This window comes from Ursus arctos, unplaced genomic scaffold, assembly GCF_023065955.2.
Source record: "Ursus arctos isolate Adak ecotype North America unplaced genomic scaffold, UrsArc2.0 scaffold_30, whole genome shotgun sequence".
In the NCBI taxonomy this organism is placed as follows: Eukaryota; Metazoa; Chordata; class Mammalia; order Carnivora; family Ursidae; genus Ursus; species Ursus arctos.
Genome location: NW_026622986.1, coordinates 24915214 through 24973783, shown reverse-complemented (window position 1 = coordinate 24973783; position 58570 = coordinate 24915214). Strand labels below are relative to the sequence as shown.

At 41.3% G+C, this 58570-nt stretch overlaps 1 protein-coding gene across 4 annotated transcripts; it reads left to right on the top strand.

Annotated features, from left to right (window-relative positions):
* The first annotated feature begins 9242 nt into the window (after positions 1-9242).
* MCM10 (minichromosome maintenance 10 replication initiation factor) lies at positions 9243-52228 on the top strand. 4 transcript variants are annotated; one of them, XM_044392072.3, is made up of 21 exons: positions 9278-9392; positions 11869-11960; positions 13646-13987; positions 14985-15086; positions 15228-15365; positions 17178-17352; positions 19637-19802; positions 21367-21534; positions 23273-23389; positions 24799-24998; positions 26665-26765; positions 27425-27535; positions 27621-27741; positions 29568-29796; positions 30877-31018; positions 31650-31768; positions 33519-33632; positions 35840-35985; positions 47283-47325; positions 47412-47511; positions 50976-52228. In XM_044392072.3, exons 2-20 carry the CDS (start codon positions 11954-11956, stop codon positions 47493-47495), a joined length of 2625 nt encoding a protein of 874 aa, XP_044248007.3. In that variant the 5' UTR covers positions 9278-9392; positions 11869-11953; the 3' UTR covers positions 47496-47511; positions 50976-52228. The 4 variants fall into 4 exon arrangements, with proteins under 4 accessions (XP_057160744.1, XP_044248007.3, XP_057160745.1 ...); XM_057304761.1 differs by having other exon boundaries at positions 9243-9392; positions 47412-52228; XM_057304762.1 differs by lacking the exon at positions 23273-23389 and having other exon boundaries at positions 47412-52228.
* The last annotated feature ends 6342 nt before the right edge of the window (positions 52229-58570 follow it).

Below are 58570 nucleotides of genomic sequence, written 5' to 3'. Positions count from 1 at the left end.
TGGCAAATTAAACACAAAATAAGCAGAAGAAAATAAATAAAAATTAGAACACAGGGGCACCTGGGTGGTTCAGTATGCTAAGTGTCTGCCTTCGGCTCAGGTCATGATCCCAGGGTCCTGGGATGGAGTTCCTCTTTGGGCTCTTTGCTCAGCAGGGAGCCTGCTTCTGCCTCTCCCTCTGCTGCTGCTCCCCTGCTTTAGTGTGCGTGCATGTACTCTCTCTCTCTTTCTTGCAAATAAATAAAATCTTTAAAAAAAAAATTGGAACATAAATCAGTGAAATTCAAACCAGGAAATCATTAGAGAAAATCAATGAAACTGAAAGCTGGTTCTTTGAAATGATGAACAAAATTGATAAACCTCTAGCTAGATTAAGAAAACAGAAGACAGGGGCGCCTGGGTGGCACAGCGGTTAAGCGTCTGCCTTCGGCTCAGGGCGTGATCCCGGCGTTCTGGGATCGAGCCCCACATCAGGCTCCTCCGCTATGAGCCTGCTTCTTCCTCTCCCACTCCCCCTGCTTATGTTCCCTCTCTCGCCAGCTGTCTCTATCTCTGTCGAATAAATAAAAAAATCTTTAAAAAAAAAAAAAGAAAACAGAAGACAAGGGGTGCCTGGGTGGCTCAGTCATTAAGCGTCTGCCTTTGGCTCAGGGCGTGATCCCGGCATGATGGGATCGAGCCCCACATCAGGCTCTTCTGCTATGAGCCTGCTTCTTCCTCTCCCACTCCCCCTGCTTGTGTTCCCTCTCTTGTTGGCTGGCTCTCTATCTCTGTCAAATAAATAAATAAAATCTTAAAAAAAAAAAAAACCTGCAGAAGAACGTTCACAATAGCTTTATTCATAAGTTCCCGAACCTGGAAGCAACCAAGATGTCCATCAATAGGCAAATGCATAAACAACTGTGGTACGTCCATACAACGGAATATTATTCAGCACTAAAAAGAAATAAGTTATCAAACTGCAAGAAGAGATGGAGGCACTTTAAATGCATATTGCTAAGTGAAAGAAGCCAATCAGAATACATGCTGTATGATTTGAACTGCATGATACTCTGGAAAAGTCAGAACTATGGAGACAAGGTCACTGATTGCCAGGAGTTAGGTGGAGGGAGGGATGAATAGGTGAGAGCACAGAGGATTTTTAGGGCCATGAAACTATTCTTCATGATACTGTAATGGTGGCTACATTTGTCAAAATCCATTGAATGTAAAACATCAGACTGAATCCTAATGTAAACTGTGGACTTCAGTTAGAAACAATGTATCAATATTGGTTCATCCATTGTAACAAATGTCCCACAGTAGTGCAAGATATTAATAATAGGAGAAATGGTGTGTGGAAGGGGCTTTATGGAAACTTTATTCTTTGCACTCAATTTTTCTGTAAACCTAAAACTGCTCTAACAAAGTCTGGGGCACCTGGGTGGCTCAGTCGGTTAAGCATCCCAAGGTTCTGGGATCGAGCCTCGCACTGGGCTCCATGCTCCGTGCAGAGTCTGCTTCTCCCTCTGCCTCTGTGATCTCTCTCCCTCCCACTCTCTCTCAAATAAATAAATAAAATCTTTTAAAAAAATAATTAAAAAATAAAGTGCATTATTTTCTAAAAAATGAAAAAAAATCATTTGAACCACAAAATTATTTAATATGAACATAGAGTGTGTCATAAAATCATGATTCTTGTGAAGATTGGCTAACACTTCCATTTGACCCATAACGAAAGGGCTAACTTGGAATTGCTTTTAATGAAATAAATTTATTATGCCATCATTAATTCAATGGAGGAAAGCTGTTGTAAGAGCTAGTTGCAGCTTTTAAGTATAACAGGAATCAAGTCTATGAACCAATATTCACATGTCTTAGTGGAACAATGAAAGGTACCAAAACTGCTTTGCTCTGAGAAGCAAATAAAAAGTAGAAATAATTTTACAGTCTTTTGACTCCTTTGATTTACAGAGTTCATTATTTTAAAAATTACTGAAATACCATTATGTACTGTCGTTGCAAAAATGTTAGTCATCGCTGAGTAATTTGTTATTTTTTCTAGCTAAGTACTTGCAAAGATGCATACTATTCGTTCAGAAACTCTCTGTAAGTTGATGGATTCATGTAGTAGTTTTGGCTTTTAAATATACAGAGTGATAATTATGGGTAAAAGGGTAAAATTTGTTTTACATATATATGTATTAGCTGGGTTATAAACGCAGCAAAACCAAGGAAGAAATGTGTTGAACAGTCATATGAATTAATTAAAACCAGCAAGACTGGTAGTTTCATTGGCTTCCCTTTGGAAAACGTCGGTTGAGGTAACTAGATGGAAGAATATACCCCATTGTTTGTTTTTTTTTAAGATTATTTATTTATTTGTTTATTTGACAGAGAGAGAGAGACAGCCAGCGAGAGAGGGAACACAAGCAGGGGGAGTGGGAGAGGAAGAAGCAGGCTCATAGTGGAAGAGCCTGATGTGGGGCTCGATCCCACAACGCCGGGATCACGCCCTGAGCCGAAGGCAGACGCTTAACGGCTGTGCCACCCAGGCGCCCCTACCCCATTGTTTAAAGTAGCCTCTAGGTTGATTGAAAAGCAGTAGACATTTATTTGCACAACAGAGACAGTATTCTGTTAGCAAAATCAAGGAGGTGGGATTTCCCTCTTTCTCTAAGCAGAGGGTTGCCTCTGAGCAAGGATAACATTTTACTCAGTGCAGGATCTTTGTCCGGTGAGACAAACTGAAGTTTGGGAGAAGACTCAAGAGAGTTCCTCACATATAGCAAGAAGATACAAATGCAGATGTAAACGGAGGGAGGAGATGGCAGTGGAGGAGCTCTGGAACCTGGTCCGACTTTCTGGTTTTGAATAGCATTGCCGGCCAGGCATAAGGATGGAGGAAGTGATTTCATCATCTGCTGCAGTAACCAGGCAGACATCTGCTTCTACAGTCTCTGCTTTGGAGAACGCAAGTACACTCACTAAACCACCCCCCAGACCTGCACGTGAAGGCCTGACACATGCCCATGGCTCCGGTCACGTAGCTAAAGGTACCTGCTGAAATCCGCACCGTCGCCTCAGACTGAACTTGCCGTCCCCCCCACCCCACCCCCGCTCCATAGCAGGCTCCTCCTGGACACTCCAGTCTGTTTCCGCACTTCTGCCAGGCGCCCAGGTGTGGCTAACCAGGCCATCGTCCTCTCCTTTTCCTGCCAGAAGTAACTTTCTTCGGACAGTTACCAAAGCAGACAGGGTTTCCTTCGTAATGCCTTTCCCATGCGTCCCTTCCCTTGAACTCTGGCAGTCTGGGACTGTCACAATCTTTGACGGGGCTTCTCTGCCTCCAGTTTCTAGTGTATTCAGTTCCGGGGCACCTGTCTTCGTTAGTTCACTGTCCCTAACAACACCTTGTGAAAGTAGCAAGAATAGAAGTTAATACACTTTTACGCTGACCTGTCCTGGCCACATTATGTGTATTTTCAAGTTTTTCTCATTAATCCTCACAGTGCCCTATGAAATAACTCTACTAGCCCTCTTTTGCAGATAAGTAAGTGGAGGCACTGGGAGGTTAGTTAAGTACTTGACCCAAGTTCGCACAGTTAGCATGTGGGTGGCAGTTAACCACACAGTCTTAATTCAACTCTAAGCACTTACCCGCTCCTTTCCTCTTCACATCAGTCTTCCTCCCCCACCTGCTCAAACCCTTTCACTGCTTACAAAATATGATTCTTGACCTGTTCATCCTCCACATGGTCTTTCAATGTTTCTACCTCATCTGTCTGTTCCCTCCTCTCCAGCGAAATCGGCGCCCGTTGATTGACACCTTATGTTATTTACATTTTATACATATGTCCCATCTCCCAAATTGGACTGTAAGTTCCTAGAATATGGACCACATCTTTGTCCAACCCCTTGTGCACCTGAGGCAAGAAGTGATTATGGCTGATAACTGGTGTGTGAAAATGTCCTAGAAATTCTCATTTGAGCCCTCCTAAAATAGCCTCCACCCCACATCCTGCTGATATCAGCACTTTCCAGAGGAAAAAACTGAGCCCCCAGATGCTAAAGGACTTGTGAAGGAGCAAATACTCTCTTCAGGTTTTTTTCTTTCTAAAACATTTATTGTGTGCCAGCCACCAGCAGCAGGAGGGAAGACAGAGAAGAGATAGAAAGATAAACAAGAAAAAGTTCCCTTGTCTCTAGATGTGGACGCCACGGTGAGAAGAAGACATCCACGATCAGATTGCCGTGTGAAGGTTCTGTGTGTCCTCCTAGTCTCGAGCTCCCGAAGCACCGTACTTGGTACTCTGCTTAGTCCGAAGGGTCAGAGGGGCTTCACCAAGAGGTGATGGCTCCACTGAGGTTGGGTGGATGAGTGGGAGGTGACGATCCAGTGGTTAAGGATCTCCAAGCAGAGGGGTCTGCATGTGCAAAGGCTCTGAGGCATGCCAGAGTCTGGAATATTTAGGAAGAGGAAAATTCCAGCTCAGTGTGGCTGGAAGAAAGGCTGATTCCATGGGGAAAGAGAAGAGCTGAGGTTCGTGGAAAAGCAGGCAGGACTCAAGTCTGTAAGTCAAGTTCTTGAGTGGCAAGAAGTTTGGGATTATAGGAACTGGGGAGCCGTTGACAAATTTTGTTCAGGGAATGTCCAGGCCGAGATCTTGTCATCATCAGCTTAGAGATCAATTAGAAGTAAAAAGGAGAGAGGTGCCAGAGGTCAAAGAGGGCCACAAGAGCGAGGATGTAGAGGAGGGGGTGGGCTCAGGAGATGTGAGATATGATATGTAGGATGGGGGAGGGGGTGGACGCGGACGTAGAGAATGAGCACCTCCAGTAGGGGTGTTGAGGGAGGTACTGAGCCATAGGGCCCAGTGGCATTTGGGGGAAAGAGGCTGGAGCCCACTAACTTTTCCCTTTCTTGTTTTGTGATCTGTTTTAGAGGGCCTCCCGTGACTCCGGTGCCCTCGTAAGTTTTAGAACCACTGCTGTAGAAAGATGCAGTGATCTCAAGGCTGAACACGGAATGCTGGGTCCCACCCTGTTTCTGATTCAGCAGGCCTGGCGTGGGGCGTGAGCGTTTGGCTCCTCACAAGCTCCCAGGGGCTCTGCACCTGCTGCTCCAGCGACCAGACTTGGAGAAGCCCTGCCGTACCACACTGACATTTGCCATTTCCTTCTTAACACTCTCCTTCTTAGGCATCCTGGGCTGTCTCTTTCCTGCAGGCCCACCCCTTACACCGGAAAACTCTGGGGCCACAATACAAACAGAAATCCTATGTGTAAAGTCCTAAAGTTTAGAGATAAAGCTCAGAGTCTCCTTGGAGTTTCACACAGAAATGTGGCCCCAGCCCTGCAAAACCTCCTTCTCCTCCCACCTGGACTCAGTTCTGTGTAGCACTTGGCAGCCTTTCTCCAAGTGTGGGGACACCCCTGCCTCTGTTCAAGCTCCCTTTAACTCCCATTCTACCCACAACCCGCCCACCACCAAATAGCCACCCCTTCGACAGAGGGGTCTGCCCTCAAAGGACAACCAGGGGGAGAGGCCATGCCAGGCCTCAAAGCAGACTCAGAGCCATTGGGTAAGAAAAAATCCCAGGGGGGCGCCTGGGTGGCTCAGGCGTTAAGCATCTGCCTCCGGCTCAGGGCGTGATCCCGGTGTTCTGGGATCGAGCCCCACATCAGGCTCCTCTGCTGGGAGCCTGCTTCTTCCTCTCCCACTCCCCCTGCTTGTGTTCCCTCTCTCACTGGCTGTCTCTATCTCTGTCAAATAAATAAATAAATAAATAAATAAATAAATAAATAAATCTTAAAAAAAAAAGAAAGAAAAAAAAAAATCCCAGGGTCCCAGGATGAGAGCTTTGGCTACCAGCGATTGCCCAGGATTTGGATGAGTGCATCCCTCGGCTTGGGGACACCTCACCCTTCAGGGAGGGGCACAGCTAGAAGAGGATCAGCGTAAGGCCACGTGAAGGTCAGGCCCAGGCCTAGGCTGCTAAGCGCAGCACCACCTTCCCAGCCACTTGGGCTGCTCCTGTTCGGCTTCTGTTGCTGGCTCACGTGTCTCAGGTTCTGGCCTTCAATATCAGAGGTTCTTAGTTTGGAGAGTGTCTTTGGGAAAATATGTGAATCCCCTGAGAAGGGATACAAAATCTTGAATGTGTGAGGGTACATTTTTCTTGAGGGAGAAAAACCATTTTCATTCTGTTCTCAAAGGGGTCAGTGGTCGCTCCGTGGCAAAAAGATCAGAACCAGGGCAGTGCAGACCTCTCCTCTGAATCCCAGATCTGGAGATGAAGCTTCTCGAGGTCTGTGTCTTTCAAACCTCATTCTGAAAGCTGTTAGCAAAACCCTGTCTGTCTTCTCCCCTAAACCTGTTGTTTCCTGTGTTCTCTACTTCAGTGCATTGTCTCAAGAAACACCCTAAATTCCTTTCTGTGTTTCCCACTTCCGTCCCTTCCATCGGTAGGTCCTGAATCTACTCTCCTAATTTTTTCTCAAAATCACCACTGTACTCATTTCCACAATAATTTCTCAATCCCTCTGGAGGAAAGTTTGAGAGCTTAGATCAGTACTGTTTTCTACTTCTTCCATGGATTTGGGTGCAAAGTGGACCTGAAAAGTCAAGTTGAAGAAAAGAACTTTGGAAAACAAATCAGAATTGGTCCAGGAATGTCTGCAATAATGGCCAATAAGTCTATGATGAACGTTTATAATTAGATGTAGTGATGCATTTAATTTTCTTCAATTTGATTACAACAGTTCCTCCATTACTGTGAATTTTTCAACACTAGGAGTTCTCAAAAGTGGCATTATTCCTATTCCTGGGTCAATATAATAAGTTCAGATAATAAGGAGCATTAATACTCCATTAGGAAAAAAAAATCAACATAGATGGTGTCCGGACTGTTTGTTTTCATCATCCTAAAGCTGATTTTAGTTTTTCTGAAAATGAAGACAAACACAATGATAGAGATACAATCTTACATGAAATAATTAGTGGGTGCATGCAGGACCTGAATAGTGCCTGTGAGAGGAAGATAAAAAAGGACTTAGACACATGAAAAAATGTTCAACATCATTAGCCATCAGGGAAATTCAAATCAAAAGCACATTGAGATACCACCTTATACCAGGTAGAATGGTGAAAATTAACAAGGCAGGAAACAACAAATGTTGGCGAGGATGTGGAGAAAGGGGAAACCTCTTACGCTGTTGGTGGAAATGTAAACTGGTGCAGCCACTTTGGAAAACAGTATGGAGGTTCCTCAAAAAGTTAAAAATAGAGCTACCCTGGGGCGCCTGGGTGGCTCAGTTGTTAAGCGCCTGCCTGTCTTTGGCTCAGGTCATGATCCCAGGGTCCTGGAATCTAGCCTCACATCAGGCTCCCTGCTCAGCGGGAAGCCTGCTTCTCCCTCTCCCTCTGCCTGCCGCTCCCCCTGCTTGTGTGGTCTCTCTCTCTGTCAAATAAAATAAAAAAATAAAATAAAATAAAATAAAATTAGAGCTACCTTATGACCCAGCAATTGCACTACAGGGTATTTACCCCAAAGATACAGATGTAGTGAAAAGAAGGGCCATACGCACCCCAATGTTCATAGCAGTAATGTCCACAATAGCCACACTGTGGAAGGAGCCCAGATGCCCTTCAACAAATGAATGGATAAAGAAGATGTGTTCATACATACAATGGAATATTACTTGGCCATCAGAAAGGATGAATACTCACCACTTGCATCGACATGGATGGAACTGGAGGGGATTATGCTAAGTGAAATAAGTCAAGCAGAGAAAGACAATTATCATATGGTTTCACTCATATGAGGACATTAGGGGAAGGAAGGGAAAACACTGTGGGGGAAGGCATCAGAGGGGGAGATGAACCATGAGAGACTATGGACTCTGGGAAACAATCTGAGGTTTCAGAGGGGAGAGGGGTGGGAAGATGCTGTAGCCCGGTGATGGGTATTAAGGAGGGCACGTGTTGCAATGAGCACTGGGTGTTATAAGCAAATAATCATTGAACACTACATCAAAAACTAATGATGTACTGTACGGTGACTAACATAGCACAATAAAAAAATGAATAAAAATAAATAAAATAAAATGGTTATTTGAAAGTCAGAGAAAGACAAATACCAATGATCTCACAGATACGTGGAATTTAAGAAAGAAAACATGAACATATGGGAAGGGGAAAAGAAAAAAAAGGAGAGAGGGAAACAAACCATAAGAGACTCCTAATGATAGAGAACAAATGGAGGTTTGATGGAAGGAGGTTGTCAGGGAATGGCCTAGATGGGTGATGGGCATTAAGGAGGGCACTTGTTATGATGAGCACTGGGTGCTGTATGTAAGTGCCGAATCACTGAACTTTACTCCAGAAACCAATATTGCACTGTATGTTAACTGACTAAAATTTTAATTAAAAAGAGTTAATTGAAAGATGGTCGTTTGCTCTACCCAAAACTCTTCTGCTTTGAATTCTTTTAAATTATGTAGAAGCTAAATATAATCCTGCACTTAGACACAGCAGTTCTCAGAATTAGGTACAAACATGAGTTTGGGAATGTAAATACCTAAAAAAGTCTGAGTTTTACTAAAAAATATCCTGTGAAAAATATGGGCCCCTAAGAAGTTAGTCTAGTGCCAGTTACAATTCTCCAAGTCTGTGGACCACAAATTCCTCTGTAAAGAGTGGTTTCTACTGCATCCAAGAATGTCATCTAGACTTCAAGTCTCATTTTACAGATGGTGAAGCAGAATCCCAAAGGGATAAGTTAGTTCGCCAAGGTCAGACAGAATTAAAAGTGAACCAGATTTTTGTTTTTGAGTCCAGTCATCTCAGTTGAACACAAAAGGTTGTGAAATAGCTAACCAGCTTTTTCAGACCTCTCTAGGACCAGTCCAACCACAGGACATTTGTGAGTGCAGGAGAAACATCTGGAATGTGCTCCCTGTTTAAGTGTGTTTGTGCAGGCTTCTTGGCCTCAGGCGTTACCCTCTACCTCGTAGAAAGATAATGAGGCTCAGAAGGATTGGATGACACAGTGCCAGAGAGCGTCAGGAATTCAGTTCCGACCTTCTCTAAAAATACCCTACAGGACGACTTAAACTTCCCGGCGCTGGGGGGCGCCAGAGCACTTCATTTTGTCTAAAGGAGCCCAAGGCTTCACCAACCGGAAATTCACTTGCCCCCAACAAAGAGGGCGCCCCGTCACGTGGGCCAATCAGATTGCTCTACGCAAGGTCGACATTTCGCCCTTTCTTCCAGGTAGTCCGCGCCAAGAACGCTGTCGTAGCTAGTCAGCGCGGCCTTACGTCGGCGTGCGTCTGGCGTCAGAGGCAGGGTGGAGTCAAGTTGGAATTTTGGCGGGTCTGGCTGTAGGACGGGAACCGGCTGGAGCAGGGTAAGAAGCCGGGCTCTGGGTGCGCGGGAGAGGGGCCGCCGCGCGGGTCTGCGGGAGAGTTTGGAGAGCTCCGAGGGCGAGAGGCGCGGAGCCCGGGGAGGTCCGGCGGGCGAGACTGGAATTGGGCGAGCGCGGTGCCTGAGCGGCCGGGTGGGCGCCTGGTGAGGAGCGACCGAAACGTAGGGGCGCCGCACAACTGCGCCGGGGAGCTTTCAGCCTTCGGGCCGTCCTCTCTACTTCAGGGGCCAGGTTTGGGGTTTTTCCCTAAAGGAACCTTTTAAGATGCCTGCCAAGCGCGTGCCGTGTAGACTTTTATTTGTTCGTTCATTTTCTTTAATTCACGATTTGCTAACAGTCATTGAATGTGTGCCCTATGCAGGCCTCCAGACCTCAATTATTTATGAATTACTTGTGCCCGCACGAAACTTAGAATCTAAAGAGAGTGACAACAAACAAGTACACCACAGTGGGAAGTGCAGCAGAGTCGCGAAAACGATGAGTTGTGAGAGGGCGCCAACGGGCCGCTCAGATAGGGTGGTCCGGAAGGCTCAGAAAACTCGCTGCCCACGGGGAGCCTGAGGGGTGCGAACGAGCTGGGGGAGCGCGCTCTAAATGCCCGAGGCCCGGGAGCGCTCGGTGCGTTCCGGAAGTTGAAGGCAGGCTAGTCTGAGCCGAAGTAGTCGAGGGAGAGAGCATCCGTTTCCTCACAGACTTTTACATTTGGTTCAAGCAATGAAAAATCACTTCAGAGATTTTTTTTTTAAACATCTTATTCATTTATTTATTTGAGAGAGAGCGAGTGGGAGAGGGAAAAGCAGACTCCCCACTGAGCGGGGAGCCCCACATGGGGCTGCATCCCAGGATGACGAGATCATGACTGGAGCCAAGGCAGATGCTTAAGGAACTGAGCCACCCAGGCGCTCCCATTAAAGACTTCTTTTTTTTTTAAAGATTGTACCCATTCACTTGACAGAGAGAGATAACGAGAGAGGGAACACAAGCAGGGGCGGTGGGAGAGGGAGAAGCAGGCTCCCCGCTGAGCAGGGAGCCTGAGGTAGGGCTCGATCCTGGGACCCTGGGATCACCACCCGAGCCAAAGGCAGACGCTTAATGACTGAGCCACTCAGGCACCCCTAAAGACTTTTATTAAGGGAATGCCACAATCTGATTTACATCCCTAGAAGATTATTAAGGAAAGAAAAGGTTACTCTGGCAGCTGTATGGAGAAGAGAGAGACAAAAAGACCAATACCAGAATCTCATGGAGTTGTTAAGGCAAAAGATTAAGCAAAATTTTTGAGACCCAATAGCAGTTGTTGGGTGGTCCTGGAAGTGAGGGTGAGGTAGAGCACACAGCTTTGGGGGAGAGGGGCAGTTGGTTATAGAGACGGATACAACAGTTTGATAACCCTCAGGAAGCTTACAATCCAGCAGATTTCCCAGGAGACAACACAGTGTGGTGCACAAGGTAGTTCCATGGAAATATTTGTTGAATAAATAAAAAGAAAGCATCATAATTAATACTTGACATTGGACATACCAAGTTCAGCTGTAAAGCTCATATTAATTAAATAATAATGTAGAAAAATTTATACTTTTTTCTTGCAGTTATTAAAATCAAATGAGGGGCGCCTGGGTGGCACAGCGGTTAAGCGTCTGCCTTCGGCTCAGGACGTGATCCCGGCATTATGGGATCAAGCCCCACATCAGGCTCCTCTGCTATGAGCCTGCTTCTTCCTCTTCCACTCCCCCTGCTTGTGTTCCCTCTCTCGCTGGCTGTCTCTATCTCTGTCAAATAAATAAATAAAATCTTTAAAAAAAAATCAATTAAATGAGGGCGCCTGGGTCACTCAGTCGGTTAAGCATCTGCTTTTGGCTCAGGTCATTGATCTCAGGGTCCTGGGATGGAACCCCGCATTGGGCTCCCTGCTCTGAGAGGGAGTCTGCTTTTCCTTCTCCCTCTGCCCCTCCCTGCTTGTGCATACAAGTACTCTCTCTCTCAAGTAAATAAATAAAATCTTTTTTAAAAAATCAAATGAAAAAAAGGAAAGTGCACAAAATAATATGAACTTACCCTACTTAGCTCTGCCAACTCTGAATTTTGCTGAGTAGCATTGAACTGAAATCCTGATGTGACTAAGGCTGCAACTAAGTAGAACCACACACTAGACTGCTATAAGGTAGCTGTCACGTGTCACAGTGAATAAAATAGGATAATAGCCCTGATATTTAGACCATCCACAATGGTACTTGTTCAGTCTGTCCCGTCTATGTAATCTATACCTCAACTGAGTTTCTGTGATCATAGTTTGAAGTCAAGATAAAGGGCGATGGTGTTGGTGGTGGGAATGAGAAATGGTCAGATTCTGGATGAATTCTGAGCTTCAAGCCCATATTTATGAGATGCTAGATTTGTTACGAATGCGATGTGAGAGAGGGAACAATCAAGGGTGACTTTTCTGATGTTGATTTCATAGGGTAGCCAAGATTCGACATTACTGCCATCTTCTGAGCACCTGATTCTCCTTCCAAGTTCTTGATCACAACTGTTCCCTTGACAGCATGAATGGTAAGTTCTTTTGGTTTTATGGAAAACCACCCTTTTGTCCCCAGACTTGTTATTTATTCTACTTGCAAAATATTGAAAATAGGTATACCTCACCCTCAATTATTGTGTTATGCAACTTGAGAAGAGAAGATCTCACTTCAATCAGTGAGTGTTACTTGTTGTAATCAGGTGGGATTTTATCTCCTGGCAGCTGTGATTGTCTTTCACAGTAATGATGGTTGGCATGTACTTATAGTGTGCCAAGCACTGTTCTAAGGTCCCTACTTATACTAACTATCTTAGTCCTCCAAGCAGCTGTATTTTTTAGACTGGAAGACAGATGTTTAGTAATTTGTGACAGGTGAGACTGCCAGAGCAGGGGTTTGAACCAGGCAGTTTGACTTCAGAGGTCACAATTAATATTGAAATCTGTTGAAATGGTTTTAGTCTAGCTCTGGATTAAACTCTTATAGTCCTTTCTGATTTTATACCCTGCCCTTTTCAAAAAAGTAGAACCAGGGACGCCTGGGTGGCTCAGTCATTGAGCGTCTGCCTTCATCTCAGGGCGTGATCCCAGGGTCCTGGGATTGAGCCCCACATTGGGCTCCCTGCTCTGCTGGGAGCCTGCTTCTTCCTCTCCCACTTCCCCTGCTTGTGTTCCCTCTCTCACTGCCTGTCTCTCTCTCTGTCAAATAAATAAATAAAATCTTTTAAAAAAAAAATTTCAAGTGACGTATCAGGTATTGGTAAGGTGGTAGGAAGAAATGGTACTTGAATACAGTGCTATTGAGGGTATAACCACTTTGGGAGCAGTTTGACAGTATCGGGGGAAGTTGGAAAATGTGCATACCCAACAGTCTTCCACTTCTGATAGGTATTCCCAGGAAACTCACACATATTGCAAGACACATTCATGGTTGCTGCATAGTTTGTGGTGGGAAAGAACTGGAAATAGCCCATATGTCCTTGGGCTATTGGATTAAAAATACGGGTTAACAAAATGTGATAGTCTTACTATGGAATGCCATCTAGCAACTGAAAGTAAACTAGAACTATATGTTTTGGTTTAGATCAATTGTACATGCGTTGTTGAATGAAAAAGTATGAGAAATAGAATAGAGTGATATACCAACATTATGATATTTATTGCAATGGGGCATGGAGGCAGTGCAAGGAATTGGGCTAAGATTTGGCACAATAAACTTAATAGACTTTTTTTTTTTTAAGTTAATCTAACGTAAAGACAAGAACCAAGCATGACAAATGGCTAATTCTGGGTGATGAAATATAAGTACATTTTATGTAATTCTTTGTACGTTTTCTACACTTGTAATTTTTTTCCCTCAAACAATTAAAAAGAGCCTTCATGTATGTTTAGTGTGTTTTTGGGTTATTCCCTCTATGGGTTGGGTTTCTTGGGAGTTGGCATGCAGGCAGTTGCTCATCAGCTGAAGTAGCACAGGTAGAAAGATGCAGCCCCGTGCATGGCCCCCTGGGTTCACTGAGCAGATACCAGCCCCTTCCTCCTTAGCCCAGTGCCCTCTAAGCACCTGGGAAGAGGAAGATGGACACAAGAACAACAATTTTACCAGGCAAAATGAAAAGAGTCATTTCAGTTGCCTTATTAATGGTGACTGTTTTAATTCAGTGTGCTTGTCATTGTTGGCTTTTCTCAGGTAGGTTTACTTTCTGTCCTTTCTCCCCAGGGGAGGAAGATGATTTGTCTCTGCTGACTGCACTGCTGGAGGAGAATGAGTCTGCCTTGGACTGTAGTCCAGAAGAGAGTCACCCCTTGAGCCAGGAGGATGGCGAACCTGATGCATATGACGAGCTCTTTGATGCGGATGGTGACGGTGAATCTTACTCAGAGGAGACTCCTGATGGAGAGCTGGGAGAGACTGAAGAACGAAAGGAAAATTTGGCCACTCTCTTTGGAGATATGGAAGACTTAACAGATGAAGAAGAAGTTCCCACACAGCAATCACCTAAAAATAGAGTCCTCCCTGCTCCTGCTCCCAATCAGGGGAAAACTAATCAAGAGTTGCAAGGTGCCCTAACTACATGCTTTTCTAATTTCTTCAAAATAGACTGGAGAGCGCTGACAGTTTTCACCAAAATAGCTGCTAAGTCAGGGTGGAGATAAATGACTTGGCCAACCAAAAAAAAAAAAAAAGTGGGAATTAGTAGATAAGACACTTAGGGCCAGCATTTCAGCATGCAGCGGCCCCCTGTCCCAGTGTCAGCCAGCTGTAATTGGTCCTTCCCAGAATGGCTCCTGCATCTTTTGTGCCTGTTACAGAAAAATCTTACTTAGAGATTTATATGCTTGTGGAGCCAGGGGTAGGATTGCAAGCTTCTCTTCATTCTATTTGGACAGGAGACCATTTCTTTTCTTTATTAAAGATTTTATATATTTGACAGAGAGAGACACCGCGAGAGAGGGAACACAAGCAGGGGGAGTGGGAGAGGGAGAAGCAGGCTTCCCGCTGAGCAGGGAGCCCGATGCGGGGCCCGATTCCGGGATCATGGGATCGTGACCCGAGCCGAAGGCAGATGCCCAATGACTGAGCCACCCAGGCGCCCCAAGAGACCATTTCTGAACAGAAGCTTTGAGGAGTGCCCTTATTTGTGATATTGTCTCACATATTTTGAAATTCTAATCAAATTCAGTGGTTGGCTGTTTCTTCTAATAGGGAAGCCAGCATTTATTGTATTAATTATGGTATTCAGTTTATGAGATAACAAGTTTTTAGGTGTCAGGGAATGATTATTAACTGGGGATATGTATCTGATGTTTGTCAGTAGTACCAATTCATAACTAATTTAGGTATTAAAGGCTTGATTATTGAAAATGCAAATTTTATTTCTCTGAGGGACCTCTCTGAAGTGCAAAAGTTAATGGTAGTTCTCAGCATGTGATTATATTGTGGGTCTCAGGGTTTCAAGGTGGGGAGTGGACACCAAAAATAATTCCAACATTTTTATAATATTGTATAATATTTTTTTCTGCTGTGGATCTTAAATCAATATATTTTTCTTTCCTAGATGAATTAAGGAAGTTGCAAGAACAGATGAAATCCTTACAAGAACAGCTAAAAATAGCAACAATTAAGCAGCCTGCAAGTCCACCCCTTCTGCCTAAATCTGGTAATCAAACTGTAATTCTAGGAATAGTATGCAATTCCATTATTAAGAAATTATAGCATTATTTCTGCATCTAGCTGCTGGTAAAATAGCTTTTGAGCCCCTTTCTAAATTTTCTTTGTCAATTTCTTTTTCTTTTAATAGAGATGTCGCCACGCCCCCCTCTTAAAGAGAAGAAAGTTCAGAGAATTCAGGAGTCGACTTGCTTTTCTGCAGAGCTTGATGTCCCTGCTCTACCAAAAAACAAGCGGGTGGCTCGGACACCAAAGGTTTCACCAGCAGGTGTAGTACTCGAGGCCTTCCTGGTTTTTCACTACTCTTACTCTATTTAAAATTCAATTTGGCACTATCATATCTGTCTGCTGGGGGCACTGTCATATCTGTTGGTTGGGGAGGGCCAGGGGTCTGTCTTATCTGCCCATTGAGAAAAGTAAGTTTGTTGGGAATGAGAGCCATATGCTGTATTTTGTAATCTTGCTCTACATCTCAAGAGTGCTTAGAAAATCCTTAGGTAAAGAGAAACTGTATTTACTAAAACAATGAGTTGAATTTTTTAAAACTCTATAGCCTTATAGTTGACTTGAATTGTAGTAAGTATAACCACTGGATTGAGTTCTTATTGCTAATCCAGAGATTGAATCTTTGGGCCTCTGAGTTCGAGGCACAGATTCCTTTTAAAATGACCAAGTTTTATTTGAAGCCAGGTTGTATTAAAGCAGAGGGTCCATTCTTTAGAAAAGACTTCTTTGCCTGGAGTAGAGATGTATATTCAAATATGGTTCTAGTTCAGCGCTCAGTTAAAATGAAAAATATGTATGAGCCCTATGTATTGATTTTGTTGCATTGCCCCGGTTTGTGCATGGTAATAATGCTTTGGAAGATCTAAGACAAAATGGTTACTCAGAGTAAGCAGCATATTATTGACCACTCATGTTCAAAAAGGCCCTTTTGAATAGCAGTGGCACATGACACGAGAGCAGAAAATAACGGCGTCTCCATGTTCACATTTGACATAAACTATATATTTCATGTATCCACTTATGAATGGCATCCTTCCCTTTAGGACCTTTGGCATTACCAAGGTATTTCATTAGGTAGTGTCCAAAGTTTAGTTTTGAGGGGGTGAGGCATGGGCAGGCTTTCTAGAGATTCTAAAGTTCTGGAGTTGTCCTGACTCCCAGCTTGGGAGCTGTGACCCAATGTCTCTTTGAAGGTAAACACCACAATGTTATTTCAGAGAAAGTGGTATTTGTTAAGGATAATATCCAAGTTTTCCGACCTTTAGGAGCATTATCAAATACTTTTTTTTTTTTTAATGATTTTTTATTATATTATGTTAGTCACCATACAGTACATCCCCGGTTTCCGATGTAAGGCTCGATGATTCATTAGTTGTGTATAACACCCAGTGCACCATGCAATTCAAATACTTCTAAAGTAAGAAAACTAGCCACACTGAGGATGTTTAATGCAAGCAAGTCAGAATACCCTGGTCCCCCTAGTTACCCACCACCACCACCACAAATAAAATGAAATGGAACGGAATGGAATGAGATGAAACCAGACACAAACAAACAAAAGGGAGCTAACTTTGGGTTTTCTTCAGGTAGAAGTTGATCTGCACACAAATCACTAATCATTGGTTCCTGAAGGAGGGCCCTTACTTCCTCGTGGAGTCTACCACAGCGCTCTGTGTATGGGAAATACTCAGTAAATGTCATTGCACAAAGGAACTGTGTTTGAGAGCAGCACTGTAATACAGCTGCCCCCTGCTACATTTGGCTTTTTAAGTTTAAATTAGATTAAATAAAATTAGACATTCATTTCTTTGGAAACACTAATCCATTTTAAGTGGCTGGTGGCCCCCGTATCGGACAACATTGGTGTATAACCTTTCTGTTGTCACAGGAAGTTCTTTTGGGTTACACTGCAGAGGTTTGGAGGGTAGTACAGAAATGGTCTTGTGGGCTTCCTTTGTTCTCAAGATTTGGTTATTGCATATGTTGATTTAAAAAGAACCAATTCTATAAAAACAAATTTTGTAAGGATCAGTGTGATTTTTCCTTTCACTTAACTTTTATGATAATTTTCTAGAGTCCAAAAGCTCGTTTTCAAGGATGACAAGTACACTTCCCCAACCACTCCGAACTACTCCTGGAAACAAACCTAGTGGGTTGACCAGAGATCAGAGCGCAGGGACCCCCAGGAGTTCTGGAGAACCAGCTCAGACAATGGTCTCCGTGGAAGCCTTCTCGGGCCTGAGGCTCAGGTCAGTAAGTATAAAGACCTCTCACTCTGTTTTCATGGCCCACTTGTCATCCTTCCCAAGGATTGAGCCTTGTAGAAATAATGTGTCTGTACAGCAGATCTACTTAACACCACCAGCTCTTGAATTTGGCAAAACTTGGCAGTAAGACGAGCCATAGCATTCAGTACAGTTTGCATGTGAAGTGTTTACAGAAGCCTTTTTCTTGTTTACATGAGGAATAAAAGATAATATATCTGTAAAAAGGAAGTGGACAAATAAATAAGAGTTATTTAATGAGAAACAGTGATAGAGACTATTTTTAAATCCATAAAGGTATATACAGTTTAGCCAGAATAGTAGTACCTTCTTGTAATACTAATGTTAAGAAAAGTATCTGTGCTCTTTTTCCTTCTCATAACTTTTAAGGCAAATTTATGCCCTTTACTTCAGTTATAACTGTGGGGAAATTAAGATACTCGGTTAAAATAGGAATAAATCCCAGGATCAGTTCAGTTAAAAGCCTTTTAAATCTTCTTTGCTGCATACTGCTACTCCATTGTATCTCTGTTAATCTGTCGAAGCCGCGGGCAGAGCAGTGATCCTTACTCTGAGACCAGATTGCTTTTCGTGCAGTCCCTCTGAGTAGCTAAGTGCAATCCCTCTAGGACAGCTAACCCTTGTCAATCTAAACTAAAACTGCTAGGGTCTTAAATTCTATATTATTGAGTAGGGGGAGAACGAGTAGGTGTCAGAGTCTATTGTAAAGACTCTGGACTCCAAAATCAGAAGAAAGTACTCAATTACATCTGAGACAATCTGTGGGATGAGATGCAGTAAAAGCTGTGGTTCCCACTGAGGGCACCCTGGGTTTTTGTTTTTTTTTTCCAAGGTAAACATCCCCCTACCAAGATGGTCCTGCCTGCCCCAGTGAGTTCGCAGTTGAAATTCCCCACAGAGAAAGATGGTGCTAATGGGAGTGCACTGCACACGTGGATTGAGTGGAGGTACACGAAAGTCAAAACTCCTCAGCCAGAGCTGCTGAGCGGCCCACAGACTTAGGGGACTGCACAATTGTTTGAGTCTCTTTGTAATTATTCTGGCCCTGAAAATACTCCAAAGGGCAGTAACATGAGAGTAACCTATTCACTCAGGAATCAGGTCACGAAAAGGATTTCTCCACCTGCATCAGTGTTTTTCTCCTGAATATTTTTCATTTCTTCAGAGTTAGCTTTATGACTTTCTCTTCCTAAAGACCTTTGAAATAGTTAAATGTCATGTTTTTTCTGTTTTCTTTCGTCGTTGAACATATAATATGATCAAGTATGGAATAGGTATTAATATTCTCCTAGACAAAAACAACCTTTACAAATCCACAAGTGTTTGGCCAGTCATTAGGAGTAAGAATATATTAACTGAAGCTGGATTCGAAGCCTCTATTTATTGTTAAATGAAAATGTTGGGTTAAAAAAAAGCCCAATTAGAAATTGGAGACCCATGGGGCGCCTGGGTAGCGCAGTCGTTAAAGCGTCTGCCTTCGGCTCAGGGCGTGATCCCGGCGTACCGGGATCGAGTCCCACATCGGGCTCCTCGGCTATGAGCCTGCTTCCTCCTCTCCCACTCCCCCTGCTGTGTTCCCTCTCTCTCGCTGGCTGTCTCTCTGTCACATAAATAAATAAAATCTTTAAAAAAAAAAAAAGAAATTGGAGACCCTGTGAAATTCTGGCAGAATTGGTGAAATTTAAATATCTTTTTTTTTTTTAATTTTTAAGATTTTATTTATTTATTTGACAGAGATAGAGAGGGAACACAAGCAGGGGGGAGCTGGAGAGGGAGAAGCTGACTCCCTGCTGAGCAGGGAGCCCAACGTGAGACTCGATCCCAGGATGCTGAGATCATGACCTGAGCTGAAGGCAGATGCTTAATGACTGAGCCACCCAGGCGCCCCATAAATATTTTTAATATTAATTCATGTTTTGTATTAAAGTCAGAAGAGATTACTTTTAAAAGACAAGTGTAACATACATTATAATTTTTAAGACCTTAAAGAGTGTGCGATCTTTCTTATTTTCTGTATAAGCTCCAGTTCTCTATCCAAGGAAGCATAAACTAGCTTTAAAAATTATCTTATTTTTTTATCTGCCATAAAAATCTTTGCCTTATCCATACTACATAACAAAATCCCCCTTAGAACAGGTACTTCAGAGAAGATTTCTGCCCATAACATCTTTTCTAACCAACCTGCTACAGTGCCAGGTAATCTCTTATTAGAATTATAATCAAATCATTGCTGGTTTCTTGACCTCAGGCGGCCTCGAGTGTCCTCCACAGAAATGAACAAGAAAATGGTTGGCCGAAAACTGATCAGACTGTCTCAGCTCAAGGAAAAGATGGCAAGTGAGAAGCTAGAAGAAGTAGACTGGGTGACTTTTGGAGTTATATTGAAGAAAATCACTCCACAGAGTTGTAATAGTGTAAGCCATCTTACTGATTTCTTAGCTGCTCTATCACAAGCTGACTGTGGGTGCTTGTGTTCTTGATTTCTCTACCTTAAGCCCATCAGTATTTTATTTTGAAAAAGCTGCTAGTAAGTTCACAGATTGCCTCACCATCATTGGATTGCTATCTGGAGGTTAAATACATAAAGAATGTCCTACTTATGAAAGATCTGGTATACAGAGTCCTTGGACTTTTCACTGTATCATTCCTGCTGCATTTCACTTGTCATTGTTTTGGGGGTGCATGTGGTGACCCCTGTGACACTGTCATCCCGTTTGTGGGGGAGAGGCCAAGTTCCCAGATGCTCATGAGAGCATGCCTAGAAGGAAGAGGTCAATCTCAGAAGTTCTGAAATTGCCGACCTGTGCCAGCGCAGTGGATATTACAAAAGATCTAAAGGTTTTAAAATCGCACTTGGTAACGGGAGGTAACAGAAAGATGACTTTGTGGCCTGGCAAGTCAGAAAACCTGGGTCCTGAGCCTCAATTTCCCTAGCTATGTGAACTTAGGTTGACCTTTCATATTTAAGGACTTCCACTTCCTTCTTTGTAAAAGGAAGGAATTGGCTTTTGGTTATATCAGAATTCTCTCCCAGCTCTCAAATACTATGCTTAATCATGCTCAGTCTTGATTTCGTTCTCTAATTGAGATCTTGGTCAACCCAAGATTGTTCTGTGGATCCTGATCTAGCCCTCTGACTGTCAAGGTGAATGTGAACACATCTGGTTCATTTGATTAAGTTCTTAATTGTGTCACAAGTGGCTATAATGACATTGAAATAATAGGTGTGAAATCTTATCTGGACCCTTCCAAGAAAGGCATTGTACAAATCCATGGAAGCATAGTTATGTAACACTTGAATCCAGTCAATACCTCACCATAACCTATAACCACCCCTGTTCTGGGATCCCTGTGTGAAATAGCTTAATTCAATATTCAATTTATTTTGTTTAAAAAAAAACTGTGAAAGTGGAAGTTTTTTATAAATGGTCGGCATTTTGAGTTGCATTTCTTCAGATATATAATACTTCTGAAATTTTACAATTAAACATAGATAGTTGTCTTTAAATGATGCTTTTGTTTTTCTTCTAGGCAAAGATTGAATAGCACAGAGCTGATACCTTTTTATTAATATTAATAATATAATAATCAGGGATAAATAATAGATTCACTAAATTTACATCAGTAAGTTATTAAATGCTAGTGCCAAAACTTCCACTAGTCCTTTTAATATTGTGTGTGTTTGTGTGCGTGCACAGTTAGAAGGCCGTGCTATCCCATTGACTATTTAGACCTGAGAATTAAAGACTTCACTAACATGTGTCCTACTGGCTTGCCTGACTTCACCTTCATTTCTAAAATGAGATAGGTAATAAATACTAAAGCCTAGAGAGAGGACTAATTTATAATGAATAGACATTCTCAAGATTATATAGTCAGGGTAGTTTATATGTTTCCACAGTAGAGCACTTGAACCATAAATGGAGACAGTATAACCCATTGTGCAAAATTTATTAAAAATAAAAATATTTGTTTCAGGGGAAAACATTTAGTATCTGGCGACTGAATGATCTCCGTGACCTGACACGGTATGTGTCATTGTTCTTGTTTGGAGAAGTTCACAAAGAACTCTGGAAGACTGAACAGGGTACTGTCATAGGGCTGCTCAACGCTAACCCCATGAAGCCCAAGGATGGTTCAGATGAGGTAAGAATTGTTTCCATGGTTTCTTTCTGTCTGTCTTTCCTTCCTTCCTTCTGTCTGTCTGTTCCTCTTTCCTTCTTTTTTTCCTTCTTTCTTTTCTTTTTTCTCTTTCTTTCTCTTTCTTTCTTTCTTTCTTTCTTTCTTTCTTTCTTTCTTTCTTGCCTTCGTTCCTTTGCTCTTTCTTTCTTCCTTCCATCCTTCTGTCCTTCCTTCCTTCCGTCCATCTTCCTTCCTTCCTTCCCTCCTTCCCTTCTTGTCTTTACAGCTTAGCCAAGTTCTATCAAAAACTGGTCTACCTCCAGATACTGAATCATGCTTTTATATATCTCCATTAATCTGATTTTTTGTTTGTTCCTCACCACCAATATTCTGAATTTCCATCTACTCTTAATGTTTCATAACAGCTTTTTTCATTAAATATTTTCACATTAGTTCCAAGTTTCCTGGAGTTTTTTGAACTGTTCTGCTCAGGTCTCCTTTTTTTTAAAGATTATTTATTTATTTATTTATTTGACAGAGACAGAGTCAGCCAGCGAGAGAGGGAACACAAGCAGGGGAAATGGGAGAGGAAGAAGCAGGCTCATAGCAGAGGAGCCTGATGTGGGGCTCGATGCCAGAACGCCAGGATCACGCCCTGAGCCGAAGGCAGATGCTTAACCGCTGTGCCACCCAGGCGCCCCACTGCTCAGGTCTCCTTACATCTCTTTCATAGATCTCCGTTGGCGGCATCGAGCAGGCAGGATTTTATAGTTGGCAGGACTTTGCCCTGTTAGTTGTATAGCCATAGCTGCAACTTAGAATCAGAGTGATTTCATCTTCTCAAGCAGCAATAGAGTTTTCCCTGCTGTTGCAGACTGAGATCTGTGAGAGGCAAAGTTATTTCTTTTCTTCCTTTCACCAGAGAATGGCAACAAATCTTCATCTGTTGGTTCAAATGTGTTTGGCTACAAGTAACAGAAAAACTTCCCTACAGGTTTTTGTTTTGTTTTGTTTTTTTAAGATTTATTTATTTATTTTAGAGAGAGAGAGAGAGAGGGCACGAGTGGGAGGGGCAAAGGGAGAGGGAGAGAGAATCTTAACTGGAGCTGGATGCGGGGCGGGTGTCAATCACGACACTGAGATCACAACCTGAGCCAAAACCAAGAGTCAGATGCTTAACTGACACCACCACCCAGGTGCTCCACACTACAGTTTGTTTTAATGGTTAACATTGGGGTTTGTTTATCTTCTATAATAAATAATCCCAACAAGGCAATGTAGTGATGTCAGGGCCAGTGTCTGTGAGCCTCTCAGCCTTCTCCTCTTGGTCACTGGATGGCTTTGAAGCTCTTGCCCTCACATTACCATTCAGTGCAGGAGTGAGCCTGCCCCACCCTGTCTGCTTTGGTTGGGAACCCTTGTGTTAGTCTCGTTGGCCAGAACACAGCCCCATGACCATTACTAGCTTTAAGGGATGCTGGGAAAATGAACAGGATCTATCACCTGAGGCTGAGCATTGGCCAGCCCAAATGAAATCCAGATTCTACAGCAGAGACGCAGGAGAGAATGGATACTGGGTAGAGAATTGAACGTGTCTTCTATACCTCCCATTCCTAAAGCTGTTTTGCAGGGTCCTGGCTTCTAATTCCTGTAGACTACTAACGCCTTGCTAACTCCCACCAACCAGCCTCGTACTCATTCTTGCTGATGAAAGGCCATACCTTTGCTGGCTTTTAACTCCTGCCCTGTGTCTTCTCTGCAGGTATGTTTGTCTATTGATCATCCTCAGAAGATCTTAATCATGGGTGAAGCTCTTGACCTGGGAACCTGTAAAGCAAAGAAGAAGAATGGACAGCCATGTACACAGACTGTTAATTTGGTTGGTTTCTGCTCTGTTGGGATGGTTCCTGCTGAAGACAGGATCTAATGGGAATAGAGCGTAGATAGCGTAGCGGTAACAATCAATTTGGAACAGAGTTTCCTACACAACAGGAAGCACCAAAGTAAGAAAATTCAGTGTGTGGTTAGTAACTGCCAGTTTAAAAAAGTGAGGACAAGGGAGGGATTTAACCTCTCAGGAAAGTGATCTTTTACTGCCAACTGACTAGGAGGTATAAGGAAGATGGAATTTTAGTTTCTCCTCATTCTGAACAGTGCCAGAGCTCAAACACTATGATGAAATGCACTAAAAACCTTATTTTAGTCTCTGAACGCCAACATATATTTTTTAGAACTTTTTAAAAAATAATAGTCATGATAACTTGAGATATGTCACATACCATGCTTCACCCTTTTAAAGTGTACAGTTCAGTAGTTTTAATACTGAGGTGTGCAGCCATCACCACTATGTAATTTTAGACCCCCTCTCACTCCCTCCCCAAAAAACCCATACTCATTAGCAGTCATCCCCTATTACCCTCTTCCCCCAGCCCCTGGTAAGCACTGCTTTGCTTTCCGTCTGTCTGGATTTGCCATCTCTGGACATTTTATATAATGGAATTGTACAATATGTGGCCTTTTGTGTCTGGCTTTCTCTTAGCATGATGTTTTTGAGATTCGTTCATGTTGTTGCATGCATCAGTACTTCATTCCTTTTTGTGGTTGAATAATATTCCATTGTATGGATAGACCAGTTTTGTTTATTCATTAGGCAGTGGACGTATTATGAATACTGCTGCTATAAGCATTCTTGTACAGGTTATTATGCGGATGGATGGATGTTTTTAGTTTCCTTGGGTATATAACCTGGAATTTCTGGGTTGCACGGTAACCCCATGTTTCAGCTTTTGAGGAACTGCCAGACTGGCTTCCAAAGTGGCTTTTATATTCTCACCAGCAGAAAGGAGGCTTCCATTTTTTTCCACATCCCGGCCAGCACTTGTTTTGTCTGTCACCGACGACAGCCATCCTAGTACATGTGAAGTGATGCTACTTCGAGCTCGCTGAACAGATTAAAGGGCAAGTTTTGGTTTCATGTCCTTTTAGTTCCCTCATTCCTGCCTAACAGATGAGCTAGTGAGCAGGAAATAGCAGGAGGGAAATAGCTGGAAATAGAGGTCTCAGCGGGAAGTGCCTGACAGATTTCCACATAGCAGTGTGATCATTAAAACCTCGTTGTTGCCACATCTAGGGGAATTTCAGGGTAATTGCTGTGGTGCTGCACTTGACGAATGGCCTTGGAGGTCAGTAGGGGGGGCTCTACACTCAATAGTGCCCCATGAAGCTGGGAGAAAGCAACAGTATTGATGTGTCACCCTAGTCCTGATGCAGCTGCTCTTCCTTTTGCAGAAAGACTGTGAGTACTGTCAGTACCACATCCAGGCCCAGTACAAGAAGCTCAGTGCCAGGCGAGCCGACTTGCAGTCCACCTTCTCCGGAGGACGAATTCCGAAGAGGTTTGCCCGCAAAGGCACCAGCCTAAGAGAGCGGCTGTGTCAGGATGGTTTTTACTATGGAGGGGTTTCTTCTGCATCATATGCAGCCTCAATGTAAGTCCGGGGCTTCTTTCGGGACAGGGATCTTGCTTATCTCCTTATGAGAAAAAACCCAATGGTTGTACTTTTCTGTAATGGTCCTAGAAGACCTGTACAGGTTTTATCTTTCATAAATTCATGGCCTGGAACAAGGTAGACAAGAACCGCCTTTATTCCCAGGTAGAGGAAAACATAGGAGCAGGAAAATTAGGTAAGTTGTGTAATGATGGTCTTTAACACGGAGCCCACACTTCTTCTTTGGCTTCTAGTGTAAATAGTGCAACGTTGTCAGGGCTGATTCTATGGCCGTTAAAAGTATGTTAATCCCAGGGGCGCCTGGGTGGCGCAGTCGTTGGGCGTCTGCCTTCGGCTCAGGGCGTGATCCCGGCGTTCTGGGATCGAGCCCCACATCGGGCTTCTCCTCTGGGAGCCTGCTTCTTCCTCTCCCACTCCCCCTGCTTGTGTTTCCTCTCTCGCTGGCTGTCTCTCTCTGTCAAATAAATAAATAAAATCTTTAAAAAAAAAAAAAGTATGTTAATCCCAGTGTTGGCATCCTGTAAGTCATTTCCCTCCCGAATATGACAGTGAGGTGGCAGACCGCTTGGAACCCACATTTAACTCCATGAATTAATAGCAGTTAAGCCTTACACAGGAGTGGGGTGTTGCTGAGGCAGACATCCGTGACCTCTCTTCTGGGGATCCCAGGCCCTCCAGAGAGTCCCTGAAGTAGGTGATTGATGGCCTTTTCACCATTGGGAAGAAAGTACATATGTAGACGTGGCCGGTTTGGGACCTGTCAACAAAGGAGCTACCGCTCGTCCAAGAACAAAACATTTTGTTCCCAGGCTAACAGAAATTGAGCAAGAGGACTCTCACCTCCTGCCTAACTTGTCATATTGAACACATTTTAAGATTTAAAATAATGCCTGTATTTTTTGAAACTGCAAAAAGCAATACTCCTGCATTATAAAAATATTTCTGTATATATACAGTTCAGTCAAAAGGAGACAATAAAAACCAGGTGTAATCCCACCACCAAGATAATCGTTAGTTCCTTGCTGTCTACGAACACATGCGCGCGCGCACACACACACACACACACACAGCTGTATATGCTTTTAGATGGTTTTTTTTTCCATATGTATAAATTTCCAGTAATATAAAATGAGATCATACTGGACCTATACTTTGCAACTCTCCCCTCCCCTTAAAATAATTAATGCTTTCCTTATCGAATATGCACTTACGGCATTATTTTTAGTGGCCACATCGTCTTCTTTTACATGGCTCTCTGATAAAACCATTCCCTGTGAATAAACATTAATGGTGTTTCTAACTTTTAACATTGCAAACAATGTTTTAGCCCATTAATATCCTGTTTCTGCCTAGTTCTTAATTTCTTTAAGATAAATTCCTAGACTGCTTGATTGAAGTGGTGGCATATTTTTTATTTCTTTTGCCATATTGCTTTTCCAGAATGGCCTCCACCAAATTTGCAGGTTGCCTGACATAATGTATTCAACAGCTATGCTGTAGAATCATGGTATTAAGAAAGTTTCCTTATACAGTGCTTTGAGAAACATTGACAATTTGTAATAAAGGAATACTTCTGTGCCCATACCTCATCAGAGCATTGAATTTTAGTGATTTTCCTTTTGCGGGGGGTGACTTGTCATTTCAGTGCAGCTGCTGTTGCTCCTAAAAAGAAGATTCAAACCACTCTGACTAATCTGGTCGTTAAGGGGACAGACTTGATCATTCAGGAAACCCAACAAAAACTTGGTAACTGTTTTTCAATACTGTATTTCTTTCTGCAGCTTAAATATGTAGTCTTTAGGATTGAAAATGGTCACAGTTGTTCATGCCCTAAGTTATAAATATCCACTTGTCACTATAGTTAGTGAGTGATGTGGCCTAAGCTGAAGCAATCAGGTTTGCTTGGCAGCATCTTAAGGAAAAACAGCATATTAATCATGGCCGAGTCTTTGAGTAGATGCTTTATAAATTTTCTTGGTGTATTTGGTCTAACTCTTAATGTCCAGCATTAGAATCGGTAGTATCAGGTTCCTGGTGAAACCCATCAGTTACCTTCTTATTAAAACAGGTCTAAGTCAAAGAGTGGCACCTCTGCCCTTTTCACTTGGGGCTTTATTCCTAGCAGTGGTGAGGGCCTAGCACAGACCCTACCCATAGCGAACACCCCAGACATAGTGTAGGAAATGACCCTACAGACACTGGCTTGAAATAAGATCTTTGTCATGCCTTCACAGTCCTACCAATCTACTAGAGGCTAAGGATTCTTTTTTTCTCTTGGCATTCCATCTACTTCATTTACAAATGAAGTGAACTCTGTGAACGCACAGAGTTTTAGAAGTGACGTCGCATAATCTCAAACTGCCAGAGCTTTTGAGTCCTCTAAAGCTGATGTTTGTATATTCCAGGAATACCCCAGAAGAGCTTATCTTGCTCTGAGGAATTCAGGGAACTGATGGACTTGCCTACGTTTGGAGCCAGAAACTTAAAACAACATTTAGCCAAAGCCAGGTTATCAGGTAGAGTCAGCCTGCCCTTGCTCTAGCCTCATGTCTGTGCTCCCCAGGCCCCTCGGAGCCCCTCAGTCTGCGGTTTATGTTTCAGGGGTGACGGGGAGCCCGAAACCTGCTTTCCAGGTTTCTGTCTCGGCATCAGCCCTCTTGAAGCAGCAGAAGCAGCACATGCTGGAGATGAGGAGGAAGAGATCAGAAGAAATACAGAAACGGTAAGAATAGCTGCTTTAATATTCCCTATTTAGATAGCTCCTCTCAGGGATCCTCAGAATGTTATAATGGATTTCCAAAATGTGGCTTTAGATTTGGCTGGTTGGCTACCTTTTTAACTTTGGAAGTTCAAAAGTGATTTTAACAGAACCTAAGAAGATAGCCTTTCGAGTTCTGTATTTCTGACTCACGCTAATGAATTTGAGACCAGGTGGGACAGGTTACAGTAATTAACACCCCGGGGAAGAAGAGAAAGAAGGAACACTTGAAGAGGGTTTTGCGAAAAGGGGAAGGCGCCTGTTGACCTGTTTGCTCTCATTTCTTAGTTCTACCACAATTGGTTTTTAAATTACAGGCTAAGCCAGTGAGTAGATTTTGCAGTTGTTCAGGTAAATAGTAAAAATGAGGCATTGAAAGTGGAGAGTCATTTTAGAGGCAAAAACAAGTGGAAAATGGTGCAGTAGGCGGATGAATCAAAGATTCATAACTCAAGTTATCAGAATAGTGGTCAGATGCTTAACATGTACGGAGCATGCTGTGCACGACATAAATACAGTGTCTCACTTGGGCCTTACCATAATCTGTGAGGTGCTGTTATCCTTGTTTTATGAGTCAGGTAACAGAGTGCCAGAGAGCTGGTTGGTGGTGGAGTCAGGTTTGTATTCACACGTGTTCTGCCCCCCTTGAAACAGTTACACTGTCCTAAATCTGGGCCACTGAAGGGTACATGGTTCAATAAACAGGAAGTCAACTTTAAGTCACTAGGAAATTCTTTGGAAAAATCCAGAGATAGATTTGGCCTCAGGCAGGTGAGTTTGAGGTGCTGGTAGACTATCTGTGGAGGTGTTCTTCATGTGGCTACAGGTGATGTAAATAGATACATGGAGTTGTGGCCCTGTGTGAAGTAGGGGGCACCTGCCCATTTAAAGGTCTTACAGTTGGGGTGCCTGGGTGGCTGAGTCGTTAAGCAGCTGCCTTCGGCCCAGGGCATGATCCCAGGGTCCTGGGATCAAGCCCCACTTCAGGCTCCCTGCTCCACTGGGAGCCTGCTTCTTCCTCTCCTACTCCTCCTGCTTGTGTTTCCTCTCTCGCTGGCTGTCTCTCTTTGTCAAATAAATAAATAAAATCTTTAAAAATAAATAAATAAATAAAGGTCTTACGGTTGGAAGTTTTTCAGAATTTTGCTGGCCAAACAAAACATATCTTTGGGTAGGTTTCACAGGCAGGTTACAGGAGAGGACATGTGGTAGTGCAAAGAATCCTGGCCTGGGGTTACCTGGTACTAGTCCTCAGCCTGTCATTTATGAGCAGTAGGGTCTTGGGCCTCAATTTCTTCATCTATAAAATAAGAGTTCTGGACAACATAGTTTGTGGCAACTGTTGTTTTTCAATAGCCTTTAAGTTTCCAAAAGAAATTATCATGTGAATTATAGCATCTTTCTGTGAAGGACTTTCAGATGTATTTTTGTGTTATCTCTTTCCAATAAACTAAAATATAGAGAAATTCCGTGAGTTCCTGCAAGTCCCAGCTAACCAGAGAGCTAGGAATACAGCCCACATCTTACCTTCAGGACTGTGTTCTATAGAGAGGGACCCACTAGAAAGCCAGTTGGCAAAAATAGTAATCAGTTCTAAATTGGTAAAATGATGAGAGCTTATCAGTGAATAATCAGTTAACCAGACGTAGCAAAGCCAGCATGTTCTCAGTGCTAATCTGAATTCTTGACCGAGGAGGGGCAGCTATTTTACTAATGACTACTTGTCAGCTTGGTGGCCTAGCCTACAGTGTCCCAGTCTGCATATTTTGTAACTGCCTATTTCTTTAAAGATTTCTCCAAAGCTCTGGTGGGGTTGAAAGCCCAGCTGTGCCTTCCTCTTCTCAACGGGCCCCTTCTCAGTCTCTGAAAACGGGGGCTGCGTTGCCCAGCCTGGAAGGAACGCCAGCCACACAGATGCCCAAGCTTGGGCGAGGCATCTCAGAAGGTGATGATGTTCTCTTTTTTGATGAGTCACCACCACCAAGACCAAAACTGAGTGCTTTAGCAGAAGCCAAAAAGGTAAGTGACATCTATTTTCAACCTTTGAATTTGCATTCTGTAAGACATAGCTGGAGTTGCAAACTTTGTATGTCTATGATCAGGAAAGACAGACCGTAATAGCTATTTATTGATCATGATAATTAGAGTCCAAGGAATTTCAAGGGATAATGGTATCAACATAATGCCAGTGATTTAATCCAAGAACATTACCCATTCTCCACACTGTTCCGCCTGAGGCTGGCCCGAGGGAAACAGATTCTGAAAATTGTTAAGGCAAGACTGTAAAATGGTGGTTTAAAGAATCCTTCTTTAAAAGAACCCTTACAAAGGAGCTAGGTTGCTCTGATTGACGTAGGAGTTGGGAGTGCTCAGAAACCCCCCTCTCCCCTTCCTGAGTCACCCTGAGCCCCGAGGAGAGCCTGACTTCTCTTTGTTCTAGTTAGCCGCTGTCACCACACAAAGGGCAAAGGCTAGTCATAAGTCACTGCTGCACCTGCAGTAATGATAGTGATAACAATTGCATGTGTGATCTCGGGGTCATGAGTTTGAGCCCCACGTCGGGTGTAGAGCTTACTGAAAAAATAAACTGTAAAACAAAACAGTTGCACGTGTACCCGTGATGTATACACACATGCTGTTTGTTCTGTATAGGTTCATGCTTTGCACGCATTCTCTCATTTCATCTGCACAGCCTAGTAAACGCTGTCATCTCCATTTTATAGATGTAGAACCTGAGGCTGAAAAATTAAGTAATTTGTGTAAGGTTACAAGCTAGTAAGTGGCAGAGCTAGAATCCTGTCCTCATTCTGTCTGGTTGCAAAACAAACTTCCACAGTGTTTGTGTGGTTCCTTTGTAGGTCCTGAAGCCCAGAGTGTAACTGATGTTTAACTTGATATTTAAGCTGAAACTTTATTAGCTTAGAGACCTGTCTCCATGCTTTAAAATTTTAATAACTGGGTTAATAATGCGAAGCAAAGAGAAGATCTTTTTTGCTGATTTATATTTGAGAATTCAGTGGTTAAAAACTAAAAAAGGGACATAGAGCTATAGATAACTGTGTCGTCTTTAAGATTTTTATCTCCTTTTTTATTTTCTAGTTAGCGGCTATAACCAAATTAAGAGCAAAAGGCCAGATTCTTACAAAAACAGACCCAAACAACATTAAAAAGACGCAAAAGGACCCCCAGGATGTTCTGGAAGTGAAGGAACGTGTAGAAAAGAACACCTTTTCTCCTCAAGGTACTGTGGATTTCAGAGTTAGCAGTGGGAAGGCTGCCATCTGTGAGATGTTCTAAACCATAACTACCATCCCTGAGGCCAAAAGTCGTTGTTTTACTTAAACTGGCCTCTCTGTACAAAACCTAAATAGGATCTCTACAGCTGGAAATGACTGCTTTGCTGTAATCACATTAAATTGAAATGAAATTATGCACAATCTAAAAACTTAAGAAAAAGATTACTCATTGGATCTTTGTACAGATATATTAGTACAAAGGTTTACTTTCAAAGAAGTAGAATTTCTTTGTTTGCAAATTGCTGTTTTTACTTTGAAGACTCTGAAGTTGACAGTCACATTTTACCATTAATTTGTAAAAAGGATTTTTGTAGATGTTACCTATCGTCATAGTCCGCTCCTGTCTAAAGGTGGAAGAGATTCTAATCCAGGGTCAAATCTGCCATCCCCCATATTCTACACCCTACTTCCTCTGCTCACTCCTAAGGAGTTTTCCTCTGCTGGTACCTAGTGGGGTAAATGAAGTGTGAAGGGCTTGGTTGGCAGGGACGGAGATAACTTGAGGAAGCTGAGTCCATGAGGTTCATTGCTTCCTGGAATTCCTCTGACAGCTGCTGTGTTTCCTTTCTGCTCTAGCTGAAGATGAATTGGAGCCTGCCAGGAAAAAAAGGAGAGAACAACTTACGTACCTGGAATCTGAGGAATTTCAGAAAATCCTAAAAGCAAAATCAAAGCACACGGGACTACTCAAAGAGGTAAGAGCTCAAAAGGTCAGAAATGATAGAGATGCCCTCCAGATGCCAGGCACTTTGTCATGGGACTAAGAATCTATTTCTTCTACCTCAACCAAGATGTAGTTATATGTCTGAGTTGACTTTGAAGAACAGGAATACTTCTGATGGAATTTAGCTTTGCCCCTGTCCTTGAATTGAAGAATATCATTTATCATTATTTTAATGGACCTCAGTGTTATAAAAATGTTACCTTGTAGTTATGGCTTTGAATTGATGTTTAAGTGGTTCACCGCTATAGCTGTTCTTTTCTGTTCTGCTATATGGGAAGGAATTTTTATTCCATTCAAGTATTTTTATATTGGTATTTCAAATACTGTAAATCAGTAGTTACCAACCCATTGAGGGTAGTTGCTCTCAATCCTGTGTATTTTGAATTGCTCCCTTATTATCCTGAAATAAAATTCTTGGATAATATAAATTACCTAACTACAATTTTTAAGAATATCAATATGATATCCTACGTGTGATATAAATAAGAAAAAAAGAAAATATTTATATTAAAAATATATATTTGATTATGTTACTATGTAGGCACAACTATCCCAGAAGAAATAATGAAGTTTTTAGAGGGTTGGATTATAAATGTAAATGAGACAAGTAGAAATGAAGGCTCCTTTAGGTGTGTGTTTTTGGTGACTTAAATACCATGGGTCTGTTTCTTTGACAGTGTATTTTTTTTTTAAACCGTGAATAATCTAGGGAACCTTTGAAGACACCGAACTACAGTTGTCCCTCTGTATACACAGGAGTTACCTAGTTGTACTCTTGGCATATTCAATATATATTTGAACTATGCACAAATATTATAGGGTTGTACGTAAAGCAGTTAGGTTTGAGGGTTATAATTGGGTTTTTCATCCACATGGGTACCTTCTAGGATAGTCAGAAGAATCCTTTCATATGGAGAGACTGTTCCGTGCATTGTAGGTGCAGCCTCCCCGGTCGCTGCGAGTAGCAGGGGTAGCAATCATTGGGATGACCAAAACACAAAGTGCTCCCACCAATTTTCACAATATCTCCATGGGGGCGGTACTGTTCCCATTTAGTGCCAGTACTCTGAATGCTCTGCTCTTTCGATTACTGACTAATGAGATAGTTGTATATTTTACTATTCTACCAGCCTGAAACTTGGCCAGGAGAGAAGCTGGGGCTGACCCTGAGAGGCTGTAGAGCTGAGCTCCTGGCCTCTGTGGCCACCAGAGGCCTCGGGCCTTGTGCAGCTGCACTAACTCCCGAGCTGTGACCACCTTCTGCTGTCAGCCTCTCTCTGCCCTCACACCTACTCCCTGTTGTTCCAAACAACTAGGAACTGCTCCTGCCAAGTGCTTGGTCTGGCAAACAGTATCGAATAGACTGGACTGTCCTAAGTGGGGAGGCACTGAATACCTTCCATAGCTTGAGTCTGTATGTGCCCAGGAGAAAAAAATGCCTTCTGGTGCACACACTTGACGCGGTGACGATGTTAATGATGTAAGTATTTTCAGTTTGTATCTGGTGTTTTAAAAATCACCAGATGCTTTCATATTAGTTTTTGGAAAAATAAGAGCTTATGTCTACTTCTGATCATCTTTTGGTTTGCAGTTCTTTGAGCTCTTATCAGGTATCCTCATATAGTTAGCTTGTCTCTTTGGCTGTGTTTATTATTATTGAATTGGTGCCTGAGTACGTGTTGGATTTAGTGCAAGGTCTCTTGTATGCCTTGTCATTCCAGGCTGAGGCTGAACTGCAGGAACGCTATTTTGAGCCATTGGTGAAAAAGGAACAAATGGAAGAAAAGATGAGAAGCATCAGAGAAGTGAAATGTCGAGTAGTGACATGCAAGACGGTGAGTGGAGAGATGCTTCTAACCCTGGGCCCTGTTTGGAGCTGTTGTGACCTCTTGCGACTCAGCAGAACGTGGAGATATATGGGATATGGGGCCATGTCTTGTGATTGGAGTCCTGCACAGGTCATTTAGTTAGGCTGGAAAGCAAGCTGCTCACAACAGCCAAGGACCTGGCTGCCTGTCTACTTGGCCTCCAAGCTCTGGTGGCGGAGCATTGGTGGTGAGATTTTCCTTTTATCTAACCACAGGTCCTGGTTCTGCAGGCAAGCCTTGTCCATTAGACCCAAGTTATTCTTACCCATCCTTCTCAAGTTTCTAGCACACCTTCAGTTTACGGTTCACAGTCCTGGGACATTGGGTGAATGATTTCCTTTGGCATCACATGTTAGGAGCAACTACTATTGTCCCTTTCTACTCAGGGCTTAGCCAGCTAAACTGAATCTCAAGGCAAAGTGTAAATTGCATCATTTTCTATGTTTGCAGAATTTTTACACTAAGTCTATTAGAAGATGATAAACCCCCTGTCCTTCAACACTGATAAAATAGGACCAAGAAATAGTTCTTGCAGAACCGTATCCTTCCATTACCATTCATTTTATCCTGCTTGGCTAATCCTCCTCGTAAGCATACGTAAGAGGAGGAAGAGACTTAGCTTACCAAGTACAGTTTTCTCTGTCTTTATTCCTTTTAAACCTTAACACCCTCCTTTACATTTAGGGGACAGCCCTAAACCGGCTATCACCAAAAGGCAGGGCTTCCTTGGGAAAGTTCAGAATAAATAAAGGTTTTACTTCAGATAATAGCTTGTACTCTGACAAAACAGCAAACCTAAGGACGTAGCTGGTGTGTTAGTTTCCCATTGCTGCTCAAACAAATAACCACCACCTTGATAGTTTAAATGACACAACTTTATTATAATCTTGCACTTCTGTAGGCCAGAAGTCTCTTTGTCTCATGGGGCTAAAATCCAGGTCTGGCAGGACTGCGTTCCTTCTGGATGCTCTAAGGGAGAATCCATTTCCTTGCCTTTCCCAGCTTCTTGATCCCACCCGTATTCTTTGGCTTGCAACTCCTTTCTCCATCTTCAGAGCCAGCCATAGCAGGCCGAGCCCTCTTACATCCTCCGGCCTCCTCCCTGTGGAGTCCCACTTCCACTTTTAAGGGCCCTTATGATTCCATTGAGCCCACCCAATAATCCAGGATCATCTCCCAATTTTAAGATCAATTAACTAACAACCCTGGTCCCCCTTTGCCATGTAACCTAACATGCTTTTGGGTTTTAGGGAGTAGGGTGTGTATGTCTTGGGCAGGGGGTGGCTGTTCTGCCTACCACAGCTGGTGTACCATTCTGTTCTGTATTTCTGAGGCTGCCAAAACCAAAAGTTACTTGTCTAGACTCTGATTACCAGAAACCACAGTGCTGTGTCCTAGCAGCTGTTTCAGCGTTCACCCATCATTTTCCTTCCTTCCTTCCTTCCTTCCTTCCTTCCTTCCTTCCTTCCTTCCTTCCTTTTTCTTTCTTTTTTGTTTAAATGTATCATACAATTCTATTTATGCAAAATTCAAAACCAGGTAAATGAATCTCTGCTGTTAGAAAGCAGGATAGTGATTACCCTTGGGGTGTAGGGGGAGCAGTGCCTGGAAGGGGGCACGGGAAGGGCTTCAGGAGAGCTGGGGAGGTTCTGTTTCTTAGTCTGGATGCTGCTTATTGTTTCCTATTCTATTCAGTCCTTGTGAGGATCAAAATTACAAGTGAATTATTAATATCTCTGCTTGGTTTTGCTGCTTATGAAATAGGAGTAATAAGCTTACATCCTTTTCTGAGGCTTTTTAAGAGGAAATAAAAGGGCTACTGAATAGGCCCTAGTGTCAGTGTCCTATCACCAAGTGACAGCAGTGAATTTAGGACAGACCTGATGAAGCTATCGAGAGGTTACCAGTGCTTTTGTCTTGATGTTACGGAAGGTTATTGTGTACTTCATGCCTGACCAAAAATTGTGGCAAATACAAGAAACAGTGGCGTCAGTCTGCGGGACTCTAGAATCTATCACCGTAGCTCTTAGATAAGGTGGTTGCTTTGCTCACACCTGCCTGGGTGCTGGTGAGAAAACAGAAGTTCTCATGGAACAGATTGCCTTCTTAGCAGCTAGCCAGTTTCTCCTGCAAAGCTCTTGACAGACGTATGCCCTCCTGTTGATTTTATGCAGTGTGCCTACACCCACTTCAAGCCTTTGGAGACCTGCGTCAGTGAGCAGCACGACTACCACTGGCATGATGGCCTAAAGAGGTTTTTCAAGTGTCCCTGTGGAAACAGAAGCATCTCCCTGGATAGGCTCCCCAAAAAGCACTGCAGGTAGGAGAATTGCTTGTCATTCTTGAACCCTCTTTCCAGTTCCCATGTGATGCCGTTCTACTGGAACATTGTTTTGAGGGTCAGGCCTTGTTTCCATGCCTCTTACAGCTTCAGGCCATCCCTAAAAGCTCATGGAGGGAAGGGGTCCTGCCCTCTTCACTGCTTTACCCCCAATACTTAGTATAATGCCCAGCCCATAGTGGGTCCTCAAAAATGTTTGTTGAATGAAAGAAGTCATTTCTCTGAAGTTCCTGGAGTTGCTGGGACAAAAACTAGGGAACCAGAAAGGGTAGAATTGTGGAGTGATGAGCTAACTGCTGTGGCCATTTTTGCCCTGGGAGCATTGGTGGACTCTGGGCCCAGCGGGGAGCTGACAGTCTGGGTCTTATCCTGGTGGAGGACCACCCACAGAACTGTTGATGGAGATTGGGGTTCTCCCACAGTGGTTCATACTTCCTTTAGGGTATTTAGTTCATTCAGGTTTTCTAGTTGTTCTCAGAGCACTGGTCTAAGGACCACCCCACTCAGAAGCAGAATTAGGGTCACATTAAATGAATAAAACAATTTTGTGGGGACTAATGTCTTTTATGTATGAAATCATCCCTTTTTAAGATCATGGTGTAGCTTCCCATTTATTCATCCCATCCTCTATGGCTTTTATTAATTTTTAAAATTATCTCCACTGAAATGTTGAGTATTCTTAATTCTTAGATGTGTCATCGTTTTTATTGATATTCTGAATGGCAGTTTATGTTCTAATATATTTTTTAGTTGTTTATTGTTGGTGTAGAGAAAAGTTATTGATTTTTTATGTAGTGATCTTGCCTCTGGCAAGCTTATTAGACTCTTATGCCAGTAATTTGTTGATTTCTCTATATAGTTGATCATCTGCAAGTAAAGTAAATTTTACCTGTTTTGTTCCCATTCTTACACCCTCTATTTCTTTGTCTTTTCTGAAAGGGTTGGGCAGACCTCCAAAACTATGTTAAATAACAGTGATGATAGTGGGCTTCTATTTCTTGATCTTTATCTTAAAGTGAATATATCCTTCACAAATTTCTCCTCCAAGTATAATCTTTACCAACTTAAGGAAAATCCTTTTTATTTCCAGTTTACTATGACTGTGAGTAGATATCTTTTCTTCATTGTACGATCTTATCCTTTAGCTTACTAATGTGTTGTTATTAAGTTGACTGACTTCTTTATATATTTTGGATATTAACCCCTTGTCTGATAGATGGCTGGTGAATATTTTCTCCTGTTCTGTAGGTTGTTTTTTCACTTTGTTACTTGTTAATTTTGATGTGCAGAAGTTTTGATTTGATGTGATCCTATTTGTTGATTTTTGCTTTTGTTCCCTGAGTTTTTTTGTTTTTTTTTATTATTAGGTTAGTCACCATACAGTACATCATTAGTTTTTGATGTAGTATTCCATGATTCATTGTTTGCATATAACACCCAGTGCTCCATGTAATACGTGCACTCCTTAATACCCATCACCAGGCTAGCCCATCCCCCCACCCCTCTCCCCTCTGAAACCCTCAGTTTGTTTCCCGGAGTCCATAGTCTCTCATGGTTCGTCTCCCCCTCTGTTTTCCTCGCCCTTTGTTTTTCCCTTCCTTCTCCTAATGTCCTCCCTGCTATTCCTTATGTCCACAAATAAGTGAAACCATATGATAATTGTCTTTCTCTGCTTGACTTATTTCACTTAGCATAATACCCTCCAGTTCCATCCATGTTGATGCAGATGGTGGGTATTCATCTTTTCTGATGGCTGAGTAATATTCCATTGTATATATTGACCGCATCTTCTTTATCCATTCATCTGTTGAAGGGCAATCTGGGCTCCTTCCACAGTTTGGCTATTGTGGACACTGCTGCTATGAACACTGGGGTGCATATGGCCCTTCTTTTCACTACATCTGTATCTTTGGGGTAAATACCCAGTAGTGCAATTGCTGGATCATAAGGTAGCTCTGTTTTTGATGGATCAAAATTTTGATCACTTTTTGAGGAGCCTCCACACTTTTCCAAAGTGGCTGTACCAACTTGAATTCCCACCAACAGTGTAAGAGGGTTCCGCTTTCTCTACATCCTCTCTAACATTTGTTGTTTCTTGCCTTGTCAATTTGTGCCATTCTTACTGGTGTAAGATGGTATCTCAATGTGGTTTTGATTTGAATTTCTCTGATGGCTAATGATGTTCAACATTTTTTCATGTCTATTAGCCATTTGTATGTCTTCATTGGAAAAGTGTCTGTTCATATCTCCTGCCCATTTTTTGACATGATTGTTTGGACGAGAACATACGCTGTAACCTCTTCGACATTGGCCACAGCAACTTCTTTCATGACACGTTTCCAAAGACAAGAGAAACAAAAGCAAAAATAAACTTTTGGGACTTCATCAAGATAAAAAGCTTCTGCACAGCAAAGGAAACAGCCAACAAAACCAAGAGGCAACCCATGGAAGGGGAGAAAATATTTGCAAATTATACTACAGATAAAGGGCTGGGATCCAAGATCTATAAAGAACTTATCAAGCTCAACACCAAAAAACAAATGATCAAGTCAAAAAATGTTCCCTGAGCTTTTGGCATTGTGTTAAAAAAATCAGTGCCAAGACCAAATCAATGAGCTTTTTCCCTACATTTCCTTCTAGGATTTTTATGGTTTCAGGTCTTACATTTAAGTGTTTCATCCATTTCAGGTTAATTTTTGTGAGGGATGTGAAATAATGGTCCAATTTCCTTGTTCTGTGGGTGTTTCTCCAGTTTTCCCAGCACTGTTTGTTGAAGAGACTGTCCTTTCCCCATTGGGTATTCTTGGCTCCCTTGTTGAACATTAGTTAAAATATTAGTTGACCGTATATACTGGGATTTAAATCTGGGCCTTCTATTCTGTTTTACTGGTCAATGTATCTATTTTTGTGCCAGTATCATACTGTTTTTATTACTTTGGCTTTGTAGTATAGTTTGAAATCTGGAAGCATCATGCCTCCAGCTTTGTTCTTTTTTCTCAGCATTTCTTTGGCTATTCAGGGTCTTCTCTGGGTCCACACAAATTTTAAGGTTGTTTCTTCTTTTTTCTTTTCTTTTCTTTTTTTTTTTTTTTTAAGAATTTCTTTGGTATTTTGATAGGGATTGCTTTGAATCTCTGCAGATTGCTTTGGGTAGTTTGGCCATTATAACAATATCAGTTTTTTCAGATCCATGAACTGAGGTATCTTTCCATTCATTTGTGTCTTCAGTTTCTTTCAGGAAAGTCTCATAGATTTCCATTCACTTCCTTGATTAGATTTATTAGTAAGCTTTTTATTGTTTTTGAGTGTATCCTGAGTGTAAAGGAACATAATTGATTTCTGTTTGTTGATTTTATATACTGCTGTTCTACTGAAATTGTTGATTAACTACGATGATTTTTTGATTGACTCTTTGGGATTTTCTATGTATAAGATATGTCATAAGCAAATAGCAATAGTTTTACTTCCTCCTTTCCAGTTTGGATGCTTGTTATTTCTTTGTCTTGCCTAATTGCTCTAGCTATGACTTCCAGTACTATACTGAATAAGAGTCCTTGTCTTATTCCTGATCTTAGAGGAAATGCTTTCATTTTTTCTCTTTTGAGTATAATGTTACCTGTGAGTTTGTCATATGTGACTTTTATTATATTGAGGTATGTTCCTTCTATACCCAATCTGTTAAGGGTTTTATCATGAAAGGGTGCTGTATTTTGTGAAATGCTTTCTCTGTTATCTATTGAGATGATCATGTGATTTTTATCTTTTATTTTATTGATGTGGTGGTGTATTAAATTTATTGATTTGTGTATGTTGAACTCTCCTTACCTCCCAGGAATAAATCCTATGGTTGGTCATGGTGTATAATCCTTTAAGTGTGTTCTTGAATTTGATTCACTAATGTTTTATTGAAAATTTTTGCATCTATATTCATCAGAGATATCATCTACCTTTTTATTTTTTTGTGGTATCCTTCTCTGGTTTTGGCATCAAAGTGATGCTGGTTTATTCATTTCGGTCTATTTAAATTTTTGGTTTCTTTTTGATTTAGTCTTAGGTTGTAGGTTTCTAGAACTGTATCCATTTCTTCTAGGTTATGTAATTTGTTGGCATATAATCTTTCACAGTCATCTCTTATGATTCTGTGTATTTCTGTAGTATCAGTTGTCTCCTCTTTGATTTCTAATTTTGAGGCTTCTCTTTTTCTTAGTCTAACTAAAGGTTTGTCAATTTTGTTTATCTTTTCAAAGACTCAGCTCTTAGTGTCAATCTTTTGTTTTTCTCGTCTCTATTTTTTCTGTTCTTTATTATTTCCTTCCTTCTGCTAAATTTGGGCTTAATTCTTTTTTTTCTAGTTCCTTGAGGTATAAAATTATATTATTTGAGATGTGTCTAATTTATTAATATATGTTCCATCCCTTCACTTTGAGCCTGTGTGTGTCATTAGAGCTGAGACGTGACCCGTGTAGGCAGCATATGGTTGGGTCGTTTTCTGTCCATCCAGTCATTCTGTGCCTTTGGACTGATGGATTCAATCCATTTAAATTTAGGGTAACTATTGATGGGTAAGGATTTACTACTGCCATTTTATCTTTTGTCTTCTGGTTCTTAGGTCTCCCCATTGTTTCTTTTTCCTTGTTTCTGTCTACTTTTTAAGTTGGTGGTTTTTCAGTCAGAAAAACTAAGAGGCAGCCCATGGAATGGGAGAATATACTTGCAAATGACACTACAGATAAAGGACTGGTATCCAAGATCTACAAAGAACTTCTCAAACTCAATACATGAGAAACAAATAAACAAATCAAAAAATGGGCAGAAGATATGAACAGACACTTTTCCAATGAAGACATACAAATGGCTAACAGACACATGAAAAAATGTTCAAAATCATTAGCCATCAAGGAAATTCAAATCAAAACCACACTGAGATATACCACCTTACGCCAGTTAGAATGGCAAAAATAGACAAGGCAAGAAACAACAATTGTTGGAGAGGATGTGGAGAAAGGGGGTCCCTCCTACATTGTTGGTGGGAATGCAAGTTGGTACAGCCACTCTGGAAAACAGTGTGGAGGTCCCTTAAAAAGTTAAAAATTGAGCTACCCTATGACTCAGCCATTGCACTACTGGGTGTTTACCCCAAAGATACAGACGTAGTGAAGAGAAGGGCCATATGCACCCCAATGTTCATAGCAGCAATGTCCACAATAGCTAAATCGTGGAAGGAGCCGAGATGCCCTTCAACAGATGACTGGATTAAGAAGTTGTGGTCCATATATACAATGGAATATTACTCAGCTATCAGAAAGAACGATTCTCAACATTTGCTGCAACATGGACGGCACTGGAGGAGATAATGCTAAGTGAAATAAGTCAAGCAGAGAAAGACAACTATCATATGATTTCTCTCATCTATGGAACATAAGAACTAGGATGATCGGTAGGGGAAGAAAGGGATAAAGAAAGGGGGGGTAATCAGAAGGGGGAATGAAACATGAGAGACTATGGACTATGAGAAACAAACTGAGGGCCTCAGAGGGGAAGGGGTGGGGGAATGGGATAGGCTGGTGATGGGTAGTAAGGAGGGCACGTATTGCATGGTGCACTGGGTGTTATACACAACTAATGAATCATCGAGCCTTATATCGGAAACCGGGGATGTACTGTATGGTGACTAACATAATATAATAAAAAATCATTAAAAAAAAAAAAAGACAAATAAGTTGGTGGTTTTTCATGGTGATTTGCTCAGTCAGTTCCCCCTCCCCTTTTATGTTTATGTCTGTGCTCTACATCTTTACCTTGTGGTGACCATGAGGTTCACATAAAATATCTCTTTGGTAAAATAATCCTTTCTCTGCTATCAGCAATTTATCTTCACCTATAAAGGGTCCATCCTTTTTCTCTTCCCCTTTTATATTTTGTGTCACAAATTATTTCCTTTGTGCTGCGATGTCATCACCAAGTAGTAGCCATAGTTACTTTTAATGCTCTTTTCCTTGAACCTTTATACTATAATTAAGAGTTTAATATACTAGTCTAGAAAAGAGTTAACAATTTTCTAATTTTATTTATCACCTTAATCGGAGTTTTGTGTATTTCTTTTTGTTTCAGCTCTAAGAGCTTTTAGCATTTCTTATTATAAGGCAGGTCTAGTGGTGGTAAACTCCTCAGCTTTTGTTTGTCTGGGAAGGTCTTCATTTCTCCTTCCCACCTAAAGGATAACTTTGCAGAATAGAGTATTGTTGGCTGGCAGTTTTTAATCTTTGAATATTTTTCATATGTCATCCTACTCTCTTCTGACCTGTAGAGTGTCAGCTGAGAAATCTGATAGCCTGATCCTTTGTAGGTTGCTGTCGTCATCCCCCCCCCCCCGCCCCCCGACCCCCAGTTGCCTTTCACATTTTTTCTTTATCACTGACTTTTAACAGCTTTGATATAATTGTGCCTTGGAGAGGTCTTCTTGCATCGAGATAAGAAGGTATTCTACTAGCTTCATAGATTTGTGTATCCAGTTCCTTCACCAGGTTTGGAAAGTTCTCAGCTATTACTTCTTTATAAACTCTCTGTTCTTGTCCTCCTCTCTTCCCCTTCTGGAATACCCATCTTTCTTACATCGGCTTTTCTAATGGAATCTGTTTCTACATGGAATCTCCGAGGACTTCTTTTCTTTTTTAAAAATCTTCATTCTCTCACCTCTTCCACCTGAGTCATTTTTAGGTTCCTGTCTTCTAGCTCACCAATTCTCTCTTCCATCTGATTTGCTGTATTTTCAGTGCATTCTGTTGCATTCTTCATCTTATTTAGTAAGTTCTGCTCCAGAATTTGTTTGGCTCTTTTTTACAATTTCTTCTGTGAAGTTCTTCTGTTCATTAATCCTGAGGCCGTGGTGTTGCCTTTCTAAGTTTTCTTGCAGCTCGCTGAATTTCTTCATAAAAGCTGTTTTAAATTCTTTATCAGTTAGATTGCGATATCCTTTGGACTCCTTTCCTGCAAAATTTTCAGGTTGTTTTTGTTTTTATTTATAATACGGTATTACTGTGATTTTTCATGGTGTCTGATGAAAAGTGTCTCTGCCATTGCATTTGAAGTAATGAACACCTTTCTCAGGCAAGGTTTTGTTCACTTTGATTCTGACAATTCAACCTGTAATTAGGAGCCTTTCTTTTGTTTTCCAGAAGGTGGCACTATAGCACATGTTTTTGGTTTCTCTAGGCAGCGTGCATTTAAAAAAAAGGGGGGGGGGGGTTGGTGGCCAACCCAGGGTAGGTGTATACTTAGCATTTGGGGCTTTGGGTGAGCCTAGAAGTCCCTGGGCCGAATCCCTGGGCAGGCAGGCAGGCAGGAGGCACTTTCATGCGGTCCTTGTAGAAGCTGCAGAATGGGTGGCTGACCCCCACTTGGCACCTTCACCCACCACCTCCTGCCAGAAGGGTGCTGCTGACCCGCCATTTGCATTACTGCTCCCCTCCTTCACTGCCCTCCCTGTTCGCATCCACCCTTGATGACCCGGATGCTGTGCACAGGTGCTTCTTTTTTTTTTTTTTTTTTTTTTGGTCATAGATGTCCAATTACTTGTAAATCAAAGAGGAGAGGAAAAAGGAACGGCTCACCTTGTGATGGTGACATCACTCTCAGAAGTTTCCTTTCACTCTTTGAGTAGACCCTACTTAATTTTTTTTTTTTAATCTGAAATCCCCTTTATCTGTTCCACCCATCTCCCCACCAACCTCCCCTCTGACAACCACCAGTTCTCTGTATTTAAGAGTATGGTTTTTTGTTTGTCTTTTTTTTCTTCGTTCATTGTTTTGTTTCTTAAATTCTGTATATGGCATTTACCCTTCTCCAACTGACTTACTTCACTTATCGTTCTACCCTCTAGATCCACCCATGTTGTTGGAAATGGCACAGTCTTACTCCTTTTTATGGCTGAGTAATATTCCATTGTGTGTGTGTGTGAGTGGGTAGGTGTGTGTTTCCATAATTTGGTTATTGTAAATAATGGTGCAGTAAACAGGGGTGCATATATCTTTTCCAATTAGTGTTTTCATTTTCTTTGGGTAAATACCCAGTAGAGGGTTTACTAGGTCATAGGGTAGATTTATTTTTTGAGGAACCTCCACACTGTTTTCCACAGCGGCTGCACCTGTTTGCATTCCCACCAACAGTGCACGAGGGTTCTTCTTTCTCTACATCCTTGCCAGCACTTGTTATTTTTTGTCTTTTTTATTTTAGCCATTCTGACAGTGTGAGGTGTATCTCATTCATTGTGGTTTTGATTTGCATTTCCCTGATGATCAGTGATGTTGAGCATCTTTTCATGTGTCTGTTGGCCATCTGTGTGTCATCGGAAAAATGTCTATTCATGTTTTCTGTCCATCTTAATCAGATTAGTGGTTTTGATGTGTTGAGGATTTTTTATTTTGGTATACAGTTATATTCAATTAGCTCATATTTTATATAGTGTTTTTACATCTATAGTTAACCCTTCAACTGCACAGCTCCACTTCTATGCACATTTTTTCAATGAATACGGTACCTAAATGTATTTTCTCTTTCTCGTGATTTTCTTAATAATATTTTCTTTTCTCTAGTTTACTTTATTGTGGGAACACTGTATAAAATACATATACAAAATACGTGTTAATTGACTTCGGTAAGGCTTTGGTCAGCAGTAGTTAAGTTGTAGGGAGTCAAAAGTTATGTGCGGATTTTCAACTGCACAGGGGGCGGCACCCACCCCCATCTTTTTCAGGGGTCCACTGTATATTCATAAGTGAATTACACCTGTTTTTGTTTGTTTTTTTTATATAGGCCTTACCTAGTTTTAGAACAAAGATTATATGAGCCTCATAAAATGAACTGGGCAGCTTCTGGAAATAATTTATATTAAATAGCAATTAATTATTCTTAAGCTTCTAATAAATCTCAGCTGTAAAATTATTTAGGCTTAGGCCCAGGCCCAGGTTTTAGGGCCTGTGGTGGCTTGATAACCATTTCAATTTCATGGTCTCTTTTGCCAATTTCAGCATTTTTTTTTCTTTTTATTCATTTCATTTAGGTTTTCAAATGTATTAACGTATGGTTGTTCCTAATAAACTTTCATTGTTTTTAATGTGTTACTTGCTATTTTTTATTAATAAACATTTACTGTATTTTGTGCTATTATTTTTCTTCTCTTTTTTAAGATCAATCTTGACAGAAGTCTTTTATTCTGATTCTCTTTTCAGAAAATCATCTTTTAGCTTTCTTAATATTTATTGGTTTTCTCTCTCTTTTACTGAAGTCTGTCCTTATTTTTCTGCCCTTCTTGTTTCTTTGGGTTTGGTCTGTATCCTTTTGCCAACGTCAGTTAATTGCTTACACTCAGCTTACTCGTTTTTAACTTTTCTCGTTTCTTCATCAGTGTGTTTAAAGCTACATGTTTCCCTCTAAGCAGTCCTGCTTTAGGGTCTCCCACAACGTTTGGCCTGAAGTTAAAAGTATTTCTTGGGGTGGCTGGCTGGCTCAGTTGGAGGAACATACAACCTTGGGTTGTGAATTCAGACCCCACATTAGGTATAGAGATTCCTTAAATAAATCTTTTTTTCAGTAAAGGATTTCTTAATGCCTTCGATGACTTCCTGTATGACCCAAGGGTTAGTAATATTGTTTAATTTTCAAATATATAGGGTTGGTTTTTACTTTTTTTTTTTTAGTTTTTGACTTTATTGGCTTATTCAAGGACAAAATTTGTATGGTAAGTCTTTGGAATTTGAGGCAATTTCAAGATCACCTTCCGTCTTCCCAAGAATGTCTCACCAGAATAGTCTTACCACCTCTTTGCTTGCTTATTTTTTGGGTTTTGTTTACTTCCTGGAACCCATACTTCACTCCAAGTTTCTCCAGGGTTGACTGGGGTTGATGAGGGGACCTGGACGCCATGCTAGTTCATTACCTCATCAAGAGCTGATTTGTGAAATTGCTATGATCTGGATTATTATCTTTTTGAAGTATCTATCTGTATATTGATACTTGACTTCTCTGACATATTTTAAAAGAAAGAGCTTATGTAAAACATTTGAGTATCAGAAAAATTCCACTAATAAGCAGTAAGTACAACTCACAGACGGAAGAGCAAGATGCTTTTTCATCCTCCAGGTAGTGCTGTTATTTTTGTGACAACTGCTTTTCTAGACTTTTTCTTGTCAATTCTTGATCTAGAGCAGAATAGGGCAAACTTTTTCTGTCAAAGCCCAGATAGTAAATATATTATGCTTCATGAACCAGATGGTCTATTTCGTAACTACTCAGCTTTGGTGTTACAGCTCAAAAGCAGCCATAGGTAATACAGAAACAAGTGGACATGGCTGTGTTTAAATGAAACTTTATTTACAAAAGCAGGTGGCAGGCTGGATTTGGCTCATGGGTAATAATTTGTCAAGCCCTGACTAGAATTTTTGTTATATATAAATTCTTCATTGATCTAGTAGTCTAGAAAATTTCTCTCAAGAGATACTGAGCTAGTCTCTAGACAGGGAAGGTAATGGAGAGGCTTAGGGCCAGGGCCACTGGTATGCTGACTCTCAGGGCAGGAGTAGTCTAGACTTTCAGGAGCTAAGTTGAGGCAGGTAGGGTAATCCCCATGCCCCGGAGCCTCTCAAATCCAAGAGTGCCGGCAGCCATATTTCCATGAGCTGATTGTGTTTCTTTTGTTTGTTTCAGCAGCGTGAACGTTGTGGAAAATAAGCTTTCTCTGTAGTAGCCACATCTCTGCTCAGGGTTGGACTCAAATACCATGTTAAAAAATGAGAACAAGAGTCTCTTGGCCCTTTGAACAATCAGAAAGTAAACATCTTTAGGTTTGAAAAGGGGGGAAGGATTGGGCAGACCAGGAGGAAGAATAATCCTCCCTCATCACAAGCTTTTAGTTCCAGAAAAGGGAAAAGGGGGAAGCCATTGACTGCATGGCTACCTTCCTTTTCTGAGTCACTTCCAGATGCCCAGCAGTAGAAACCAAGTTTGTGTTCATCACCCGCTGTGTGCATACCCTGTTACACTATCCTTGGGTATTTCATTTCTGAAGTATCTAGCTTTTTACAGATTTGAAGATCATTTCTCAAATCACTGGAGTGTGTATTTTCAGTAGCATTAGAGTGAAGCCTGTAATATGAGTGTTACCTTGATCATCTTCTGTTTGAATGGCAGATATTCTTCCTGCGAGTGCAGTGAACCCAGTTGACTTTATGTATGTCAGCCCATACCTCACCACTGAGTAAATCCCTTCTTTTCTGTTTCAGTAACTGTGGCCTCTTCAAATGGGAACGAGATGGAATGCTAAAGGTAGGTCATTTGCAAGGTGACCAATTTTAGTGATCCATGCAAATAATGTTGATCCATTTCTCACTAAACTATTTTCATTTTTCTAGGAAAAAACAGGCCCAAAGATAGGAGGAGAAACCCTGTTACCACGAGGAGAAGAACATGCCAAATTTCTGAATAGCCTTAAATAGCCCTGACTTCAAACAGGTACCCACGACCTACATTGCTTCTTATGGCTCCAGAAAAGCAAGGGTGTTGGCTCCGTTTGCTCGTGTTCCTGATCGTTGCAGTCCAAACAAATACTCGTTAAGCCTACACGTTTTGCCTACTGATTTTCTGTTGTGTTGGCTTGATACCAAATTTAACATTGACCTTTAAGTGGTAAATCAAAATACTATCATCTTCCATATTCTTGCTACTGATGGCTTCATTCGTGTAGATTTTTTGCTCAGAAACTGGAAGGTAAATTGAGAGCTGTGTTTCTGTATGTTTTGGGTTATAGAGTGCTCAGTGTTCCTTCTTGATCAGATAAAGTTCTAGTATTTATGTGGGTACCAAAAGGCAAACTTAGCTCACCCTGGGTAGGTTGCATAACTTCTGGGCTTCAGTTTTCTTACCTAGAAAATGAGGAGGCTTGGGGTAAATGATGTTGAAGTGTATCTTTCAGTGCTCAAATTCTACAAATAATACGACTTTCCCCATATAACTAATTAACACTCATCAACTTTAACATAATCTTGATATATTGACATCAAAGCCAACTTCCTTCTTTCATTTCTATTCTTACCTCTCTTTTGTTTTGCAAATTGAGTAATTCACTGACTCATGTGGCATTTAATTCACATCTGTATGGTTCTCTGTGCCCTTACAATATTGTGGAGATCTTTAATAGAAACACCTAAATTCTCATTGTTTTAAAATATAGCTTTGTTTAAATATGGCTTAAAGAAACTTCAAAAGCTCTAACTAAAATGAATGCAGAGTTTAAGAAGCTGTGAACGATGACTGAAGAACATCTCAGAAAGACAGAACTCAGGGAGCTTGAGATTTGCAGATACACTTTATCATACACATCAAGAATTCGAGGTCAAACCCTGTGCAAATTAGCACCCCAAAAATGCTGTTGAGGAGATTCCTCTGCCAGGCAACCTGATTTTCCAAAGTGAATGCTGATATTATCCTAAGATTGAGTAAATTGGTAGGAATATTATTACATTGGGATTTAAACTCTAGCTAGAAAAAGATCAGGTTTCCCCCAAGATGGTAGTATGGTAGGACGTAACGCTTACAGGAGCTGGTTGTGGGAGGTGTTCGATTTATATTTTCAAGAGCCAGAAAAAACATGTACATGCCTTAGATTTCATCAAACTCTGCTCAATATGAGTAGAAGGTGCTGTGTCTGACCCTGGTGTTCCTCCTAAGGTTATATTGCAAAAGCTATCTTTTTAGGAGGATTTCACTTCCCAGAAGGTGTTTGTTTTAATTTTTAACTAATGAAGAAAAGAATAGTGTTTAATTTTTAATAAGGACCGAAGGCACTAGAAAATGTGATATTTTTAATAGCTCATTTAGAGTAGGTTTGTTTATTCCATAAGCTTAAAATAGAGCTATGTATTTGAAGAAGGTCGCAACTGAGTGGCTGCCAAGGACTTGAACTCCAGGCTACTCCTTGAGCAATCCCCTTCCCATGAAAGAAACACATTCCTGTTTGAACCAAGGGCGCCATTAGAGTCCCCGTTCACTTGTGTATCATATATAAGTATTGTAAGGTACTGTAATAATTTAAAAATCATTGAATTACTTCTCAGTGACTCTACATCTTGGGGGGCTTTTGTTTGAGGTCTTTCTGTGTGTGCATTCACAGATCAGTGATGAGAAGGGGTAGGTGGGCCAAAAGGGGGACTTATTGTTTGCATTGAAATTATGGTTCATCAGTGAGATCAGTCTTTTAATACTCTTCTCTTTATCAGTGTATTAAATGCTTTTATATAAATCTAAAACGTGTGTTTAATTTTTCCTTACCCTGTCATTGGCAATGTAGGGCTTATTGTGTAATCATAGGCCATCCAAACAGGGTAAGTACACAGTGATCTATTTTAGCAAAGAGAAACTTTGTATTTCATGGGGAAGTAGTTGATCTGGATGTTCTGATTAATTGTCACAGCAGATTTTGTTTTTGCTGTGCTTTTTTTTTTTTTAGAGAGAGAGAGCGCACGAGCTGGGGGGAGGCGCAGAGGGAGAGGGGGAGAATCTAAAGCCCCACTGAGTGTGATGTGGGGCTCGATTTCATGACCCTGAGATCATGACCTGAGCCAAAGTCAAGATTCAGACACTTAGCCCACTGAGCCACCCAGGTGCCCCTGCCTTTTTTTATTTAGAGGAAACAAGTGGCTTTTTTTTTTTTAAATCACCTTTCTCTTGAGTTTTGTTTAAATATATTTTCTCTTCCAAACAACAGAAGGAAGACTGAAGTAAGTTAGGTAACAGTGATGCAGAGTAGCAAATAAGGAGCTTCTGGGTGATTGGTGTGGAATGTTTCTCAGAGGCAACTTAGAAAGTTTAAAAGTTTTAAAGTTTTCAACTTTTAAAAACATTACAAGTTGACCGATCCATAACAAAGTTGACAGGAAGAGATTTCATGAATTGGGTTGTATAAAAGTTGATGAGGACACAAGGGAAGCTTGATGTTTATAGCAGATTAAATGTGTCTGACAGGATGGATTTTTTAAAAGTCAAAAGAGTAAATCTGTTTGTATTAAGTAGATCACTCATAGCAGCCCATCAGAGCTCTACGTAACAAGTAAAATAGACATCTCTGATCCCATAGGTAGAAATTCGGAAACAATACAGCTCTAAAGGATGGATGGCTCAAAAAATGAAATTCTATATTCACCAATATTGAAGAAAGAAACGGTGATATATATAAAGAAAATAATAGAGAGGCACAAAATGGAAGAAATCAGTTGACTTAATAGCAGTTTATGGAAAAGCTGTGAAATTTTTGAAAATTAAAAGAAGCTGAGGGGCACCTGGATGGCTCAGTTGGTTAAGACACTGGATCTTGATTTCAGCTCAGGTTATGATCTCAGGGTCCTGGAATCAAGCCCCGCATCATGCTCTTCGCTCTGCTGGGAGTCTGCTTGAAGATTCTTTCTCTCCCTCTCCCTCTCCCCCTCAACCCTCTCCCACAATTCTGAGAGTATAGCCACAATGCCAAACTGTGTAGATCAAAATGGGAATGCGCCCTGCTGTGTCCTGCACAGGTCAGACTGTATCGACTTACATTTTGGAGAAAAGCCAGATGACAGTAATCAAGATGGTAACAATTCAAAACTGTTTCACCCAGGAAAGGTCAGAAAGAATTAATAATATACGTACAGTTTATTTTTGTTATGCACAGTAATTATATTTTGTAAAGCCATCACTAAGGTGAATTAGTAGATCCTGGGTCACTGTGCCAAGGGGGGAGTACAAGGGTAGGTTTCTGAGTACAAGGGTAGCCTCTGGTCAGATTTTTGTCAGTGATCCATATATAACCTTGTTTTATGTAGGTTTCTGTTTAAACACCATATTTAATATATATTGTTGATACATTAACATGGAACTCACAGCCAGTAGCACTATACATCACGATTGAACGAAGCTTATCTTAACACACATATCTTCTCCAGATGGCACACCATGTGGCCTTCTTGTACTGAAGAACACGAGACAGCACTTCAAGCATTATGTTTGGGCCATTTTTAACAGCAAGATCATCAACCAAAAGCACACAATGTGAAAAGCATGACATAAAAAGGACATTTGCTTACAATATCAGGGCTGAAACAAGCAAGAAGTTCACTTTGTTTGACCCCGCTGGGAATGTGTGCATTGGGCAATTCATATTTGTCATTGCTCGTCACATCCATAAATGACCGAAAAGACACCCCAAGTATTGATTTTGGAGTTACTAATAAATTTCAGCAATTAGGGGAGTCCACAAATAATGAGCAACTGTATAATTTTTAAAACAAGACCAGATAGAGAGTGTTCCCATTTTGAAGATTAGGAAATTGATTAAGGGATTTAAAAATGTGAGTTGAAACTCAGATTGGAACAAAGGCTGTGGTAATGTTGCTTAAGCAAAGACTTCTCTGTTGGTATTTTTCTTTCCAGTTTTAGTATATGTGCTGCCAAAGCAAGCAAATATTGGCCTCGTCTTAATCAACTTTGTTAAGGCCTAAATTTCACACAGTAAAAGGCACACATTTTAACTGTATGATACAATAAATTTTGATGAACACGGACACCCACAAAAGCACCACCACAAGCAAGATGTAGGACATTTCCATCCCGTCAGTGGCTTGTGCGATTTCCCTGTCCTCCCCCACCCATTGCAGATCTGTTTTCTGTCCTTGTAATTTCCGCCTGTCTTTCGAGTCTCACTTAAATAGAGTCATGCAGAATACACTCTTGTATCTGGCTTCCTTCATTCAGCATATTTCGAAATGCATCTGTGTTGTTGCATATATCAGTAGTTCATTATTTTTTTATTGTTGAGTATTTTGCTGGATGGATATGCCCCACGATTTATTTATTCATCTGTTGATGGACATCTGAATTGGATTATTTCCAGTTTGGGGCTGTTATGAATAAAGCATCTACCAATATTCAGGTAGAAGTCTTTCTGTGGATATGTGTTTTTGTTTCTCAGGGAAATATCTAGGAATGGTATTTCCAGGTCAAATGTAAGTGTATGTTTAGCTTTATAAGAAACTGCTAAACTAGGGGCGCCTGGGTGGCTCAGTTGGTTAAGCGTCTGCCTATGGCTCAGGTCATGATCCCACTTTGGGCTCCCTACTCAGCAGAGAGTCTTCTTCTCTCTCTCCCTCTGCCCCTTCCTCCAGCCCCTCACTCATACTCTCAAATGAATAAATAAAAATCTTGAAAGAAAGAAAAGAAAAGCAAGGAAGGAAGGAAGGAAAGGAAAGAAGGAAAGGAAGGAAGGAAAGAAAGAAAGAAAAAGAAAAGGAAAGGAAAGAAAGAAAGAAACTGCCAAAATATTTTCTAAAGGGGTTGCACTGGGGCACCTAGGTGGCTCAGTCAGTTATGTGTCTGACTCTTGATTTCGGCTCAGGTTCTGATCCTGGTGTTCCATGCTCAGCGGAGAGTCTGCTTGGGATTCTCACTCTCCCTCTGCCCTTCTCCCCCATGCGTGTGCACTCTCTCTCTCTAAAAATAAATCTTTAAAAAAATAAAGGGGTTGCACCATTTTACATACCCACTAATAATGTGTGAGTATTTGTGCCTGTCTCACCAGTATTTGATACTGTCTGTCTTTTTAAGTTTTAACCGCTGTAATAGGTGTGTGGTGGAATCTCATTGCAGTATGAATTTGTATTTTTCTTATGACTGTTGATATTGAGCATCTTTTCATATGCTGTTGGCATTCCTGTATCTTCTTTGGTGAAATATCTGTTTATTGATCAGGTTGAGTAAGAATTCTTCCATATATTCATGTGTGGAATTTAAGAAACAAAACAGATTAACATAGAGGAAGGGAAGGAAAAATAGAATAAGTGTTAATTGAGAGGGAGGCAAACCATAAGTAGTGCTGAACCCTAGGAAACAAACTGAGGGTTGCTGGAGGGGAAGTGGGTAGGGGGATGGGGTAACTGAAAGATGGGCATTAAGGAGGGCACTTGATGCAGTGAGCACTGGGTGTTCTATGCAACTGATGAATCACTGAATTCTCCCTCTAAACTAATAAAAAATAATTTTTTCTTTAAAAAGAGTTCTTCCTATATTCTGGATACAAGTGTTTTACAGATATATGTGTGATGAATATCTACTCCTGGTGTGAGACTTGCCTTTTCATTTTTTCTTAACAGTATCTCAAAGAGCAGGTTTCTACTTTCTTGTAGTCCATTTTATCAGTTGATTCACTTTAGGTTCATGCATTTTGTCTTTTTTTTTTTTTTAAAGATTTTATTTATTTATTTGACAGAGAGAGAGACAGCCAGCGAGAGAGGGAACACAAGCAGGGGGAGTGGGAGAGGAAGAGCAGGCTCCCAGCAGAGCAGGGAGCCCAATGCAGGGCTCGATCCCAGGTGCCCCCTGCATTTTGTCTTCTAACTGAGAAATTTTACCTGCCTTAAAAGTCACAAAGATGTTCTTATAGAATATTTTATATAGTTCTAGCTTTTACTCTTTCATCTGTGGTCCACTTCAAGTTAATTGTCGTATAAGTCATGGGGTATAAAGTCTGAGGTTCCTTGTTTTACAAATGGACACTCATTTACAGCATCACTCAGTGAAAAGATGAGCGCTTCCCTCATTATATTATTTTGCCGCCTTTGTGGAAAATCAGTTGATCATGTATTTTGGGGTCTACTTCTAGACTCAGTTTTGTTGCAGTAATGACATATTCATATGGTATATGTCAATCCTTATGCCATTACCATGCTGTCTTAGTGACTATAGCTGTAACAAGTGTTAGAATCAGGTAGTGTTTGTCCTCCACCTTTGTTCTTTTTAAAATTTGTTTTGGCAGTTCTTGGTCCTTTGCATTTCAGTGTAAATTTTAGAAGCAGGATGTTGATTTCTACTGAGAAACAAACAAACAAACAAACAAACCCTACTGGAATTTGAAGATTGTGTTTAAGGGGCATGGTGGCTCAGTCAGTTAAGCATCCGCCTCTTGGTTTCACCTCAGGTCAAGATCTCAGGGTTGTGAGATGGAGCCCTGCGTCAGGCTCCACGCTCAGCATGGAGTCTGCTTGAGATTCTCTCCGCATGTGTGCGCACTCTTTCGCTCTCTCAAATAAATAAATAAAATATTTAATTAAAAAAAGATTGTGTTTAATCTGTGGATCAATTTGGGGGGATTGATATCTTAAGACTTTCTATCTGTGAATATAATACATCTCTCCATTTATTTAGGTCTTTAATCCTTCCCAGCAACATTTAGTAGTATTTGTGCCTGTCTCAGCATATGAATAGCCAGTGTTGTGGCCCTTGTGAGTCCTATTATGATTGCAAGATGCCCTTCAACAGTAACCATTAGTAAACTTTGAAGAAATAAAGGTTTATTAATTATAGGGCCTGGAAATTACATAGCACACCAGATAGCAAGGTCTCAGGCCAAACAGCAAGGTCTCAGGTAGAAGGAGTGCACGTGGGCCTGGGGCTCTGCTTTCACTGGGGTCGAGGGTAGGGGCCTACTATTTTGTGGGCTCATGCTTAATTGGTGAATTTAAACACAAGACTGGGATTTTAAAGTCCCTGAAGAGGAAAAACAAGTGGTCAGTTATAGAAATCAACTGAAATCTCAGACTGTCAGGAGGAGGTGGTGGCCTGGCCCTTCAATCTAGTGGTGTAGCTGGCGATGTGTATATGCACGAAAGCCATCTTTCAAGTGTATAGATTGTATATATATTTTGTCATGTTTTTTTCTAAATGTCTTACAGTTTTGATGATATTGTAAGGGGTACTTTTTGCATTGCAATTCCCAGTTATTACTTGCTCGTATATAGAAATACAATGCATTTTTGTCAGTTGACCTTGTATCCTGGGACCATGTTAAACTTACATATTAGTTTAGCAGCTTTTTTGTAGATTCCATGGGATTTGCCTGAGAAGTTTTAACACTGCAGTTCCTGTCTATGACTGACGTTGTTGTTCCCATTCTAAAAAGGAAAGCATTTTCTTTCACCATTAAGTATCGAGAAAGTATTCTGAGTAAGGTTCAGCAAGAAGATCTATAAATAATAGTGTGGGGTTGGTTTGTCTTCACATGCATTCCCTAGTGATGTTATTAGTTGAGCACCAGTGGGCTTGACCTTGAGAGGGGGAAGTCATGTCAAGTCCTGGGTTGAGTACATTTTCAGGTTGTGCTGAATTTTATCTTCACATAATCATCAATTATGCCAGAACAACAATGGTGTCTGTGTCATTCGGGCATTTAGGGTTAAGGGTGCAGGAAGAGTGTCCTCGGTGATTTAATAAAGGAACGAACTGTTTTCTTTTTGAACAGTGACTTCAGGATACCAATCTAAGAGTATTTAGAGGGGTTATCATCTTACAAAATATAAAACGTCTTTCCCCTTGGTATCATAATTCTGTGCTGGGTGTGTGATAAACAATCAAACATGAGCTAATAAAATCATAAGCTAGTGCACCCTGACCTCACTGGCTCATATTAATAAGGCTACCATTTTTATTTAGGAAAGTTTTACATTTGGGGGCCTATTCCCTAAATGATTCACGCTCACCAGTGTGTCATTTGAGATTCATTATTACTGCTCTAAATTAATGAGAAATTATGTGGAAAACAATTTTCCATATTAAGTGAATGTTCTTTTCAGGCATACCTCCTCAAACATTGTCATTCCCATAGGAAGCTTTCTTTTTATGAAGCTTTCTCTTCAAGAAAGCTTTGTGAAAACTTTTCAACTCTAACTGCAGATTTTTTTATGGTAGAAAGTTGCCTTAATGAATAAAGTGAGCATGATTGGTCAAAAATGAATTTTAAAGTTAAAACATAAACATGGAAAAAATAAAACATAAACATGAAAAAAATATAGCTAGATACTTATATGTGCACAGATCACTTGAAGGATACTCAAGACTTGGGTATAATGGTTTTCTTTGGGAGACAGAAGGACACTGTATTCTTTTCTGGCGTTTAAAATTTTTTAACCATATGTATATATTACCTAATCAAAGTATTCTTAATTTTAAAAATCAAAATAATATGTAATCTCCCTCTGTACTCTCTCGCTTTCTGTTTCTCATGAATAAATAAAATTTTTTAAGTGTTAGTACATTGTAAGATCACAGGCTATACCGAAGTTACCAGTTGTCAACTAGAATATCCATATTTTTTTTAAGAATTTATTTATTTGTCAGAGAGCACAAGCAGAGGAGCGGCAGGCAGAGAGAGTAGACACCCCCCACCCCCCGCTGAGCAGGGAACCCGATGCACGACTTGATCCCAGAACCCTGGGATCATGACCCCTGCCGAAGGCAGACGCTTAACAACTGAGCTACCCAGGCATCCCTAGAATATCCATATTTTTAACCAATTTGCTTTTGAATAAATCCCTTAAGAATTTTTAAATTATAAAACACTTGTCAAAGAATTGGAACATAATTGGTTGAAAATGAATTAGAAATGAGCTACCCAAATTAAACTGATAAAAAAAAAAAGCAGGTACCACGTTTTTTTAAATTTTAAAAAATCATTCTGAGATTCACAAAAATGACCACTTCCAACCAAAAAAAAAAAAAAAGGTAAAGGCACATGATAATAATTTGTAAACTCTCCCCTGGAGTGCATGCACACATTCCCCCCCCCCAAAAGAAAGCAGGAAAAAGCAAATGGCAACATAAAAAACCAATGAATTAAAAATAATGAGTTTTTGGGGCACCTGGCTGGCTCAGTTGGTTAAGTAGCCGACTCTTGATTTCAATTCAGGTCATAATCTCAGAGTCTTGAGATCGAGCCTGCCTCGGGCTCCATGTTGGTCGTAGAGCCTGCTTAGGATAGTCCCTCTCCCTCTCCCTCTGCCCCTACCCCACCCCATTCACTCTTGCTGTCTTTCTCTTAAACAATAAAAAAATAAAATAAAAATAATGTTTTCAGGACACCAGGCTGGCTCAGTCAGTGGCACATGCAACTCTTGGTCTTGGGGTTGTGAGTTTGAGCCCCATGTTGGGTATAAAGATTACTAAAAAATAAAATAAAGTAAATAAATAAAAATAATGGATTTTCACCAATTCATCCTTTGACAAATTTGTTTTCAACCACTTACCTGGAATCCCTAAAGGACTAGGAGAGAGTAATGAAAGAACAGAGAAGGGCCATGCATTTGACAAGGCCAGTCTCTAAAAATACAGATTGCTCCATTACTAATTTCCTAGTAAATGTGGCTGCCCAGATTCGCACTCATGTTACCTTTGGCATGTTTCTTCCTGCCCAGGAAAAATGACTGTGATTGGTTTTTAGTGAAGGAATTCTGGGTGGAATTTGAAAATGCTGAGTTATAATGGGACCCTTGTTAAGGATGGAGGTAAAATGAGGTAATAAATTTCTTTTTTCTGCCAGAGGTCTTTATCTTGAGCCAACATGCCAAGCATAGCCATCGAAGAGGCAAGGACAGGCTGTTTTATTGTTTTAAAACTGGCTACTCACCCACCTGCAATCATCTGGATTTGATTCTTGACATCTGTCTGGCCTCAGTGTCCCTTCCTGTAGGTGTGGGTGGCTGCGGGTATCCGTCCATCAGCTGCCCTCTACCTGGTTCCTGGACCTCTTACCAGAAGGCATTTGGATGTGTTATGACCAAGATGACCCAAAATGTGGTTCCTCCATTTTCATGGCTAAGGCGGAGAGCAGTGCTTTGCTTTTTTTTTTTTTTTTTTTTTCTATTGCACGATTGGGTGTGTAAACACACATGTTGCCCCTTGTAAAGTAGGGTTACCAACTGAAAGCCTCAGGGGACTGGATCTGGCCAACCAAGAGGGCAGTTGGGTAAAGTGCCAGCTCACCTGTCCGCCTGGGCCAGCAGCCTGCAGTCCTGCCTTGGGATCGGAGCTAGCGGTCAGCCAAGCTTACACTGCTTGTGCCCAACTAAAAACCGCAGCTGGTTGGCTTGCCATGTCTTCTCTCACTTAGTAACCAGCTAAGGACAGGAATGTGTTGTTCCTGTGCACCTCTTAGCGAGAATTTCTCATCTAGGTGTGGGATGAGGTGCTGTGAGGAGCCCCACCCACAAGAGCAAGACCGAGGCAAGACTGGCCAGTTCTCTAAGGCTCCCTTTCAGGGGTGCAGTAGGAAGCAGATGGGGCCCATGCTCTCAACTCCTGCCCAGTAATCCAGAGAGGAACACCTCTGACCTTCATTCTGCTCAAGCTGACTGATTTCCCCAGTTAAGATCAGAGATGGGAGATAGCAGGTAAACAGCAGAACTCCATTACTTTCTGTTGAGATTTACGTTTTGAAACTTGGAAATACTCATTCTCAAATAATTTGTCTCATCAGGTAATAAGTAAAAATAGTAATGAAATTTCAGGCATCTGCAGGGTTTTTCCTTGGTGCCAATTTCTTCCAGCGTGATAACGTTCTCGTTTAAAGCTGCTGGTCCTTTCAGTGAAGGCTGCGGAGAAGAGCAGATTTCCTAAAGGGCCTTTCTGTTGAAAACAGGCCCAAAGGCTGTGGGGTAGCTCGTGGAAATGTGTGGCTCCTGCAGATGGGATGTGATTTGGAGACTAGAGCTGAAGA

Coding starts and splice junctions, on each gene's coding strand:
- MCM10 (XM_057304761.1), top strand. Junction 15,366..17,177: donor ACCAAAGGTTTCACCAGCAG/GTGTAGTACTCG, acceptor ATAATTTTCTAG/AGTCCAAAAGCTCGTTTTCA. Junction 35,986..47,282: donor CTCCCCAAAAAGCACTGCAG/GTAGGAGAATTG, acceptor TTTCTGTTTCAG/TAACTGTGGCCTCTTCAAAT.